Below are 72,089 nucleotides of genomic sequence, written 5' to 3' on the forward strand. Positions count from 1 at the left end.
AATCTTATTCAAAGTCCTGCTTGTCTATCATGTAATTAGCTTATTAGGCAATAATACCAGTGTAATGTTGGCAGCAGGTCAGGTCTGGTGTAGGTGCTGATTACTTGTGATAACGGTCACATATTTACGCTAGAACTGTGGGGAGAGAAATTTTACAGCAGATAAGAACCTCTTGGCCCATCTAGACTGCCCATTTTTTAACCTATGGTAACCTCAAACCCTATTTGATAATTTGTTCATTGTAAGGATATCATTATGTCTAACACAAGCATGATTAAATTTCTCAACTGTAATTGGCTTCTACCACCTCTGATGGAGGCTATTCCACTTATCCACTACCCTTTCTGTGAAGTAATTGTTGCTCAAATTACCTCTGAACCTACTTCCCCCACCCCACCCCCCCAGTGTCAGTGCATAACCTCATGTTCTAATACTCTTCCTTTGTAGAATGTTTCCCTCCTGTAACTTCTTATAACCCTGGATATATTTGAACGTTTCATGTCCCCCCTTTCTATTCTCTGCTACAAACTATACATATTAAGATCTTTTAGTCTTTCTGGGTAAGTTGTGCGCTGTAGGCCATGCACCATTTTAGTTGCCCTTCTTTGTACATTCTCTAATGTATTTATATCCTTCTGGAGATACGGCCTCCAGAACTGAACACAGTATTCTAGATGAGGACGTTCCAGTGACCTATACAGTACCATTATTTTTTTATTTCTGTTACTGATTCCTCTCCCTATACAACAAAGCATATGATTTGCCTTCCTCATTGCTTTGTTACATTGCTTACCTGAAATAGTGACTCCTAGATCCCTTTCATTCTCAGTAGTTTCCATTATAGTGCCATTAAAACTCTATTAATTATATTGGTTTTTAAAACCCAAGTGCATGATTTGGCAATTTTTGGCATTAAACTGTTGTTGCCACTCTCTTGACCATTCCTCTAGTCTACCTAGATCATCAATCGTTTGTTTTACTCCTCTTGGAGTATCTACCCTGTTGCATATATCTGTAAATTCCTTCAATACCATTTGCAATGTCACCAACAAAGATATTAAAGCGCACTGGTCCTTAGGGTACTCCACTGGGTAACCTTTACCCCCTGTGAATTCACTCTATTTACTAAACCTCTCTGTTTTCTATCCTGCAACCAAGATCTTATCTATTCAACCATCTAAAATCCAATAGGTATAATTATGTGATTTTGAGCTGTTTTTGCTCCTATATTATCATTGATAACATTAATATTCATTTACAGTAATTTCCAGTCTATTTTCTAATGATCCCTTCACAACTGTACAAATTTTCACCAATTTTGGCCAAAGTCTGCAATGAGCTGTATTAATGAAGGACTTTGTAACTTTGCTATCATTGCATTTGCTTCCTCCGATCGAAGCTTCACCCAGGGGACTAGTTCTTCAACCCTCCCCATAAAGAGGAAGGAAAAATAATTATCAAGTTTATATGGTTCTTTAACTCCGTCACATGGCGTAAATCGTCAGCACATATGCATCTATACACGTATTCTATGCCAGTGCCAAATTCTGTTCTCTTTATTTCTTAGTATGTGGATTTCATATTTTCTTGTCAAGACAGAAAGACAGATGTTTTTGGCAACCAAATTTGCGTCCATGTCAGTTATACACTTTTACTTGTGTGGGAAGGCCAACAATTTACCTATCTGAACACCTACACTTCACTAATTTATTTATTTTTATATATATATATATATATATATATATATATATATATATATATATATATATATATATATAATGTTAACCCGTGCATGATACTAATGCATTCTAGTCAAATCAAGCTACTTAAGGTGTTAAAAAGGCTCTTGTCATGCATTTGGGGCTAGGCCAGGCCTCCTCAGGGGAAGAGCGTTACTTCCCGACGTAAGCGCCCTTTTTTTAACATGGTTTTGTCCACATGTCACCACCTCATCATTTTTCTTCATCACCTCATCCTTCATCTTCATCGCCACATCCTTAATCTCCATAGTCTTACTGTTCTAAAACCTCTCGATACACGACGTTTCTGCTAAACACCTTATCGCTGTGCTCAATCAGTCTTCCTTGAAGGGCAGTATTCATAACCTGCACTTTCACATCACTGTTTCTCCGTACTCGTGAAAATGCGACATACAATTGTCCATGACCAAACACAGGCTCTGGTAAATAAATACCCACACTGTCAAGAGTTTGAGCCCTCAACTCGTAAATTTAGCCTTTACTACTCCTCCCACAGGGGGAAGGGGGGATGATGGAAGTTAACTGACTTCGCTATTATAATTTTTTTGTCAAATAATATCAGTATACCAAATTTCAGGTCAATTGGATGAGCCCTTTCTGAGAAAATAGTTTTTTCCACAAACACACACACTAACACACGACGCTAGGCTTATATATATTAGATAACATATATAGATAGATAGTGTTAGGAACACCTCCTGCCTTAAATACAGAGATGGCCCAATCAGAACTTACATGCACCCCTGCAGACTAATCAGCCGGGACGCCAGAGGGAGCCAGAAGCGAGCTGCGGCGGCTGTGAGTACCGCCGCGGCTCGTAACAGTACCCCCCCTTGAGGAGGGGTTAAGGAACCCCGAAACCCAGGTTTTCTTGGAAATTTCCTGAAGAACTCCTTCAGCTGTTTAGGGGCATGGAGTTGTCTCCGAGGAATCCAAGACCGCTCTTCTAACCCGTGATTCCTCCACTGCACTAGGAAGTGCACCTGCCCTTGCACCTTTTTAGAATCAAGGATTTTCTGAATAACGTATCTTTGTGGCTTGCTTGAATTTCTCCCAGACAAACTTGAAGACTGGGTTTCAGTTGGATAAAGTACTGGCTTCAATAGAGAACAATGAAATGTGTTGGGGATTCTCAACGAGCCCAGAATTTTTAGCCTAAATGCGACAGAATTCACCCGCTTGATGATAAGGAACGGACCGATGAACTTAGGGCCCAACTTCTTGCAAGGCTGTCTGAGCCTAATATTTTTTGTAGACAGCCACACTTTCTGGCCCACCTTGAGGGAGCAGGTGGTACGGTGGCGGTCCGAATTTTTTTTTGCAACAAATGAGGCTTGTCTCAATGATGACTGTACTTTCCTCCAGATAACTCTGAGATCCCTGGCAGTGGAACGGATCTCCTGGATACCAACGGACTTGAGTGAGTACAAAGAGTTAGATCTGGGGTGAAAACCATAATTGCAAAAAAATGGAGAGGTTTTGGTAGATAAGTGACAGGAATTATTACAGGCAAATTCCGCCCAGGGTAACAAGGAGGACCAGTTGTCATGGAACTCCGATGTGTAGCATCGTAAAAACTTCTCTAAGGACTGGTTAACCCTTTCAGTTTGCCCATTTGACTGAGGGTGGTATAAGGATGACAAACTGACCTTAATTCCGAGAACGGTACAGAAGGATTTCCAGAATTGTGCTATGAACTGAGAACCCCGATCGGAGATGATGTCAGTAGGAAGTCCATGGAGACGGAAAATATGTTGAATGAATAAGATGGCCAAATCTCGAGCAGTAGGAAGTCTGGTTAACAGAATGAAATGTGACATTTTGCTGAACCGGTCTACCACGATCCAAATGGTATTGTGTCCTGCAGAGGGTGGCAGATCAACTATAAAGTCCATGGACAAGTGTGTCCATGGTTTTGCAGGAATGGCCAAAGGAATTAACTGACCTACTGGATGGATCCTGGGGACTTTGTTTCTGGCACAAACCTCACATGAGAGGACATGTTTCTTGATGTCAGCAGACAAGGATGGCCACTAGACCGTACGGGAAAGGATTTCTAGCGTCTTGTGAATTCCAGGGTGTCCAGCAGTCCTTCTATTATGCGCCTCTGCAAGAAACGCCTTCCTTAAATGGACTGGAACAAAGAAACATCGCTCCGGAGTAGTATCAGGGGCTAATCTCTGGAATCTCTGAAGTGTGATACTCAGATCTTGGGTTAACCCAGCATGGATTATGGAAGGAGGAATAATAGGCTCTGGGTTTGTAACTGGAACATGGTGTGCCAAGAAACTTCTGGACAGAGCATCTGCCTGGACATTTTTGGAACCTGGTGGGTAGGTGATCAGGAAATTAAACCGGGTAAAGAATAACGACCAACGGGCCTGTCTGGGATTTAGGTGTTTGGCCGATTGAATATATTTTAATTTCTTGTGGTCGGTAATAACAGAGATCTGATGTGAAGCACCCTCCAGCCAATGCCGAAACTCCTCGAAGGCCCATTTGATTGCCAATAGTTCTCGATTACCGACATCATAATTGGCTTCTGTTGAAGAGAATTTACGGGAGAAATAGGCACATGGGTGTAGACGATTAGTATGAGGATCCTTCTGTGATAGGATAGCACCAACACCGACGTCAGAGGCGTCGACCTCAAGAACAAATGCCTTAGCTGGATCCGGGTGTCTAAGGACCTGAGCGGAGACAAAAGCTTTTTTAAGGCTTTCGAATGGGGCTACTGCTTGGGGCGACCAATTAGTCGGATCTATTCCTTTGCGGGTCAGGGCAACAATGGGAGCCACAATGTCATCAAAGCCACGAATGAATCTTCTATAATAGTTGGCGAAGCCCAGGAACCTCTGCACCGCCTTAAGATTGTTTGGTTGCACCCAATCCAAGATAGCCTGAACCTTAGTTGGATCCATGGAAAATCCCTCAGGAGAGATTACGTAACCTAAAAAGGAAACCTTCTGCACCTCAAACTCACACTTTCCAGCTTGGCGTAAAGGTGGTTCTCTCGCAATCTTCGTAGAACCTGTTTGACGTGATACTGATGTGCGGATAAAGATCTGGAATAGATGAGGATATCATCTAAATAGACGACCACGAAACAACCAAGGAACTTCATTGATCAAGTCCTCAAACACTGCAGGTGCATTGCGAAGACCAAACAGCATGACCAGATACTCGTAGTGGCCAGAGTGCGTATTGAATGCCGTCTTCCACTCATCTCCTTCCTTGATACGGATGAGGTTATACGCTCCACGAAGGTCGATTTTTGTGAAGACAGTAGCATCTCTTAATTGATCAAATAATACTGAGATGAGAGGAAGGGGACAGGTGTTCTTGATTGTGATAAGATTCAATCCCCTGTAATCAATACAGGGTCTTTGTCCTCCGTCTTTTTTGGATACAAAGAAGCATCCCGCTCCTACAGGAGATTTAGATGGCCTGATGAAGCCTTTCTCCAGGTTTTCATCAATGTATTCCTGCATGGATTTGGTCTCTGGACCAGAGAGGGAGTACTAGCGTCCCTTAGGTAACTTGGAACCAGGAATAAGCTCAATGGCACAGTCGAAGTCACGGTGTGGTGGTAAAATATCAGCAGCCTTCTTGGAGAACACATCCCAGAACTCATGATATTGTGAGGGAAGGTGTTCCGGAATAGACTGAATCACACGCAGAGGGAGTGACAAGCAAGACTGTGTACAATAAGAGTTCCACTGGAAAATTTCTCCTTTTACCCAATCCATGACAGGATTATGATGGGAAAGCCATGGGTGGCCCAGGATCAAGGGAACCGATGGACAGTCGATAAAGAAGAAGGTCATTGATGCTGAATGGAGAGCTCCGATATTCAACTGTAGTAGCCGGGTCTCCCAGGAAATCTTGCCACCAGGCAACGGACTTCCATCTAAGCCACAGACAGTAATAGCAGATTTGAGCTTTACCATTCGAATTCCAGCAGAGCGGACAAACCCGATGTCGAGGAAGTTGCTTGCAGCTCCACTATCAATGAAGGCCGACAGGTCCACAGAACGAGCACTGCACGTGAGCTGTGCAGGGATCAATACAGCATTTTTCGGGGAAGCAATTTGCAGACCTAGGTGAACTTCCCCCTCATTCCCTAGGCATGCTCTTTTCCTGGCTTATTTGGGTGGGAACTGGAGAAGTGGCCTTTAGTGCCACAATAGAGACATAGGCCTTGTGATCGCCTCCTATCCCCTGCCTCAGGAGAGAGACGATACGCTCCTAATTGCATGGGTTCCTCATCATCCGTGATAACAGGAATCAAGGCAGATGGAAGAGAAGATGTCTCCTTCTCAGACTTGCGTTCCTTAATTCTTCTGTCGATTTTAATGGCGAGGTGCATCAGATCCTCCAATGAGGTAGGAGTCGTGTATTGCACCAAAGAGTCTTTAATCTGTTCCGACAGGCCTAGACGAAACTGACTATGTAAAGCAGGGTCATTCCATCCACTGTCAGGTGACCATTTACGAAATTCAGCGCAGTATTCCTCTGCCGATCGCCGAACTTGTTTCAAGGCCCGTAGATGAGCCTCAGCGGAGGCCATTCGATCTGGGTCATCATTAAGTAGACCTAATGCCTCGATGAAAGCATCTACTGACTGCATGGTGGGACTGGTCTGCGGCAAGGAAAAGGCCCAGGACTGGGGGTCACCCTGTAGGAGGGAAATGATAATCCCGAATCTTTGCTGCTCTGAACCGGAGGAGAGGGGTCTCAACCGAAAATAGAGCTTGCAGCTCTCCCTGAAATTCTGGAACAGGGATCTATTTACGGAGAACCGACCCGGCAAATTCATTTTAGGTTCATAGGTGGAACTCGGAGTGGGTTGTGAGGTGTTTGCAACTTCTTTCTGAACAGACAAACGCTCAGACAATCCCTGGATTATTTGGTGCAGGGACTCAACATGGCCTGCTAAGGTTTGCGCCGGAGACGGTGTAGTTCCACTTCCATCCATTCCAACCTCGTCTCCGGTACATGTTTTGGGCCGGTTATATTGTTAGGAACCCCTCCAGCCGGCACGACATAACCCAGAGTCTACTCTGCCAGTCAGGTGTTCACTGGAGCCCCTGATGGTGGGGACAGGCTGGGCTGCAGACTGACAGAGGGTTGTGAAGTGTGTATCGGCTGGAGAGAACCCAGGCAAACGGAGTGGAGTCCAAGCAGAGGTCAAGGGCCGGCAGCAGATGGCAGTACGAATAAACAAGCTGAGGTCAGGGGCCACGAGCAGACAGGGAGGTCGGTATACAAGCCAGAGGTCAGGGTCACGAGATACACAAGCAAAGTCCAATTCCAGGCAAAGGGTCATACATGGGTAATCAGCAGAAAGTCCAACAGGCAGGAACAAGGCACAGAGCAGGTCAGCAGACTGGATACAGAAGCAATAACCGGCAATGAGGCAGCAAACCTCATTGCCTTAAATACACAGATGGCCCAATCAGAACTTACATGCACCCCTGCAGACTAATCAGCAATATAGAACCAGACCAATCAGGGCTATTCCCTGACAGACGCACACAGATGCAGGCTAATGCCTATAACTTCAGCTCCCTGCATTAATTAGCCCACAGGCCGTGGCCGTTTTTGCGCATGCGCCCGGCTTCCAACACTGCCGGGACGCTGCGCTATGTGAAAGGCATCCGGCCGTTGCCTTGGCGATGGCCGAGCAGGAAGGAGAAATGACGTCCCGGTCATCAAGGCGACGGCCGGGACGCCAGAGGGAGCCAGAAGCAAGCCGCGGCGGCTGTGAGTACAGCCGCGGCTCGTGACAGATAGATGTTAAGTACAGCGCACGCCGCTAGTCACAGGTAGTTCCCTTTACTCCATGGTTGGTCGAAGCTTCACCCAGGGGACTAGTTCTTCAACCCTCCCCATAAAGAGGAAGCCTGTCACAACAAGGGGAGAGGATAGTCCATAAAGAGTGTACAACCAAACCCCATTCTAGAAAACAAATATCAAATGAACTGGAATTTTTGCACAGGCACCTCCGACTCCAAGCACTACTGGCCTTACGACATCAGACCAAGGAGACCCGCCCTTTCATGGTGTCCTAAGCCAAATGTACTGGTCAGATGCTACATTTAAGCTTAGAAAAAGGACATACTTTTATGAAAAGCTCAGGACAAACGACTGCTATATTATTTACATCTTTGTAATTTAGCAATCTTCTTCTTTGGTAAAGAGTGTAACAGCTGCTACACCTCAGACATTCTCTGTATCGTTGTGGGGTCTTGCCATCGCCATCCAGATTGTGGATTGGAAATTATAACCCACCTGAGAATGGCTTCAGACTGTGGCTATATGTTAATAAATACAGAGATTATCTCTGCTAAATGAGCACTTATTGAGCTTTGATTTTTATGAGTCCCGTATTCATAGAGTCTATATTTTTACATGTGAGGTTTGTTGGAGACTATTATTAAATACTTTCCAAATATGGAAATTGCCTCTGTCTAACTGAACGCTTGTTGACTTTTTACCAGCTCTGATCTATACAAGTCCAATATTTAAAACGACTTACACTGTCATCTATGAGTCCGTCTCAGATTCCAATCATCATGACATATACCGTCTTTCAATCGATGAGATACTAACAGAGGGCCTGATTCATCAAGGAACGCATCTTGTGTGTTTTGCGGATAATACAATAATCGTCTCTGCGCATGCCCAGAAATGGGAGATGCGAAGTGGAAACTATTAGAATCCGTTGCACAATCTGAGATACTCCATTACGTAAGCGAAGCGTCTCAAATTTACTGAAACTCCATCGCAACTGCATTTGCAAAGTTGACTGACCAATTGAGTTAAAAGGGATGGGAATGGGAGGAATGGGAGGGGAATGAGCATGGAGTGGGCGGAGATCTTAAATAAGTTGAGAAGAGTAGGCGTTATTTGTGCGGAATGTATATAACGAAAGAGAACAGTGTGTATATAAGGGGCACTCAAGGAACCCTTAAGGTAAAATATAATGATTTTCATTGATATACATTAAAATAATTCAATATAATTTAATAATGTGATAAGTTAGTGAAATATTAAAAAGAGAGTAATGAGACAAAAAATTAAAACTGATAAATCTAGCGGAGAAAACCACTAGAACACACCTCACAGCTCTAATAATAATGATAAGAGCTACCTAATCATAGGTTTTTGTATACAAGTCTCAATAAAGAGATTAAATGATAATAGGAGGGGAGTTGAATGATTCATGTACCCTAATAAATTTTAATAATAACTGAAAGGCACATTCATTCAATCCTAATGAGAAGTGCTGAAGCGTTATGATAAACACATAAATATACACTAGAGAGCCAAGAATGAGGCTCTATCTCATGAATAGTGAGAATAATCTTAACTCTATGTATCTATCGTGTAGTCATGATTATCAAATGATCAGCCTCGATAAAAATAAATATAGAGCCCTATTAGAGTGCCGTAGCTGCCAATAGATAGGCTCCTTCAATCCCTATAAGTAATGTACAAGTGCTGTAATAGGCAGATATACATCAAATATCCAAGAAAGAGGCACTGCATCGGATGGGTCTAGCAGGGATAATCTCAGCCCCTTGTTTTCATAATGAGATGAGTCATGGACATAAGTCACGGTAATAATATGGTGAACCCTTGTGAGGATTAATATGTATTATCCTACTACAGGAGATCCACATAGAAGTATGAATGTATCCTGCTAAGTACCCCAAGCCCTTAAGAATATATTGGAGACATAAACCTAAAAGTTAGGCAGGAGCTGGAGGCACGTACAAAGCCGAGGCGCGTTTCGCTATGAATAGTGTTGTCAAGGCAACCCAACCTAGTGTGTGGATAGGCTATTTATACTGTCAGGGACCTCCCCTCTGTGACGTAATATATTGTTAAACCTTGGAGCCGATGATTCCCGTCAATCGTAATTTCCATTCATTCATAAACATTTGTGTCCCGGTTTTATACTAATATGCATGTCCTGACCCGCAGAAAATAATTTAAATGTATACAAGAACAGAAGTAGATATACTAGAATCACAATACTATCGGATCCCATCGCATATAGAGAAGCAGAGTTAAATGGAAGTGGCAAACACATAGTATATAATACAAACATATAGTATATGATACATCCATTTAAGCATGAAATGCAACCACCATAATAGTAACACAAACACAAAACTTGTCCCGTGTATGTGAACCAAAAAAATAAAAAATGTGTTAAAGATAAAAATAATGAAAATAAAAATAAATTAAAATAATAAAAATCAAAACATAAGAATAAAAATAAAAAATAATAAAAAATAAATGAAGTAAGTGATATGTCCTTATTGAAACAGTATATCAATAAGGTAAAAAGCTGAATAATGTAATGTCTAAACAATCACTGTTATGTGAATGTCAAAATGTGACCAAAATCAAAGTCTAAAAAGTAATGAATAGAATGGAGCACTGAGTGCATTCCCCATCCATTCCGGTACAATACCTTAACCATCCATTCCGGCTGCCGGATTAAAACTAATAGATCTTTTATATGTAGTTCAAACATTAAACATTTTCTTTATTTTTTTAAAAACAACCATGTTGTAATCACTTCAACCTCCATTATAATTAATCGCAATGTAAATTAGCTGATGTTACAACAGTTCGTTGCTAGTGTGTTTGTAACAACAACATCTAACAATACGCCAGTAATATTCCAAAATATGTTATGTGAATTAAACGAATGATTTGTGCGAACTTAAACCAAGCGTACTCTTACAGCAGGGACACTGGACATCAACACAAACATGGGAGGGTTATTAGTGATCCCACAGAGACAAGAGCGGTGGTGAGGATTCAAACTCTGGTTTGCACTGTTGCAAGGTGGATTGTCTAACGGCTACACCAATGTGCAAGTGGTGAGTACAATATGTGAATGAAATAAAATAGACTGAAAAGTTGAGCAGCAACATCAGTCATAACAAGCTTTTATCATGATTAAATTATAAATAATGACAATACTTTTACATATTATAGACAGAGACCATTGGCACATGCACAGTTTATATTTTTGGATATGGAAAATCATTCATGTATAATAATAATAATAATAGTTGGACTACAATTTATTTTTTAATCTTTTGGCCCTTTTCGGACACTTGGGTTTTTTGGCTTTTCATCTGTGGATTGTTCCTATGTCTTTGCAATCCAGTCAGTTTGAACTGCTGATTCTCTGTGTTGTAGCTGCACACATATTACACAATATGTAGCAGGAATCAAACTCAGGAACCCACTGATACAAATGGGATTGTTTATTTACTACACTAACGTGCAAGTGGAAACAGTATGTGCATGAAATTGACTAGAAGGAAAAGCGGAGCATCACCGTCTCTCCTAACAAACAGTTGAACGGCAATAATTTTGAATCATGTAATAATCTATCCATTGATTATTATTCAATCTACAATGAAAGATTCAAGGCCTCAATGCTTGGTACATGCACAGTTTACATTTTTAGATCATGAAATTCACAGCACAGCACATGCATTACTGCCAACATGAATGATGAATGAGAAACACTAAAGTATTACACACACACACACACACACACACACACACACACACATTCTCTGGTTCTACATAGCGAAAAATGTGTCATAGTAAAAATATTAAAAATGGATGCGGATGGAACGGCTAACAATTCACATTCATAACTCCGCACACTAATATTACACGTGAAAACTGTACGCTAGTGCACTCTTCTGTAAGTTACACAACAGTACATCCATGGGAACATAGAAAGTTAGCACAGATAGAGGCATGATTCTGGATTTGAACTCTTGACCATGCTGTTGCCAGATGGAATAGCTAGCAACCACACTAACGAGTAGGGCTGTGCACCGGGCACTTTTAGTGTTTTGGGTTTTGGGTTCCGATTAGCTTGAGGTTTTGGGTTCTGATTTGTTTTGACAAAACACCCGACGAAAGATTTTGGTTCTGATTTAGGGTTTTGGGTTCTGATTTATTTTTAAAAAATCATAAAAAGCACTAAAATCCAGTTTTTTTGTTTTTTTACACTCCTACGCTATTATTAACCTCAATAACATTCAATAACAATCATTTCCACTAATTTTCAGTCTATTCTGAACACCTCACACCTCACAATATTGTTTTTAGTCCAAAACGTTGCACCGAGGTAGCTTTCTGGACTGCGTAGTGGAGTGGCCCCGGTACCCAATTTGGTACCGGGGCCACAATACCTCCTCTAACTGGTCTGAATTCCACTGCACAGATGTCTGCTCCTACCTCCTCCAACTGGTCTAAATTCCAATGCACAGATGGCGGACACAGGATGGACGTCTAACACCAACATAGCTGTTAAGGCCGCAGTTCCTCTTTTTTGGGACTGCACAAACAAAGAACGTAGCAATAGAAATGGCAGTTCCTCTTTTTTGGAACTACAAAAACAAAGAACGTAGCAATAGAAATGGCAGTTCCTCTTTTTTGGAACTACAGAAACAAAGAACGTAGCAATAGAAATGTCAGTTCCTCTTTTTTGGAACTACAGAAACAAAGAACGTAGCAATAGAAATGGCAGTTCCTCTTTTTTGGAACTACAGAAACAAAGAACGTAGCAATAGAAATGGCAGTTCCTCTTTTTTGGAACTACAAAAACAAAGAACGTAGCAATAGAAATGGCAGTTCCTCTTTTTTGGAACTACAGAAACAAAGAACGTAGCAATAGAAATGGCAGTTCCTCTTTTTTGGAACTACAAAAACAAAGAACGTAGTAATAGAAATGGCAGTTCCTCTTTTTTGGAACTACAGAAACAGTGATTATTTTGATTTATCTAATTAGTAATAATTAAGAATGAATTGTATACAGTTCATCACTGAAGGAGGTGCACTCTTGCATAATGTAATTATGTATCATCAGAGAGAAGAAAGAGTATGCGTAATGGGGCACTCAAAGGGTTAGAGTAGTAATGTTATCTGAAAAATAAATATATAATCTTTAATATTCTTTATTAGTATTATTTTAAAAACGCACCTAACAATAAGTGTGCACATATAAACTTTTATTAACATTTACATAATTAGCGAAATATTAAAAAGTGCATGTAGAATGAAAACCAGAAATAGGAATAGAGTTAAAAAGCAGTATAACTGCTCAAACTGTGCTGCTGTAGGTATCGTCAATAAGAATTAATATATCTTATAATTACAAATCCTCAATAATATAAGCGCTCTATATAGTCTATAATGGTCTCTCCAAATGGGAAATATAATAAAATAAACCAATCTCATGTATCCATTCGTAATAAGGAGAGATCCCAAGATGGAGTGCCTGTCTGCAACAATCTAATTAGCCGTAGGTAATATCTCAGTAGTCCGGGAAGTTTGTGAGCTATTGAAATTTTACACAATTTCCCAACTATAATGAATACCAGAATAGTGCCAATTACAATACTGTGTGATATGTTATGCATCTCTTGTTATTATGAGATGGTGCTGATAAACGTCATAAACTGAGTAAGTTATACCAAGAATTATATCATTTCGGTTATTCAGAAATGATGAGGCTCTCTATTAGAATGTAATGCCCCTTAAAACTCCTTTAAATAAAATAGTACATATTCTAGGAGACCCTGTTTATATATTTAACTTAGTTCTGCAAAAATATGCATGATGATCGCTGGACAGAGATCTGTAATAGAGCAGCGATTAAAGTGGCCTGATTAAAGGTCATGTAAGATCTTAAAGCACTCACAATTATATAGAGACTGTATTCTCATTAAAGACGCTGCCTAACATGTATAAAAGTAGGCACTTATATAGCGCTTGCTTCACTGTGTGATGTGAACAAGCGGAGTGTGTTAATATGGAGAGACCCTATCTAAACATTAATATGATAGAACAAATAGCAGCACTGTATACGCTGTGTGTAGGTAAGGTAGGGATCTCAAATACCATGACACTCTGTTTAGCCTAATCCCTGACAATGTAATATCACGGAAAGCCTATTTGTCTGATTTAGCGGAAGCTAGGCATTGCCCTTGATAAGCAGAGTATGCAGCGCTTGGTCTGCTGTGTACATCAAAATGAAATGCCCAGTGAATTTAAAGCAAGTGACAGAGTACAGTATGGTAACGGAAACTTTAGCGATTGTATCAGACAAGCAGGACAAAGAGCTTAGTGTATAAATAGAGGAACAGCTGAAGCACAGAAACGACTAACACGCATTTCGATAATCGGCTTTATCAAAGACAACCTCCTTCAACTAGTCTATATTCCACTGCACAGATGGCGGACACCGGACGCACGTCTAACACCAACATAGCTGTGCCGGTGACATGGCCTGCAGGAATATCTCTGATGGAGATAGAACTAGGCCCCAAAGAGCACATAATGCCAAAAAAAGAGTTGCAAGATCGAATTGTCCTTGGGCCCTCTCACCCACCCTGATGTTGTTGAAATAGGACATGCACACTTTAACAAACCAACCACTACTGTGGCTGAAATTATTGGTTTGTTTGGGCCCCCACACAAAAAAAGCTATTCATCTCTCCCTGTACAAACTAAACTGGCTTTACTGAGGCAAGATGTCGTCCTCATCCGCTGGACTCCACAACCACAGGTCCCTCTGTATTATCTGGAGGGCAGTGCTGTACTTGATTGAGGAATTGATAATTCATTTTTATGAACATCATTTTTTCAACGTTCTGAGGAAGCAACCTCCTTCGCCGCTCACTGACCAGGTTCCCCGCTGCACTAAAAACTCTTTCCGAGTACACACTGGAGGGGGGACAACTCAGGTAAAATAGAGCCAGTTTGTACAGGGGCTTCCAAACTGCCTTTTTTTCCTGCCAGTAACAATATGGACTGTCTGACATGTCTATTTGGATGGTGTCAGCAAAATAATCCTCCACCATTTTTTCTATTGTGACAGCATCCAATGCAGCGAGAGTAGACATGTCTGCAATGGTTGGCAGGTCCTTCAGTCCGGACCAGATGTTATCAGCATCCCCGCCAGAGGCTCTTTTAGGAAAACTGAGCTTTTTCCTCGCAGCCACAATTGTGGAAGAAAATGAAGGAGGAGCTGGTGGCATGTCACGGCCCTTTTCAGAAGACAATCTCCTGACCAGCAGGTCTTTGCACCGCTGTAGACTTGTGTCCGCCGGAAACAGAGACACAACATACGCTTTAAACCGAGGATCCAGCACGGTGGCCAGAATGTATTCCTCTGACTTTAAAAGAGTAACCATCCTTGGATCCTGGCAAAGCGTACAAAGGGCTTCATCCACAAGAGCTACATGCTTTGTTGAATCGTAATGGTTTACCAGCTCCTACCTCACTTTCTCCAGCTGCTTCTGCAACAGCCTGATCAGGGGAATCACCTGACTCAAGCTGGCAGTGTCGGAACTGACTTCCCGTGTGGCAAGTTCAAACGGCTGCAGAACCTTGCACAACACGGAAATCAGTCTCCAGTGCGCTTGACTCAGGCGCATCCCCACTCCTTTTCCTATGTCGTAGGTGGCTGTGTAGGCTTGAATGGCCTTTTGCTGCTCCTCCATCCTCTGCAGCATATAGAGGGTGGAGTTCCAGCGCGTCACAACCTCTTGTTTGAGGTGATGGCAGGGCAGGTTCAGACTTTTTTGATGTTGCTCGAGTCTGCGGTAGGCACTGGCAGAATGCCTAAAGTGTCCAGCAATTTTGCGGGCCACCGCAAGCATCTCCTGCACACCCCTGTCACTCTTCAGGTAATGCTGCACCACCAAATTAATGGTGTGGGCAAAACATGGGACGTGCTGGAAATTGCCCATATGTAATGCCCGCTGAATTTATGACATCCGAGTCTCGCGAGATCCGACGCGAGACTTGGATGTCATAGCCTCGGTTTGGCTTCATTTCCCGCCTCGGATCCGCACTGTTCGGGTGGGCTCGGATTTCGGAAATCCGAGCCCGCTCATCTCTACTAACGAGTACATATGTTATATAGTCTATACTGAAATAACAGATCATGCAACATATGTGCAATTGCTAAACCGGATTCTTTACACAACACAGCAGGAACACCTAAGTATATTACCAAACGATCTAATCAAACCAGCCTATACACTAACATCATTTTTATAAATCAAATGTTACAATATGCCTGCTGGTTTTTTAGGCAAAACCAAACACTTTCGCTCTCTAAACACACCTGTGTCTGTCGTCATCTGAGCCATGTCTAAGAGTATGCACCTGCTAATAGTTCATTAATTATGCTTCCTTTTAAAATGTCATTTGTTGCACTGCTGCTTGTCTGTATTTGTTACCTGCTCCCCCTCCCTAACAGATTATATGCGAGAAAGTCCCTTGAAATAATTTGGAGTAAAGTTCCTTTGTGTAAGTTGTGTGTGTTAAGCATACAGTGGCACCCACTCATGTTTTTTGCATTGCTTTTTCTGGATCTTTCTGGTGAGGTGGTCTCCGATGTGGTCTGTGCTCTTTCACTATGGCTTGAGTATTGTAGTTTTTTTTGTTTTGTTTGTTTTTAAAAAAACAACAAACCAACATCCTTTTCTTGTCTATCTCTATTACCTGCTCCCCTCCTTAACACATTATCTGATACAAACATTAGGGAATTGTTTTGAATTTGCACAAGGTGTCTTGTGTTTTGGTGTGTGTTAAGCATACAGTGGCACCCACTCATGTTTTTTGCATTGCTTTTTCTGGATCTTTCTGGTGAGGTGGTCTCTGATGTGGTGTCTTTGCTCATTCAACAGGGCTTCAGTATTGATGCCTTTTTAATTTTTTATTTTTTCTTCTCAGTAATTACTGACCATACTTGCCAAACCTAAAGTAGAAGATGATTCATGTTTTTGTTAAAAGTATAAGTTTCACGTTTTGAGTCTACAGTGAAAATGACAAGCTCTAAAGGCCTCACCTAATGTTTTTCTTGGATTGTAAACTCAGCCTTTTGTCACACATACAGGCGATCCTGGACTTGGACGAGAGTTTTGTTCTCGAGGAGGCTGATCCTCCCCAAGTCCAAACCAGCAACTGGTACAATATCTCCATCCTAGCGAGCGTGTCAGCCTCTTTGGGATGTCAGATGCTGAGGTTGTCCGTCACTATCGCTTACTCCTCATTTCATGTTGGACACCCTGTGCATTGTGCTGAGTGACCTTGTGCCTGCTTCACCATGTGTCTAAATGTAAGGTATCACAAGTACATTCAAAGTGTTAGACATAATTACACTGAGGCCACAATTTCATTCTCCTCACACAGCAGAGTGGCCATTCTCCTGAATGACAAGCAGTAAGTAATGACCACTGGCACATAATCCGTAGGGAGATGTAAAAGCCCATCCCAAACATAGGGGTTTACACCAAGGTGTATATAAAATTACCTGCATTCACCAAGCATAGCTTTGTGTGCCTAAGTAGCTACTAGGCGAGGAATATACCATGGCTGCATAGCCATCCTGTGACCTAGAGAGACTGTGTTAGAAAGGAAAGGAAAGCACTACCAATATGGCTAATGTAAACTGTGCACAACCATGTCACAAAGCGAAGGAGTGGCCAACAAATGTAATTTCCACATTGAACACAAATATTCCAAACCAAATCACATTGACCAGACCAAGCACTCCACCAAAATTATTCCAGAAAGACTTTGAAAAGGCCTAACCCTACTACAAATCTACAATCCATTCCCTAAGGGCCACACTGACCCTATACCTTTTAAGATGTACTTTGTATCCCCATGTTCCCCTAGAGTGTCTGCCCTAGCACACATTAGCCCTGGGAATTCATAATGTCTGGTTTCAATTCAAGAGCATTTCTGTGCTCAGCCGCATACTGTGTTTGGATATGAGCCTTAAGATTGGTCACATATGAGATGGTGAAGCATTAACTAATACACTGTAGGTAATGTTTTATGTTAGTATGAGGTTTCCTATTGTTCACTTATGACAAATGGGTAAGTGTGTGTATTATCGATCTGGAAAAACATACATCAATAATTCTATTTTTGTGTTTGGAACAATTTGCCTTCACAATACGTAGCTTTGTTCACAGAAACAACTGTAGATCAGGCTATGGCTAATGACCTGGCCTCTGTAAAAAGCTAGTCACGCAAGTGTTCTGTATCAACCACAATGGAATGAATAAGCAAAATTTCATAATGCTTGAACCATTTATAGAGATTGTGTATATTTAGGCCTGCTATTTTCATTGCTAATTATAAACACATTACAGGCTAGGCAAGTTATTTTTAAATACTGTGCTTGGACATACATCACTAGGCTAACTAAATAATGTGTTGTCGTGTATTCACAAGCCCAACAGGGTGTTGCTCTGTGCATTATGTAATCATCTTAATTATGAACTGTGCCTTGTATTCCTAGGCCTAAATATCCAGAGACACAGTAGACAGTCCACACACCCCTACAACCTGAGGCTCTTCTCAGAAATATCTGGAGATTGGAAGGACTGCGATGACCCTTGTTCTTATTTCTTTGGCTAAAGTTACCCCATGTCTGGTGATTAAGTGTGCTGGAAAAAAACATGGTGACAGTGAATGCAGAAAAGTGGCCGGCTCGCAGGCACTGGGGCTTCACACTACCAGGAAAGGTTAAGCCTTTAGTTGTCTTTTCAAAGATGCCCATAATAGGACCAGCACTGTTTTGTAGGTACGACTCTTGTGTCCATTGTGCTTACCTGGAATTGATATTACTAAACCATATGTTGATTTTGAGCATGTTGTTGGTGCTACATTAATTAAAGATAACATTGGAAAAGTAGGGTATCTGCCTTGGTGGAAGTATTTTCACACCTACCGAGGAACACTGTAGGCTGTTCATCCTTTGGTAGACACCGTTCCCTCACACAAACCATGAGACACTGCGACTGCTGCAAAATATGTCTGTATTTAGAAGCTAAGTCCCAGTATGACACTTTTCCCACAATCCACTAAATGTTTCTGTCATCCACAAGACACAATTTGCAAATAAAGCACACTACAGCCCTGATTCCTTAAGGAACTTAAAGACATTTCTAACTTAAGTCTCCTTAAGTTCATCAAACCATGTTAAAATGAAAGGGGAGATAATTATTTTTCTATGTTGTACAAAAGTTAAATACTGACTGTTTTTTCATGTAGGCCACAAATATTTGATAGTTTATTTGTACACTCAAATTTATAGTTGATATGTGTGTGCTGCATGAAAAACAGACAGTATTTAACTTGGGTGCAAAATAGGAAACTAATTTTAGACCTTTGCATTTTAACATGGTTTTGACCATAATGACCAGGATACTTAAGTCAGAAATGTCTTCACTGAGTTCCTTAAGGAATCCGGCCCTATCAGGAAAACTTTTTAGGCCTAAGTGCCTAATGGATTAGTTTTCAAAGTACTACATTATGTACCTAAGGGTGAAAACTAAACATGTACATGCAACACAGAGCACAGGACAATGAAACCTTAGCTTGCACTACAGTTAAGTAGTACACACATCTCTGGACCACGCAATAAGGGACAGTCAGGTCTAAATGTGTTGATAGTGGTCTGAAATGTGTACATTAAGCAGCCATGATACTCCCTTTTAAATGTTGTAGTGTACTCTGACGTTACACACTTGTCCCTGTGGAGCAAACTATTTGAGTGTCCTAAAGTATGGCTCGTAGTTTACTCGGTACCTTGGAGTTTGGGGGTATTGTCTTGTTGTGGGTGAATGCTTGGGTATGTGTATTTCACTCCACCCAAACTTTGGCCAAATAATACTTAGGATTAGAGTTTGCAAACACTTTGCAGGGCATTTTGAACTGAAATATATTGTAAGACAGTTTTAAATGTTTGATTTAAGGGATGTAGACTCTGTGTTCTGATGTAACAATGAACTGACAATCGCAAATATGTATGAATTTGCCCAGAAAGACTAATATGTCTACAATAACCAACAACCAAACAGTTATACATGCAAATGTAATTTATTTGTCAGTACACTACTTTGACAATAGTAAACAATAAAACAAATGAAAAATAAAACATTTTTTTTTTCCTTTTTGGGCCACGCCGTGACCCACGCTGTGCAGTTAAAAGTCATCCCTGGGATCGAGATACTTGTGATAAGGATGGCTCAGTGAGAGCTTCCAAACTCTCTTGGTCAGCAGGTTGTGACCAATGGTGTGACGAAGGGCCAGGGAGATAGGCAGGGCATTAGTGCAGGGGACAATACGGGGGATGGTGAGAGGGACAGTACGGTGGATGGTGGGAGGGACAGTACTGGGGATGGGCAGGGGCGGCAGACACAGAAGGGGCAGGGAGATAGGCAGGGCATTAGTGCAGGGGACAATACGGGGGATGGTGAGAGGGACAGTACGGTGGATGGTGGGAGGGACAGTACTGGGGATGGGCAGGGGCGGCAGACACAGAAGGGGCAGGGAGATAGGCAGGGCATTAGTGCAGGGGACAATACGGGGGATGGTGAGAGGGACAGTACGGTGGATGGTGGGAGGGACAGTACTGGGGATGGGCAGGGGCGGCAGACACAGAAGGGGCAGGGAGATAGGCAGGGCATTAGTGCAGTGGACAATACAGGGGATGGTGAGAGGGACAGTACTGGGGATGGGCAGGGGCGGCAGACACAGAAGGGGCAGGAGTCGGAGAGGTTGAAATAGCCAAAATCTCATGAGGGAGCTGGTGGTCTGTGGGGGAGAAGGAGGTGTGTGTGGTATGGGTTGCAATGGGTAGAGGAGTGACAGTTGGTGGAGGGCGTGGGAAGTGGTCGTTATAAATTTGTTGCAAAATGGTGGCAATATTGGAGAGTGCCGCAATTACAGTGGACATGTGGGTGGCAAAATTTGAGAGGGCATCATTTAACCATTGAGTTGATGGTCAAATTTGTGCTCCATACGGGTGAGAGTGTTGAAATTTCAGCTAAACGTGTATCTTGTTCTTCTGTGGGGGACTCAAAATGTTGCCTGATGTGCGAGAGTGACTGCAGCCTCAAGAGTCAGGCAGCCTCCATCTGAGCGACATCCACATCACGGGCAGGCACCCCCACTTGGGAACTGGCATTAGCCCCCTCCTCTGCCTCATGTCCTTCATCAGTCTCACGTTCTGTATATAGAGAGAAAGAAAATAGCAAAAATTAGTATCTAAACTAAGCAGCCTAAAAGAAAATACATTGGCAAAATATTTCAGCCAAAGTGTGATGCAGCCATTTTGACGAGGATGACTACAGGGACTATAGCCACAAACATGACCTGGTATTCCCAAATAGCAACCATGTCTATTAAGTACCTGTGGTTTGGACATTATCAACGATACATATTTAGGCTTAGATTTAAATAGGAACAACAGATTTACACATGTTAAAAACATTGTGGACATTTCATTCCCTATTACGTGGTTCACAAACAGAGTATGACTGGTAAGATGGCATTATGGCACTTACTGATAGAGGTGCCACATGTTACTGAACACAACATAACCATTAACAGACAGAAATATGAAATATTTCTAATGTGTATATCTATCTATCTATCTATCTATCTATCTATCTATCTATATCTATCTATCTATCTATCTATCTAATTATCTATATATATATATATATATATATATATATATATATCAAAAAACAATGTAACAGTACACATCTCTACTAAATCCTGTCTGTTTTAAAAATTAGGTTGCCATGGATTTATTTGATTTTTATTTTGTTTTTTACAGCTCACGTTGATGACTATCTTATGTGGCCCAGCCCCCCATAATAATGTGCATGTGAACTGTGTCCCTGAGGCTTTTCGAAAGGTAAAACATTAACATTGTCAGCCAGGGAAAAAGCAACTTGCCGTAAGAAAGTTGCATTTGAATTGTAGTTACATGTAAAATGTGAGGACAGATTTGCCATTGTGGTTGAGCGTGTAGTAAATCACTATTGAAGGAAAAAGTAAAAAAAAAACGAGCTGGGTTGGGCCCTGTTCCTGTGGTGTTTCTTTTCTTAATAAAGTCCACAATCTGCACACAAATGTTACAGCCATGTTTGGTGTTTAAACTCATGATGCCAGTTTTGTGAAACCAAAGTGCTAACCATTATGGTGAGAAGCATAAATTGTGTATATTTTGGATTAAGATTACTATTAATTAACACTTACATCTGTAGCACGCACGCTGTATTGTTGAGCTTCTCACTCTTTTTTAGAAAAGAATGTCAGCTTTGTGGTTAGCTCATCCGACTTTCAAAAACCAAGTCATGAGTTCTAGTCCTGACTCACACCCTTTATCTGTGTGGAGGTTGCATGTATCGCTTATGGAAGAGTACGCTAAGTATTTTTCTTGGTTTTCTTTACAACGGTCGGGACCTAACTTTAAAACAACATACATTTTATGGATTAATTATATATATTTATTTATGCAAGCGAATTACATGCATTATACTTTCAATTCAACTCAGACACAAACAAACCCAACATACAATCTTTATTCCATGTAGCAGGATGAGAAGTTGTGTGGATTGAGCTCATTAAAAAGACACTCCAAAGTCATCGGTTTCATGTTCACAAAACATGTAAATGTGAAAGGGAATGAAGAGGATACAACTGTCTTGAATAAATATACACTGACTATATTTTCACATTAGTAAACAAACTAGTTGGACCTCGCTGAGTGACGTAATTGCTTAGGATCCGTTGCATATTAGATTCCGTTGCGTAGTGGACAAAAGGTGGGTGTGCTTTCCTGAACTCGCGTTTCTTATTAAATTGCGAATGTCTCATCTTTCCCCATTATTGCTTAAAATACTCAGCACAACTTACATTGAGGAAAGTTAAGATGCGTTCCTTGATGAATCAGGCCCAGAGTGTCGATGTTACTGTAGTGGTTGAAAGATTCATATAAACATTTAAATATTTTAATGTCATTTTATGTAACTTAATGAAATTTATCATTTTATTTTGTTTTCTTTTATGTAGTTTTCTAATTGTTTTACCAAAAGTGTTTATAAACAACTATGGGAAGGTATGATGTAGTTTTTTTCCATGTAAGTGTGCTGTGCTAAAATTTATACTTTACATTGAATTTTGCATTATTAATCTCCTAATACACACTCTCAGTTTTACTTTGCTCTATGTGCTTTGATTGTGGATGGGCAGCTCCACTTTTTGGCAATCAGCGAATGTGTAGATAAAACTTAATAAAATGAAGTAAAACATAATCTAAGGATACACTGCAGTAGTTTTGGGCACCTGAAATCTTTTTTTTTCTATTACTGAACCTGTAGAACTGGTATCAGTGTTACCAGGAATTATTTCTGAGCTGTCAGTACCGGGATCACTGGATTATCTGTAACCTCTACATGAATTGTGTGGAGTAAAGGCTGCTGTAACCACTGGTCTGATCAGTGCATATATCCTCCCTAAAGGTCTCTACCACAGTATAGGCTGTATTGGGTTAAGAATAAAATGAAAGTTAATATATATTATTACTTGGGTGTTACTGCTGTGAGATACAGTCTTGTTGTGAAATTAAGAAAGTTGTTAGGTAATAATTACAAGTTGCAGTTTCAGCTCAGCCCTTTTCCTTATAGACTTTGGTATAAATGACGTTGTCAGATCTGGAATTGAGATTCACACCAGACATCAGACATGAGACCAGCTGCTTTCTTGCTTCTCCTGGGGCTGGTCCTGCTATCAGCAGTGACTGCAGGTAGGTGACCCAGCTGAGCTGTTATCAGTATTGCTGCTGTTTGTATCATTATTACCCCAGGTTATTATTTTAGATGAACTCTCTGGATTCACCAGTTGTTAGTTTTATGTCTGTCAATGAAATAATTACTCTCATTAAGAGATCAGCAAATTGAGTTTCCAAAAATCAGAGTAGTATTAAGAGAGAAGACAATGTTCCTCCAAGTAACATGGATGGACCAGTAAAAATTGTGAATTGTCAAATAAGAAAACTTATTTCTTCTTTTCAGTCATTTACATTGTTTCTGATTGATGATTATTATTAATAAAATGCATCTTTATAAAGACTTCCATGCTTATGTCTTAGATTCTATTTAATATGTTCTTCTTTATTACAGTAATATATTATATTTTATTAAGATTATAGTATTTGACTGACTGATTACTTTGATTTATAGTCCATAACAATTCATTTCCATATTTCAACCATGTTTTATGATCGGCCTCTATAAATGTTGTGTGTCTATATTGGTATATATACAGGGGCTGATGCTGGACGCATATTGGACATAATTTAACCTATAAAAGGGCCATACATACAATGTGTAGTTACATCCATATACTGAGGTACAGACATCGCATGGTGCATCCTGCTCTGTACTAGGGACAAATGTTCCACATTCAGACTTACGTAAGATACACTTATGCCCATGTTTTTAAAAACATCTGTTTTGATAAAGAAATACACATTTTGCTATTAGATGTGAATAAACTCTCCTTCACTTGAATGCATAAAAAGAATTACTTGCTAAAATATGGTTGCAAAATCATAATATATACACAAGCGATGCAAAATACTCATCTATCAGCTCCATCGGTAAATCCACAGTAAGCAGAAGAAGCTATCTAGTTCTGGTGAACGTTATCATCAGCGTGTATTTGCACCATACAATTTGCTGTTGTCTGAGAATGCCCATTCCCTCCCCAATAGTGTCCTCCAGACGCAAGAAGTCGTAAGTGTCAGATTCATGGCTTCATGTGTGTATAATTTACACTAACAAACAGGTGTACATTGTAATGTCTGCTTCAATAAAGATTGTCCTATGAGATTAATGTGGTTCCAAAGCACAAAGAGATTTAATAGCAAAAATATAACAAAGCATAACAAAATATTAGAAAGTATAACCGAACCAATAAGCTTGCACCCTGGATCCACTAACAGCTCATCAATCCTGAAGTCTGTGTTGTCAAAGAGAGAGAGAGTGATACTGCTCAGTGGCTTTTTATGCAGTTTGAGTTGACAAAAAAATAGTGATGATGTCCCTATGTACACAAAGATAACACTGAGATAGTTCTTCATTGGTTCAGGGTTTATGATGGTCTAGTAAAATGCAGGCTATAGCTCAGTTCAAGAGATACTTCTCCAAATATGGGGGCAACTCACTCCAACAGCTGTGTAAGTGTCTTGCCTCAGGTATCCGCTAAAATTCTGGTTTAAACTAACCCATTAACAGAGTATCTTTGAGAATTAATCTTACACTAATCCAGTCTCATGCCTAAACTGCCACCGGTCGGCTACCTCTCTTTCACATCCCTTCTTCCCTTCTCCCCCTTCCTCGACTCCGTCTCCATTTCTCCCATCTCTCCGTCTCATGCATGTGTCTGTCTGTCTTCCCCTCCCTTTAGATTGTACGCTCCTTTGAGCAGAGCTCTCCTACCTTCTGTTTCCATCACTTTTAACTGCGCTCTCCAGGTACTCAGCTCACCTCCTCTCGGTCCCTCTGCCCTCTGTCTCCTCTCGCTTCTCTCCGCTCCCCTCAGTGACTCTTTAACTGTCATCCGTGCCCACCCTCTTGGGCCATAGTTACCTGCCTATACTCACTTTTCCCCTCCCTCCCTCTCTTTCATGCTGTGCCTGAGCCCCCAGAGTTATATTGCTTACTGTTACATGTACTGTGCTGTTTCACCTTGTACTGTGCCATTGTTTGTCCTTGTACGGCGCTATGGATACTTTGTGGCACCCTATAAATAAAAATTAATAATAATAATAATAACTAGCGACCGCAATGTGCGATCGCTTCTCTGATACTGTATTCCTGCTGGTGACATGTGGATTAATGGACCAAACACAATACATTTCTTAGGACAAGAACTATAAATATCTTTAATATAGGTTTACCTTTATGTAATAAATCTCGAATTCTTAATAATAAAAGAATGTGAGTTTATTAAAATTGAACAATTTAGTGTGAATGTAAGTGTATTTACTGTGTTTCCAATGTCACTGCATATGTAACCTTTGTACACCGAATCGTGAAGGTAAATAAAACAAGCGATATTTATTAATTTAAAATGACTTCATCCAAGTATTTGACTTTGACAACATCCTTCTCAGTGTTAGCAACAAAGGACTCACTTCCATGGAACAATAAATCCATGGCTTGTTGGAATGTTTTGACGACAATATTAAGTATTTTTTATTGGATTGTGATTATATTTTCTAGCACATGTCTTTATTAAGAAACTACTATTGTATGTTGAAATTATATTCGAGAAAATCTTTCTAATTTGTAGCAATAACATGAGTTCACACTGATTTTATTGTTTTGATATACTGAATGTAGTGTTATTCACAGTTTGTATTGCAGATTTTTACTATGGTAATTTTATGGAGATATTATTATTATTATCATTTATTTGTTAGGTGCCTCAAGGTATCCGCCGCACCGTACACAGTGCTAACAGTAGACTATACAGGGTGAAACAGTACAGAACAATAAAAAAAAATACCAATACTTCAGAAACTCCAGGCAGGCTGATGCAATAAGCATGGAGCAGAAGAACAGGTGAGGAGACAGGAGGGAAGAGGGCCCTGCTTATGTGAGCTTACATCCTAAAGGAGGGTAGACAGAACAGGCACAAGGGGAGCCAGAAGAGAGAAGGGAGAGCGAGTGGAGGAGGTAAGGTGGTTAAGCAGATGGTTGGTAGGCTTTGCGGAAGAGGTGAGTTTTCAGTGCGCGTTTGAAGGAGCACAAAGTAGGAGAGAGACGGATGGAACGAGGGAGGTCATTCCAGTGCACTGGAAAATTCTTGGATTCTGGAGTGGAAAGAGGTGATAAGAGAGGAGGAGAGGCGGCGATCATTGGCTGAGCGCAGGGAGCAGGCCGGAGTGTGAATGGTGAGGAGGTTAAAGATGTAGGGGGCAGTAGAGTGGGAGAGAGCCTTGTACGTGGAGTTGAGGAGTTTGAAAAGGATTCTGTAGGGGACATACTATACAATACTAGTTTTGTTACAGTATTAAACATTAACGTAATAAGGTAAAAAATATATTGCATTAGACAGAGCTTTAATAAAACACTGGATCAGTAACAGACAGCGGTACATCCCTGTCCTTCCTCATAAACCAATTGGTGGCACAAAACAGAAGCTCATCCGATCAAGACCAGAAACCGTTGAGACAATATGGGCTTTACCTTCCTGTTGGAGACTTATAGATTGTTTGGGATTTCACTCAACCTGTTATTACTGACCACTTCAACAGGTGGCGAATGGACAAACCAGAGAATAACTGGCTGTATCAATTATGTACCAACATGGTACCTCTAGTTACAGGATAATAGTTGATGTCTGCATCCAAGGCTCCTTCACAGGCATGTTGTACCTCTGGCAGGATCCCACTGACTGTGCTGGATACATGTGAACACTTACTTAGGATCAGGACTGCCAGGAAGTAGGCAGAGCATTGACTTAGTACACTGGGTTCAACATAGCTTAGGGCTGAAATAGAGTGCTAGCACTTATCTGTAGGACACAGGAATACAGCAGGTATAGGGTTCTCACAGGACAGCTGGGGAATGGATGAGAGTGTTAGTCCTTATCTGTAGGACACAGGAATACAGCAGGTATAGGGGTCTCACAGGACAGCCAGGGGATGGATGAGAGTGTTAGTCCTTATCTGTAGGACACAGGAATACAACAGGTATAGGGGTCTCACAAGACAGATGGGGGATGGATGAGAGTGTTAGTCCTTATCTGTAGGCCACAGGAATACAGTAGTTATAGGGGACTCACAGGACAGCCGGCGGATGGATGACAGTGTTAGTCCTTATCTGTAGGACACAGGAATACAGCAGGTATAGGGGTCTCGCAGGACAGCCGGGGGATGGATGACAGTTTTAGTCCTTATCTGTAGGACACAGGAATACAGCAGGTATAGAGGTCTTACAGGATAGCCGGGGGATAGATGAGAGTGTTAGCCCTTATCTGTAGGACACAGGAATATAGCAGGTATAGGGGTCTCACAGGATAGCTTGGGGATGGATGAGAGTGTTAGTCCTTATCTGTAGGACACAGGAATACAGCAGGTATAGGGGTCTCACAGGACAGCCGACGGATGGATGAGAGTGTTAGTCATTATCTGTAGGACACAGGAATACAGCAGGTATAGGGGTCTCACAGGACAGATGGGGGATGAATGAGTGTGTTAGTCCTTATCTGTAGGACACAGGAATACAGCAGGTATCGGGGTCTCACAGGACTGCCGGGGGATGGATGAGAGTGTTGGTCCTTATCTGTAGGACACAGGCATACAGCAGGTATAGGGGTCTCACAGGACAGCTGGGGGATGGATGAGAGTGTTAGTCCTTATCTGTAGGACACAGGAATACAGCAGGTATAGGGGTCTTACAGGATAGCCGGGGGATAGATGAGAGTGTTAGCCCTTATCTGTAGGACACAGGAATATAGCAGGTATAGGGGTCTCACAGGATAGCTTGGGGATGGATGAGAGTGTTAGTCCTTATCTGTAGGACACAGGAATACAGCAGGTATAGGGGTCTCACAGGACAGCCGACGGATGGATGAGAGTGTTAGTCATTATCTGTAGGACACAGGAATACAGCAGGTATAGGGGTCTCACAGGACAGATGGGGGATGAATGAGTGTGTTAGTCCTTATCTGTAGGACACAGGAATACAGCAGGTATCGGGGTCTCACAGGACTGCCGGGGGATGGATGAGAGTGTTGGTCCTTATCTGTAGGACACAGGCATACAGCAGGTATAGGGGTCTCACAGGACAGCTGGGGGATGGATGAGAGTGTTAGTCCTTATCTGTAGGACACAGGAATACAGCAGGTATAGGGGTCTCACAGGACAGCCGGGGGATGGATGAGAGTGTTAGTCTTTATCTGTATGACACAGGAATACAGCAGGTATAGGGGTCTCACAGGACAGCCGGGGGATGGATGACAGTGTTAGTCCTTATCTGTAGGACACAGGAATACAGCAGGTATAGGGGTCTCACAGGACAGCCGGGTGATGGATGAGAGTGTTAGTCTTTATCTGTATGACACAGGAATACAGCAGGTATAGGGGACTCACAGGACAGCCGGGGGATGGATGACAGTGTTAGCCCTTATCTGTAGGACACAGGAATACAGCAGGTATAGAGGTCTTACAGGATAGCCGGGGGATAGATGAGAGTGTTAGCCCTTATCTGTAGGACACAGGAATACAGCAGGTATAGGGGTCTCACAGGACAGCTTGGGGATGGATGAGAGTGTTAGTCCTTATCTGTAGGACACAGGAATACAGCAGGTATAGGGGTCTCACAGGACAGCTGGGGGATGGATGAGAGTGTTAGTCCTTATCTGTTCGACACAGGAATATAGCAGGTATAGGGGTCTCACAGAACAGATGGAGGATGGATGAGTGTGTTAGTCCTTATCTGTAGGACACAGGAATACAGCAGGTATAGAGGTCTCACAGTACAGCCAGGGGAGGGATGAGAGTGTTAGTCCTTATCTGTAGGACACAGGAATATAGCAGGTATAGGGGTCTCACAGGACAGATGGGGGATGGATGAGTGTGTTAGTCCTTATCTTTAGGACACAGGAATACAGCAGGTATAGGGATCTCACAGGACAGCCGGGGGGATGGATGAGAGTGTTGGTCCTTGTCTGTAGGACACAGGAATACAGCAGGTATAGGGGTCTCACAGGACAGCCGGGGGATGGATGACAGTGTTAGTCCTTATCTCTAGGACACAGGAATACAGCAGGTAGAAGGGTCTCAGAGGAGCAGAGGAGGTTTGTTTATAGCAGTGGAGTTTATTGATCAAAGATAACGCTAAAAAAAGAGCTATTACACAAACTAATACTTAAAGGAAGTGTATAAGTAATATGCTTTACACAAGTATTTTGTCCCTTCATATACTCTTTTACACACACCCACACACACATACTGGCAGGGATAATCTAGCCCCTTGTCCCAAATGATTATATAATTTATCATAAGGAACTGTTGACCTTATGATCCTACTTTTGATATTAAACTCAGTTGCAGGAAGGGAAGGGTCTCGTCTCCTTCTCCACCATTTATCAACTAAGTCTGGACTGAGAGTTTTAATATTTAAATCCTCTTCCCAAACTGTATTTCAGGAAATTATTCCCTGTGCCTCATGTCACCTACACTGCTGCAGCCATAGCTCTGTGATTCTTTGCCCCATAGATTTCCTTCCTTAGAACCCTTCTTTTAGTTCCAGATGGAGCTGTAGTAGGAAAAATACTGCTGGGTCCTTCTTTACTCTCTCTCCCACAGGGTTTTCGAAAACCTGCCTTGAGCTTGCTGTATGAGGTTCTGGTGTTAAAAAATAAGATCTCTCCTGTTTGTCTGATCTGTCATCTGTGCATTACTGCTGCAACCATGTGTAAGAATAGTCTGGCAGTTCACCGATTCAGCTGCTTACTAGGTAAATAGCAACGTGCTTCTCTTTAGCTCCCAGTTTAGCAGCATCAGCTGTGTTATTACTTACCACACCCATGCAGCTAATTATCCTGCATTTTCAGATTGGTACTGCTGCCTTTATAAACCTCTTCCTCACAGAATACCATTCTGGTGATAGTTTCAGCTTGACCAACTGTGCCTTGTTCTGTTATCTGTGTTTGACACAGATTGTTTAAAGGATTCTGCTGTCTTCTCCACTCCTTACTCTTGGCCTGTTTAACAAAATCTGCATACCCTTTTTAGACAGTTATTGAACAAAATTCTACAAAGTAAGAATGCTTTCAAGAATAGAACTGGTAATAGTTTGTTTTTATCAATTAACAAAATGCAAAATATTGATTTGATTTAGATTTCTCTTCTGTTCATTCACTTTAGATTTTGTTAATTGATAAAATTAAACTATTACAACTTCTATTTTTGAAAGTATTCTTACTTTGCAGAAATTTTTCCACACCTGCCTAAAACTTTTGCACAGTATTGTATCTCTACCTGCCCTGACCTCTGGCTTGCTTAAAGGATTATGCTGTCTTCTCCACTCCTGACCGTTGGCATGTGAGTTGAATATGCCTACATATCTTTACCTGCCCTGACCTCAGGCTTTCTTAAATGATTCTGCTGTATTCTGCTGCTCCAGACCTTTGTCTGTCTATTACTCTGCATTAACCCCTGCCTATCTAGTTCTGAGTCCTGTTGTCAACATCCTGGTTGCTCACTAACTCCTACGGTGTTCTGTCAACTCCACCAGTCAAGTGTCAGATCAACAACTGCTACAACCCAAGTTTATATCCTGGTGGCAAAAGCGATCTGTGAAAAGCATCAACTTCCTCAGAAAGGAGGCTGCTAAAGGTGAATATCTCGAGAAGCAGTTCTAGCAGCAGAGGATTTCACGCTGCTCAGCTCTTAAAACTCAGCGATACCCTCATCACCTGCACTTAGTAACAGGGTGTGGCAGCCTCCTTCCATCAGCCAGGAACAGTCACCGATAAGCCCCCTTGAACCTCATATTAGTTACTGATGTTATATAGGAACTCAGCTCCAATCAGGAACAGAAAATACAACTTCCCCTGTTATTCTCAGAGAATGATTACTGAAGTAGTTTAGAAACATCGGAGCAGAATAAATTGTTCTTTTTACCAAAATTCAAGTAAAAAGAAAATACAATTGTGTCTGTATATTATGGCAAACAGCTGTGTATTTCCGCTCCTTCCTCCATATATGCCTCCTTTCTGCTGGTTTAAGTGACAGTCCACCAAGAAGCGGGAGTTGAGCAGGAGCTAGATGTGTCCACATGGTAATAAGATTAGTCATTACCATACTGCATGTGCACCAGAGAAGTGGCAGAAGTTATCTCTACTCCACTTTTGAGCAGAGTTGTGTTGTACCTAATATGTAAATATTAAACATGGTGCTGCTCTGTCCAAAAAATGTTACAAATGTGTTGTCATACATGTGTTTCAGAGCATCTTACTCACTGCTTAAAAGCACGTCAGCTTGCAGAGAAACAACCCCTGCCTCAGTGTGATGAAAATGGCAACTACAATCCACAGCAGTGTAATGGCAGCCATGGTGTGTGTTGGTGCGTGAACACAAAGGGAGAAGAGATTGCTGGAACGAGAACCTTACCAGGCCAAACACCCACAAAATGTGAAGCTACAGGTAAGACTTTGTATTATAGTATATAATTGCATCATCCCACAATGCACTGAGTGCTGCTGATGCAATATTATTATTATTATTATTATTATTAAGAAGAAGAAAATGAGTGTTAAATCATGGCAATCATTTAAATTGCACCATGATTACTGTGGCCCTTATGGGATATAGTATAATCACATATTTGCAACAGAGATCTGCACATCTCCTGTTCCCCCAGATACTAAACACGAATCATGAACAGACGCTGGTGTATCCATCTGATAGATTAGAGGGTCAGCTCTGTAGGACACACAAAGTCAGCAGATAATAGGCATCATGCAGGATTTATATGAAGAGTGGTGTTTATTGTTAAAATGTAGATCTTATAGAGCTGGTAACATCACAGTGAGATAGTGATGATAGACCCAGGTGGAACATAAGGCTGTGCACCCTTTACTGGGGGCTCAACTGCCTTTTTTATACAATTTTTAAACATAAGTTGTCAGGGGTTATCCAGCCCTTTGCCTTTTTAACTAATCAAATATCTGCCCTGTGAACCAGCCTGGACTTTGTTAAACAGTTTATCATTGCTCTCATTGGTGACGTGGGGCTCATCCCTCTTCTACAATGGTGCCACTAAGTTGGAGGCAGCCTGATCCCCACTGGTCCACAAAATTATGATTAAACATTTATTTTTTGTAAATACATTTTTAGAAAACATTTTTATATGAGGCGCACAGCACCGGGAGTTATCCCACCCGGTGTCCCACCGCCAGACAATAATCCATTCAGCGAAACAGCATCACATGGTAAATGTCTGGGAAATGGGGGAACCACTTACTCAAGTGTAAGACTTCTGCTCTGATCTGCAACCTTAGCATCTTCTTAATCACATTGTTTGAAAATGTTCTCTATCTACAAAGAAACAGCATAACATACTGGGCAGATGTAGTCTAGTATTAACACCTATACACAGTATTATTCGTCTCAATAATACACAGTGTTTTTAATATAATTGTATAAGAGGGGATTACTTGTACTTTAGCTTCCAATATACATTTGCTATTTTTTTTAATAATTCAAATTATTATTATAAAGTTGTTTCTAGAAAAAGTTAACTTCCTTTTCCCTGCAGATGACTAAAATTAATTTTTGTGAGTCTGGTCCCATGTTTGTACCGGCTGTAATCTACCAACAAGACTCTTTACTCCCCCAGACTTCATTCAGACAATGACATGAAAGCAGTACAGATTCCTAGTGGTAACAGCACAGACTGCATAAGCCTTACCATAAAGGTCTCCTCTGGCAGAAATTTTGTTTGAAACAATGAACCAAACGGGTATCAATGGTAAATTAGCACAAGACTCAGTCCTTCAGCAGCCAACTATATATCACCTGTGACCCACAAATGAGATGAGAATCAATTACCAATAAACAAATTAAAATAGGATCAGCGCTAATAACTGACATGAATATCCAAAACTTATAAGGAAAACAATAAAAAAACAATAAAAATGTAATTTATGTGCCACTTTCCTTCAATAGAAAGATGTCTCATATGCACTTTAATTCCCACAGCGATGATGAATGAGGTCAAACCGGTGGCCCCGGATGTCACAAAATTCTGCTCCTTGTATATCCTCAGGATAATATATGAAAGACCAAAAAGAAAGAGTTCATAGTGTAATCTCCCATAAACACTTTCCTCTATTCCAGGCTCACTGTGTATTTAGCATGCAACACCACAATACCCTGGTGAAAGATGTCAAAGAACCCCCCTTAGGGTATGCACTAACAAGAGCTCAAACGGTATTCAGCATATAATAGAATTTATTTTCTTCATTCATAACGATCATCTCTCGCCCAGCCCATGTGGGTGATCAGCATATATCCATACACGGATGTGAGGAAATAATTAGGGATGTGCACCGGCGACTTTTGAGGTCTCGTGTTTTGTGTTTTGGATCCGGATTTTCGTTATTTTTGAGGTTCGGATTTGTCTCGCAAAACACTTGACGAAAGGTCTCGGTTCGGATTTAAGGTATTGGATTCGGATTTTTTTTGAAAAAAACATAAAAAGTTTAAAAATCAAGTTTTTGTGCTTATTTTCACTCCTAGGCTATTATTAACCTCAATAACATTCAATAACAAGCATTTCCACTAATTTACAGTGTATTCTGAACACCTCACAATATAGTTATTAGTCCAAAACGTTGCAACAAGGTATCTTTCTGGACTGCGTAGAGGAGTGGGTCACCACAATATATATTAAAAACCCTGAACTTTTATGATTCGCACCAATAATTGTACCTGGACTGCGTAGAGGAGTGGGTCACCACAATATCTTAAAAACCCTGAACTTTTATGATTCGCACCAATAATTGTACCTGGACTGCGTAGAGGAGTGGGTCACCACAATATCTTAAAAACCCTGAACTTTTATGATTCGCACCAATAATTGTACCTGGACTGCGTAGAGGAGTGGGTCACCACAATATCTTAAAAACCCTGAACTTTTATGATTCCCACCAATAATTGTACCTGGACTGCGTAGAGGAGTGGGTCACCACAATATCTTAAAAACCCTGAACTTTTATGATTCGCACCAATAAATGTACCTGGACTGCGTAGAGGAGTGGGTCACCACAATATATTAAAAACCCTGAACTTTTATGAATCGCACCAATAAATGTACCTGGACTGCGTAGAGGAGTGGGTCACCACAAGATATATTAAAAACCCTGAACTTTTATGATTCGCACCAATAAATGTACCTGGACTGCGTAGAGGAGTGGGCACTGGGCACCACAATAAAATATATAAAAAACCTTCAACAGATCTGCATTACACTACACATACGGCTGCTCCTCCATCCTCTCCATCATATACATGTTGGAGTTTTAGCGTGTGACAACCTCTTGTTTTTGATAATGTCAGTGCATTTGGAATATTTTTCAATTTGCCCCACACCACTGAATGTACTTTATCTATGATACGCATCTATCTATCTTGACTGCGTAGTGTGGTGGCCCCGGTACACAATTTGATACCGGGGCCACAATAAAATAAATACACCCTCCACGTGTCAGAATTCCACCAAACAAGTATCTGGACTGCGTAGTGGGGTGGCCCCGGTACCCAATTTGATACCGGGGCCACAATACCTCCTCCAAATATGCTACAGACAATTCGTCATTGAGATCCCATCAAGTATGTTAAAGACAGACAGGGTCCAAGTGTTATTAGTTGACTTTGTAAACAAAAAAACTGTCCCTGTTGCACATAGTCGTGCAATGAAGACTGACTTTTTCATTTAAAGGCACGATCTTTCAAGTGTAGTGTTTGTAAGTCTAAGTCATATTATACTTTTGGTAAAATTGTTTTTTTTTGTTCCTCTTTATGGTAATTAATTAGTAATAGAATTAAAGTAGGAAATAGAATTAAATAGAATTAAAGTAGGAAATAGAGTGGTATAGAGTTGTAGTGTGGTATAGATAGAGTGGTCCACACAATATAATAATAAAACCCTCAACTGGTCTGAATTCCACCAAACAAGTATCTGGACTGCGTAGTGGGGTGGCCCCGGTACCCAATTTGATACCGGGGCCACAATAAAATAAATACACCCTCCACGTGTCAGAATTCCACCAAACAAGTATCTGGACTGCGTAGTGGGGTGGCCCCGGTACCCAATTTGATACCGGGGCCACAATACCTCCTCCAAACATGCTACAGACAATTCGTCATTGAGATCCCATCAAGTATGTTAAAGACAGACAGGGTCCAAGTGTTATTAGTTGACTTTGTAAACAAAAAAACTGTCCCTGTTGCACATAGTCGTGCAATGAAGACTGACTTTTTCATTTAAAGGCACGATCTTTCAAGTGTAGTGTTTGTAAGTCTAAGTCATATTATACTTTTGGTAAAATTGGTTTTTTTTGTTCCTCTTTATGGTAATTAATTAGTAATAGAATTAAAGTAGGAAATAGAATTAAATAGAATTAAAGTAGGAAATAGAGTGGTATAGAGTTGTAGTGTGGTATAGATAGAGTGGTCCACACAATATAATAATAAAACCCTCAACTGGTCTGAATTCCACCAAACAAGTATCTGGACTGCGTAGTGGGGTGGCCCCGGTACACAATTTGGTACCGAGGCCACAATATAATTTAAAAACCCTCCACGTGTCGGAATTCCACCAAACAAGTATCTGGACTGCATAGTGGGGTGGCCCCGGTACCCAATTTGATACCGGGGCCACAATACCTCCTCCAAACATGCTACAGACAATTCGTCATTGACAGACCCCAGACAGACATTGTCGTAGTGTTATTGTTTGACTTTGTAAACCCAAAAAAATGTCCCTGTTGCACTTGCACATAGTCGTGCAATGAAGACTGACTTTTTCATTTAAAGGCACGATCTTTAAAGTGTCAGAAAGAGAGAGAAGACACAGGAGAGGAGAGTTGTAGCTGGGGACCTGGGGTGGAAGCTCCCAGGCTCCCCCAGCATTGCCTGGAAGTCTGAGCGTGGTGACTGAGCCAGGGCAAGGAATGTGTGCCCTGGATGAGGGGGAGAACTCCATGCCACTATAGTGAACCCAAGAGAGAGGGGGACACTGCACATGGAAGAGGCCCTGGAGTGAGGGCTGCTACAAGAGGCATGGTAGCTGTAGTGTCAGATCCTGAGGCTGAGAGTACACAGAGTGACGTGTCAGAGCACAGGAGACATTATCCCCGCAGAGGAGGGATGAGCTGCAGTTGAGAGGTCTGCTGTTGAAATAGGACATGCACACTTTAACACACAAATCATTTCAGCGACAGGGCCTACCAAACAACTTTGACTGAAATGATTGGTTTGTTTGGGCCCCCACACCAAAAAAGCTATTCATCTCTCCCTGTACAGACTAAACAGGCTCTACTGAGGCAAGATGTCGTCCTCATCCTCAACCTCTGATTCCTCTCCCCCTACAGTGTGTACTTCCTCCTCATCACACATTATCAATTCGTCCCCGCTGGACTCCACAACCACAGGTCCCTCTGTAGTATCTGGAGGGCAGTGCTGTACTTCATTGAGGAATTGATTATTCATTTTTATAAACATCATTTTTTCAACGTTGTGAGGAAGCAACCTCCTTCGCCGCTCACTGACCAGGTTCCCCGCTGCACTAAAAACTCTTTCCGAGTACACACTGGAGGGGGGACAACTCAGGTAAAATAGAGCCAGTTTGTACAGGGGCTTCCAAACTGCCTTTTTTTCCTGCCAGTAACAATATGGACTGTCTGACATGTCTACTTGGATGGTGTCAGCAAAGTAATCATCCACAATTTTTTCTATTGTGACAGCATCCAATGCAGCGAGAGTAGACATGTCTGCAATGGTTGGCAGGTCCTTCAGTCCGGACCAGATGTTATCAGCATCCCCGCCAGTGCCTCTTTTGGGAAAACTGAGCTTTTTCCTCGCAGCCATAGATGTGGAAGAAAATGAGGGTGGAGCTGTTGGCATGTCACGGTCCTCTTCAGAGGACAATCTCCTGACCAGCAGGTCTTTGCACCGCTGTAGACTTGTGTCCGCCGGAAACAGAGACACAACATACGCTTTAAACCGAGGATCGAGCACGGTGGCCAGAATGTATTCCTCTGACTTTAAAAGAGTGACCACCCTCGGATCCTGGCAAAGCGTACGAAGGGCTACATCCACAAGAGCTACATGCTTGCTGTAATCGCAATGGCTTACCAGCTCCTCCCTCACTTTCTCCAGCTGCTTCTGCAACAGCCTGATCAGGGGAATGACCTGACTCAAGCTGGCAGTGTCGGAACTGACTTCTCGTGTGGCAAGTTCAAATGGCTGCAGAACCTTGCACAACACGGAAATCAGTCTCCACTGCGCTTGACTGAGGCGCATCCCCACTCCTTTGCCTATGTCGTAGGTGGCTGTGTAGGCCTGAATGGCCTTTTGCTGCTCCTCCATCCTCTGCAGCATATAGAGGGTGGAGTTCCAGCGCGTCACAACCTCTTGTTTGAGGTGATGGCAGGGCAGGTTCAAGCTTTTTTGATGTGCCTCTAGTCTGCGGTAGGCACTGGCTGAATGCCGAAAGTGTCCAGCAATTTTGCGGGCCACCGCAAGCATCTCCTGCACACCCCTGTCACTCTTGAGGTAATGCTGCACCACCAAATTAATGGTGTGGGCAAAACATGGGACGTGCTGGAAATTGCCCATATTTAATGCCCGCACAATGTTACTGGCATTGTCTGACACCACAAATCCCCATGAGAGTCTAAGTGGGGTAAGCCACTGGGAGATAATTTCCCTCATTTTCTCTAATATGTTGTCAGCGTTGTGCCTCTTATTAAAGCCTGTAATGCACAATGTTGCCTGCCTTTGCATGAGCAGCCATTTTGTAGATGCTGCTACTGATGCAGCTGTTGCTGTTGCTGCGGAAGGGGATGCATCAACCCAGTGGGCTGTCACAGTCATATAGTCCTTCGTTTGCCCAGAACCACTTGTCCACATGTCCGTGGTTAAGTGGACAGTGGGTACAACCGCATTTTTAAGAGCACTGAGGACACTTGATCGTACTTCTCTGTACATTTTTGGTATCGCCTGCCTAGTGAAGTGGAATCTCGAGGGGATTTGGTACCGGGGACACAATACCTCCATCAACCCTCTAAATCCCACTCCACTGATGGCGGACACCGGGCGCACGTCTAACACCAACATTGCAGTTACAGCCGCAGTTATACGCTTTGCAATAGGGTGACTACTATCGTATTTGGTGGTCATGGCAAACGACTGTTGGACGGTCAATTGTTTGGTGAAAGACTTAGCGGTCTTACGACTTCCCCTCTGGGAAGATGACCGACTAACAGCAGCAACAGCAGCAGTGGCAGTAGTAGGCGTACCGCTGCAGGATTCCTCGGATGAATCCCGTATTGAGGAGGACTCAGTCTGGCTGCTGACTTGGGCTGCAGGACTGAATCTGATGGAGATTGTGGAGGAAGTTGACGAGGAGGGTGTTGCTGGTGTGTATCCAACTGGACCACGGGATTTAGGTGTCCCTGTACCGATGAGGGTCCTAGCCCCAGTTCCTGAACTAACCACTGAACTATGAAGGTTATTCAGGTGACGTATAAGGGAGGATGTTCCTAGGTGGGCAAGATCCTTACCCCTGCTTATTTGAGCTTTACATAAGCTACATATTGCCATACATTGGTTGTCTGGATTTGGATAAAAATAACTCCAGACCGAAGAGGTGCATTTATTGGTCTTCTGACCAGGCATGACGATGGGCTTTTTCATCCCATGGACATCAGCTGTTTCCCCCCCTGGTGCCTCATTTACAATAACCACATCACCATCCTCATCATCAAGTTCCTCCACAGCGCCAGCTACATCATCAATAGCCTCCTCCCGAGCCACCTCTTCCCGTACAGTGATGGGAAGTACAGTGATGGGAAGGTCAGGCTTGACAACCACCAACACGCTTGGACTCGCCTTGGGGATTTGTGATAATTTCTCTTTAGAAGGCAGAGTTGTTTGCTGTTTTGTTGCTGACAGCATAACTCTCTTCAATTTTTTGTAGGGGGGGGGAGGAGGAGGAGGGCTAAGATCCGTGGGTGAAGCTGAACCACTAGTCATGAACACGGGCCAGGGCCTAAGCCGTTCCTTGCCACTCCGTGTCGTAAATGGCATATTGGCAACTTTACGTTTCTCCTCAGATGATTTTAAGTTTCTCTTTTTGCTACTTTTTCTTAACTTGGGCTTTTTGGATTTTACATGCCCGGTACTACGAGATTGGGCATCGGGCTTGGAAGACGACGTTGATGGCATTTCATCGTCTATGTCATGACTAGTGGCAGCAGCTTCAGCATTAGGAGGAAGTGGGTCTTGATCTTTCCCTACTTTATCCTCCAAATTTTTGGTCTCCATTATATGTAGCACAAGATACTGCAGAATGTGTGAACTTGGTAATATTGCAGTACCAATGGACTTATACTGCTGGATTGGTTTTGCAAATTTGGTTATAATTATTATATATATTTTTTTTTTAATTTTTTATTTTTTTTTACTTTTTTCTTATTTTTAAAAAACTTGGGAATAGTGGGGAAATAACTATGCCCTTAGAAGCACAGAGCACAGGACACAGCACCACTGGACTGAACAGGACACGGCACAGGACCCAGCAGCACTACGGAACTCAGCAGGACAGAGCACAGGACACAGCACCACTGGACTGATACTGCAGAATGTGTAAACTTTGTAATATTGCAGTACCACTGGACTTTTACTGCTGAATGTGTGAACTTGGTAATATTGCAGTACCAATGGGCTTATACTGCAGGATTGGTTTTGCAAATTTGGTTATAATTATTATATATTTTTTTTTTTTTTTAATTTTTTATTTTTTTTTACTTTTTTTTTATTTTTTAAAAACTTGGGAATAATGGGGAAATAACTATGCCCTTAGAAGCACAGAGCACAGGACACAGCACCACTGGACTGAACAGGACACGGCACAGGACCCAGCAGCACTACGGAACTCAGCAGGACAGAGCACAGGACACAGCACCACTGGACTGATACTGCAGAATGTGTAAACTTTGTAATATTGCAGTACCACTGGACTTTTACTGCTGAATGTGTGAACTTGGTAATATTGCAGTACCAATGGGCTTATACTGCAGGATTGGTTGTGCAAATTTTGTGGTAATTAAAAAATATTAAAGTAGTTTTTGGTATTTTTTAAAAAAACTTTTTTTTATTTTTTTAAACACAGGGGAATATTGGGGAAATAACTATGCCCTTAGAAGCACAGAGCACAGGACACAGCACCACTGGACTGAACAGGACACAGCACAGGACCCAGCAGCACCACTGACCTCAGAAGGACAGAGCACAGCACACAGCTCCACTGTACTGATACTGCAGAACACAGCACAGCACAGCACAGCACAGCACAGCACAGCACTAAACAGCACAGAACTAAACAGCACAGAACTAAACAGCACAGAACTAAACAGCACAGAACTAAACAGCACAGAACTAAACAGCACAGAACTAAACAGCACAGAGGACCACCTAACACACCCTCCCTCTACCCTGATCAATGCCCGAGTGAAGATGGCGGCGACTAGCGGGGAATTTATAGGATCCGAGTATCGCGAGATCCGACAACGGGATTATGAGTCAGAGCCTCAGTTTCACTTTTGAATTTGGCGCCAATACCCGGATCTGTCTCGGATCCGACTCGGATCCGCAACGTTCGGGTGGGCTCGGATTCAGGAAATCCGAGTGCGCTCATCCCTAGAAATAATATACTGATAGTGTGTTATCTTTTATAAAGGTTTTCATTGTAACAAGATAAAAAATTAAAATCACAAACACAATAAAAAAGTGTGCACCACACACATAAAACTGTCTACATATCCCATTATGGGTGGTCTCTTACCCCGATAAAGATGGTATAAGCGTCTGTAATATCATAGTAGAGCACCGGCACCTCCACTTGTACAGATCACAGGGAAGAGATTCTCTCAAGCCGGTGTTGCCCATAGAACCAGACTCTTCTGGGGACTCCAGACAGATATCTACTCAAACATAACAGCAAGGAATCATGCTTGGGGGTGTCAGATGGTTAATCCAGAGTTGTGGAGAATCAGATTTCCTCTGGAAAGAACAATGTGACAGCAAATGTCTTGGATTTGTGCAATATAAACAGTTTTGCTCTCATCTACAGATGGTTTTGAGAGTAGACAATGAATGACTTACACCGCCCACCTGTATATGTTCTGTTTCTGATTCATCTACCTTAAAAATAGTTATTGTCAGCTCATACAGGGGGAAGTAAAGAAGTAGCAGACCGTTGCCTCTTCCTTGTGAAGTACAAGGAGACAGTTGTCAATAGCAATGCAGTGATCCCTGAGATTCTCTTAATCTCATTTGTGTTAGTCAATAATAAAGCCAGAGAGATGTCTCAGCTGTAGCTGCCTGGTAAGGATCATCAAACCCCCAACCAATACATACAGCAGTAGAATTCAGAAACACCATATACCTTCTGTGGGCAAAGTGCGAGAACATGAAAAATACAGAATGAGGAAAATATTTCCCGGAACAATTTACAAATTTAGCTCATCTCTCCCCTGGAGTAAATGCAACAAGAAATACAAGTGGTACCATGAGTATAACTGTTATATTGTGAAAACATATCATTCATTCTAATGTATAATTATATACATAAATGTCTCATCTATACATAACATAACATGAGTAGATTACATAAAATAACATACATAAATAAATAAAATAAATAAATACAACTTTTTTTTAAATATAAATTTGTAATTTAATACCATCACATTTAGCATGACAACTTTCTCAGTGTCCAACCTAATAGTCCGACTGTGCCGACTAATAGCTCCAATGTACAATATAATATCCCAACATCCAGGCTAATAGTCCGACTGTGCTGACTAATAGCTCCAATGTACAATATAACATCCCAACATCCAACCTAATAGCTCTAGTTTATAATATAATAACTGTTGTCCACCCTAGTGTGATATTTGGTTACATATGAATGTAGACCTCCATCTTTCTTGCACAAAGAAGATATGTGCTCCATCTGCCGAGAGAGATGGGCAGATAAAACGTCCACTGTCCAAATTAATAGCCCCTATTTGCCCCCACTAGCTCAGCACTTACAGTACATTTTATAAAATGCTGTAACGAAAATTGCTGCCTACATTACACTATCATGGGGAATATATGTTATGTCATATTTTATACAAACCAAGAAATATAATTTCACAAACAGTCTAAATTAAAATGGAATATTTTTCAAAGATTAATCTCTATTATTATTATTATTATTATTATTATTATTATTATTATTATTACTATTTGGTAAAACATTATTAAACTGTCATTTACTTCATTTATGTCAGGTTTTTTTCCACTGAACAGAATGATTGACATCTATTTTATTCTACTAATCATTACTATGACATATATTTATATATATATACCTTAAAATGAAATATTACAGAAATCTCTAAGGTTCTGAAATACCAGTATTACCTGCAAAATAACCAATATGTAATGAGGATTCTTTCTGTCTGACTAGGTGAAAAGCCAGGAAAGTGTTCAGTTCACCGAATATTAAAAGTATGTGAAAAAAAACTTAATCCGGTATGTCGAAGTGACTGGGATTGTAATGGAAAACAGAAGTGTTGTGACTGCAACGAGCAGTGCAGAGATCCTGTTGGTAAGTGGGGTCCAGTATCGGGGAAAATGTAATGGGAATGTTAGTGACATACCCCCCTATACCCCCCTATACCCCCCTATACGCCACTCCCACTGCTATATATATATATATAATCAGATAGATAGATAGTGTATGTGACTGGAATGTGGTAGGGTTACAATGAAGTTAGTAGGAGAAGTAGTGGTATGACATACCCCCATATACCCCCTGTTATGTACATCTAGTTGCTATCCAATAATGATTGTCCACTTCCAGTTATGTGGTTCCAAATCACAATGCGATTTACTAGCAAAAGGCAGCAGAGTAACAATTCAAAATAAAATAAGTACAGCCGTTAAGTTCGCAGGTGCCCTGGATCCTTCAAGTTCTCACGGTTGTGGTCAATGAGACTGTCTGATAGTCCCAGAACTCCTGCTTATATACAGTCAGTGATACAGTGAAAATAATGCAGGCTTCAGGAAGGTCCAGTGTAATGTAGGTCATAGCCAGTTGAAACAATAACATCCAAGGGTGGGGGTCAGCTCTCCAGCAGATGCATACTAATCTTCCCACCAAGAACTAGTTTAACCTGGTCTATTTTCACTACTCAGACAATACCATCTCAGATCATTTATTCCCCATAATCTATATCTAGCATACGCAAAGTGCGATCTTTTCGGCGATTGAACCGGACGTCTGCGGATAAATAGGGGATTAGAATGATACCAGACATAATATGTTTCCTGTATCCTGAACCTTAGATCTCACTAACGTGTATACAGCATTATAATTTTTAAACATTAACTCTGCTATGTTTCATTACAAATAGCTATGTGTTGCAACTACTTTTAATATGAGCTAATTACAAGTGTATGTGTTCGTGTAAATGTGTGTATAAGTGTTTGCACGTATTGTGGTTAATTACGCTCCCCCACGCCGTAGCGTGCTATTCGCATGATTTTCAGACAAAGAAAATCAAGCTGTGCCCCTGAGTATTTTGTAAGCACTTGTTACATTTAACAATATACCAATGATTAAACATTACCGGCCAGACTACTACTGACTGAATGTTTCGTATATGATTTAGCTCTGTCCCATGATCAGGGTCTCCCTTGTACCGACGCTGAGCTTTTTAACACATTGACAATGTCATTTTCACCAATCAGTTGGTCTTTCCAACGTGCACTGTAAACCTATAAATAATAATAATGAAATCCAATCCCTCTTCCAAAAAAATTATTTCTACATATGCCTCAGCCGGCTCCCTCATATCCACTTGTCTGTGTGGAAAACCACCCAGTGAATGTTTGAACTCTGTAATTGCTCAGTTTATGTTAATCCTACCTCTGTCTGTAGCTTTGTTTTTATCTTTGAGCCAAACCTCCCTCTGGACTATATCTGTCCTCCCTTTCCTACATCTTTACCTCCAGTTTGGGCCAGAATGATTTGGGGAAAGGTGGAAATGTGCTTTTCATTTCAAGATTGCTTTAATTATATCAACCGACTTCAAAACTATTTTCCTTCTCCAAAACTCTCTATATCTCGAGTCTGTCTTTCAATCGCTTCCCCATAAATCCTCTGATAAACTCTCTATGTAACCAATAAAACTACAAGAGGAAATATTAGATGTTGAGATTAGGCCAATCATAAATGCTAAATCATTTAGATACAATCCTCGCTATACTTTTATATTTTATCTGATCACCTGATAAAATGACTTTGTTACAGGATGGTACCTTCTACTACCTGATACCAATTCAGATGTCTCCAAACATTCCAGAATAAATGTCATGTTAAACAAAGTAACTTCAAACAACAAATGTGACAAACTGACTTTAACTTGCTGTCTATTACTGTTGTCATCCTGTCTATAAGCTCTTAACAATTGCTCAATCAGGAAATTTGTGTTTCATCTTTAAATTGAATTAAATGTGTTTCTGCTGTAGCTGGTCAGTAAGGATCATCATAATCCCAGTCAATACAACCAGCAGAGTGGTGTGGGCGGGTTAGTATTCAGAAACACAAGGGCTCTGAATCATCTTGGGATGTAAGTCCCGTTGTGCCATATCCTGTATGAAATTGCTCTGCGCATACTCAGAGATGGACTTTACGCCATGGAACTCAACTGCACGCAATTCATGTTCAAACACAAATGACACTTCCGACAGTCTATGATTTGAAGGTGGTCCGGGGATGGGAAGGGGTAGATGAATATAAGCAATGTGCAGCCTGGGCTGAGCACACACAGATTCATCCAATTCAAGCTCTGGACATCTCTTAGTTACGTGTATTTTAGTCGTATCACTTGCACCAGCTTCAGAGCAGGTGTAAGTGCCGGCTGATAGTGATGACTACACGTATGTCAACCAGAACATGAGAGAAACTGTAAAATGTTTTAAATGTATTTTTAATAATGATTATAGAATGAAGATTTGTTGACGTCGTTTTTCTTCCATACGCTCTGATGGGACATTATGTTGCAAATATCCATGTGCATATTCTGCAGTCTGTTCTGTCTGTCTGTCTGTATACAGCAAGTAACATTAAGGCAGAGCGTACTTATACTCATGCTCAAATGAAAATGCTGTCGGAGATCAGCTTATACTTGAATACAGGCCTCCATCCATGCAATTTACATCCGATCTTGAAGAAACGCAAACTGCGGTCACAAGATGAATCAGGTTCTAAATCCCTTCTGTGGGCAAAGTGTGAGAACGTTAGAAATGCAGAATGAGGTCAACAAGTTTCAAATGTCGCTCATCTCTCCTCTGGAGTAAATGTAACAGCACATTGTACATGGTAACATGAAGAGCATACACGTTATATTGTCAACACATTACTTTCATCTTAATTTAGATTTAGATCCATAGATGTCTTATTTATACTTAACATAAATGAATAGATTACATAAAATAACAGAGATAAATAGATGGGTTTTTTTTTATAAAATGATAATTTATTACAATCATAATTGTCAGAAAAACTTTCTCAGTGTCCAGACCAATAATCCCAATGTGCAGGGTAATAGATCCAGTGTACAATATAATATCCCAACATCCAGCCTAATAGTCTCACTGTGCAGGGTAAAAGCTCCAGTGTACAATATAATACCCCTAAGATTCAGCCTAATAGTCCCACTGTGCAGGGTAATAGATCCAGTGTTTAATATAATACCCCTAAGATTCAGCCTAGTAGTCTTAACAGGAATTCAAATAACCCCAAGATCTAGTTTGATGGTTACAGTGTATACCCTAATGCTTCCACTGTCCAGATTAATAGCCCCTATATCTCCCCACTAAGCCAGCACTTATATTACAGTTTACATGACGCTGTAACACAAATTGCTGCCTACACTACACTACCATGGGAAATATACGTTATGTCATATTTTATAGACAACAGGACTGTTCCCTAACTGTCCTTTATTGATTAAATGTTACTAATCTGTCGTCTTCTTCATTTGTGATGGCTCATTTTCCACAGAATGCTTGACAAAGGTTTTTATTCTACTAATCATTACCATAATATTTATACATTAAGATGAAACATTACAGAAATCTTTATGGTTCTGGTAAAGGCAACAAATATCACTGTTTTATATGTGTTCTTCTCTCTGTATACAAGAATTACCTGCATAATACAACCAATATGTAATGAGAAACCTTTCTATCTGTCTAGATAAAAAGCCAGGAAAGTGTGAGGTTATCTTAAGGGGATGTATAACAGACCCTAATCCGTCATGTAGAGGTGACTGGGATTGTAATGGGACACAGAAGTGCTGTGACTATGCCTGTCACATGCAATGCAGAGATCCTGTTGGTAAGTGGGGTCAGTATGGGGGTAACAGACATATAAAGAGAACCAGCTGTTTAAATCTTTAAATCTAATAAGCCCACATTAAACACACACAGTATATTCATGGAGGAATCTCTGTGTCCCTGTGAATTGTATCATCTCTGTTACATATAACAGTTTACCAAGCATTAAACATGACGACTGCTTGGCCTTACCAGCCAGACTACAACTAACACTATTATATAGTTACTATCTGAGTTACCTCTGTCCTATGATCAGGGTCTCCCTTGTACCCACACAGAGATTTTATCACATTGACAATGTCATTTGCACCAATCATCTGGTCTTTCCATCGTGCACTGTAATCCAATACATAATAATAAAGATATCCAAACCCTGCCCAAAAAAATCATTTCTAAATCTGCCTCAGCCGGCTCCCTCATATCCACCTGTCTGTGTGAGAAAAGCCTAAAGAATGTAATTACTCAGTTTATGTTAATCCTACCTCTGTCTATTGATTTGCTTTTATCTTTAAGCCAAACCTCCCTGTGGACTATATCTGTCCTCACTAAAGCTGCATCAGTTCATTTTTCCTACATCATTACCTCCAGGTAGGGTCAGAATGATTTAGGATGGTGGAAATCTTCTTTTCATGATCAGATTGCTTGTATTATATCACCTGACTTCAAACCTATTTATCTCCACCAAAACTCTCTATATCCTGAGCCTTTATAAAAATCTGTTCCCCATAAATCCTCTGACAAACTCTATTTTTGGCCCAAAACATATGAGTTTTGAATAATCAATAGAGCCAGCAACCAATACATTTGCAAAAGAATAATATTAGATGTTGAGATCACCTGATAAAATGACTTTTGTTACTTTTGAAACCTGATGGGGATTCCTATTACTTGATACCAATTCAGATATCTTGAATTCTCCAAAAATTCCAGACTAAATGCCATCTTAAACAAACTAACTTCAAACAATGAATGTGACAAATTGATTTGCAACTATCTGTCTATAACCATTGTTATCACTTCTCTGCTATAAGCTCTTAACAATTGCTTAATCAGGAATTTTTTTTTACATCTTTAAATTGAAAAATATTATACAATTGGAAACACCTATTACTTTTTTTAATACTTTTTATAGCACTAATTTAAGAATACTAATAATCATCTCCATCATCATCATCATAGTCATATAGGTCAGATATGAGAGTACATAATGTGGGACTATAGTACAAAGGCAACAGTTTGTATTTGAAGTACAAGGATCAGTGGGTCAGTGTTTTAATTTTAATTTCATTTAATTCAAAAGAAATCCATAATATTCCCTAAGGTCTTGTAGCTGTCCAAAAAATAACATTTCAGGTCCAGGAGTAGTTTAAAAAAATTATATTCCAAATGTCAATGAAAACATTTTCTTTCTTCAGTTCAAAGGACACCATAATAATTTCACAGGAAAAGGCTTGTCAAAAAATATATTCAGTACACATTAAAAACATCCAGATTTTTGTATTTCATGTAAAAACAAAAAACTTTTTAATTATACATATTTTTATTAATAATTATTATATTTAGAGCTGTTAATTAATTTATTTTATAAAATGTTATTTTGCATGCTTTCTGATAGGACTTTATATTGCACATATGCAAGTGCAGGTTCTGCAGTCTGATCTGTCTGTCTGCATAGTAGTAAATAACATGTAGTGTGTACTTATAACCAGATTCAAATGGAAACGTTTCTTGACATCTGTTTGTATTAGAATCCGTGTGTGCAAGTTACATGTGGTTTCTATAGATGCAAGTTGTATTAACATTGCTCTTGCAGATGAATCACGGTCATATTGTCTAACCCTGTACGTTCAATGTCTCTCATATACACAGCTTGATGATCTATCAGCACAGAACACAGGAGGCCACGTCATTAATCCTCTACGGCCGGAGAGCTTCTACACATCATCCAGCAGCCGCTGCTTATGTACCTTGTACACAGCAATGAAAAGAGCAATTTAATGTATACAGCTGTCTCTGTGTTTTCTCTTATTAAACAAGTTACTGATTCATGAGTAATTTTGAATAACTGGAATTCACATTAGAGTCATAACATATTAATTATTAAACCTCTATAATTAGCAATCAGATGTACTGAGTAATATACATGTAAATATGACTATAGGGATATATAGAACCATTAATGCAGCACTAGAAACAATGACCTCAACTACTCAGTGCCCTCATAACTTGTAGACATCATTAATTCTATATAGAGGCAATAATAGCGCTGGCAGTCTTGGTATAAATCTGCAGTCACATTGTACTGTACCATAGCTCACCCAGAAATTGGCGAGGTGGCAATGTTTAGTGCTGAAACAGAAATTCAAATAATAGGTCTGCAGTGATATTAAAAGTCTCCAGTCACATTTTACTGTGCCATAGCTCACCCAGAAACAGGAGAGGTGGCAGGGTTCAGTGCTGAAACAGAAATTATAATAATAGGGTGGTCAGTGTTCTTAAAAGTCTCCAGTGACATTCTACTCTGCCATAGCTCATACAGAAATAGAAGGGGTGGCATTGTTCTTGTCACTCTCCTGTCTCAGTCATGATGATACCAATCCCTCTACCTAATATGCTAAAGCCTTTGTTCAAGTGCATAGTGATTTTAAGTCAGGGAAACAAAAATGTAAATAAAAAGCTTGTATCTTTTTAAAGAAAAAAACACCTCTCTAATAAAGGTGAAAGTTTACTGTAGAAAAACATAAAATTGCCAACATGCCATTTTACCCAAAATATTAACAAGCATACCAGCATTACGTACCTCCCTTCTCTCATTTAGATCTCAGCACCTACAATCTACACTGTTATGATGTTCACCCTCATCATTGTGTTCATCATCCTCAAACAATACTGGAATCCACCATCACAGAAGTCTGTGTACTTTGATATAATTGCCGGTAATGGCCTTTCTCATGGAATTTGTAGTTAGTTTTACGGCAGAGCTGTCACGATTTTTGGGCTATTCTTTTAGACCACAGCAAAATGTTGTGTTGACTCATTTGCATCACCACTGGGTTAAATTTTTCACTAGCAGCATTTTCCAGAGAAACCTAAGGAGGAGACATTGTTGTGTCATGTAGCACTTGAGCTGCTAGCTTGCTGACCAGGAGCTCATTGCATCTCTTGAGATTTGGGTCAGTTGGAAAGGAAGAAAAGACATAGCTCTTAAACCTAGGGTCAAGCACAGTTGCGAAAATGTAATGATCCAATTTCAAGTTGTTGATACCTCTTGGATCCTGGCGATGCGAATAAAGTACTTAATCTAAAAGTCCAACATAGTTAGTGGAATTGCTTTGTTTCATTTCCTCCTTCAATTTCTCTAGCTGCTTTTTAAAAAGTCTAATTAGGGGAATCACTTGACTCAAGCTAACAGTGTCTGAACTCACTTCACAGGTGACTATTTCGAATGGTTTAAGCACCTTGCACAACATGAAAAGAATTCTCCACTGCGCTAGACCAAAGTACATTCCCCCTAAATTCTATTCTTCCTGCAGCTGCTGCATTCTCCTACATGCTGTTGCAGAATGCTGAAAATGACACAAAATATTTCGAAACACAGACAGTATCTCCTGCATGTCACTGTCATTTAAAAAAAATTTCTGTACCACCAAGTTGATTGTGAGAGCAAAACAGGGAATGTGATGGAATTCCCCCCCCCGCTGTAATGCTCTAACAATATTGGTGTTGTTATCAGAAATCACATATCCTCAGGAGAGTCCAAGCAGGATAAGCAATGTTCCAATGACATCCTTTAGTTTTTCAAACAGGTTGTCAGCGGTATGCCTCTTAGTGAAGCAGATGATACGCAGAGTAGCCTGCTTCTGAAAGATCTGGCTGTGTTTATTAGATGCTGCTTCTATTCCTGCTGCTGAAGGCGATTTACCAACCCAAAGGGCTCTCACAGTCATATAATCTTTAGTTTTCCCCATTCTCCTTGTCCCCATATCTGTGGTTAAGTGTACAGTGGGCAGAATGGCATTTTGTAGCCCAATAATTTTCTTTTTTCTAACCCGGTACAGGTGAGAAATTGCTTGTTTAGTAAAATGGTCTTGAGATGGAATTTGGTAATGTGGACACAGGACCTCAATTAACTGTCTTATTCCTGCTGCATTAGTGGTGGATATTGGACTCAGTTCTAATACTAGTATAGTTGCCATGGCGACTGTGATCCGCTGTGCGACTGGGTGATAGTTACCATACTTGCTTCCTCTTGCAAAGGATTGTTTAACAGTCAATTGTTGTAAAATACTAGTAGTCTTCTTATGGTCTGCTTCTGCGCTGAAGATCCACCCAAGCAGCAGGAGCAGCAACATGAATGGGCCTAACGCTCAAGGATTCATCTGAGGAGTCCTGGATAGGGGAGGAGTTATCTAGCCTTAGCAACTTGGATGCAGGACTAACTCTGATCACTTGTGAGGATATTGATGATGAAGGTGTTGGGGATGTAGATTGCAGCTGCTGCAGTCTAACAGAGAGAAGGGAGGTAGCTGATGCTGGACTGCTTGTTGTTATTTTTTGGCATAAGTTTCTGATTTTCACAAAAGCTTAACATTGACTCGCTTCAAATGGCGTAACATGGATGAGGTTCCTAGATGGTTAAGGTCCCTTCCTCAACTGACTGTGGCTTTATAATGCTACAAATAGCTAGACAACTGTTGTCAGGATTTGTGTAAAAATAATTCCACACATAAGAGGTGAATTTTTTGGTCTTATGCCCAGGCATGACAATGGCCTTCTTCTTATCACTGGCAAGAACTTCTTTTACTGGTGCATGACTTGCTCACAGTAGAGTTCATTATCAGCACTGTTTGCTTAGGTTCCTTAAGCTCATTGTTTTGTGGGAGCCCTAACACACCAAGCACTTCAGCCGTAAAAGTTGCACTCCTTGTTGCTGGAGCACTTGCTTTGTTTAAACTGTCCATGTCCTTTTTAATATCTTACATAAGGGTGGGTGGGAGGGCTCAAGGACAATTCCATTTTTCACCACTTGTCTTTTCTGCCACTGCTGTGTGCCAATGTTTCCTAAATGTGCTATGAACTGCATGTGTTTGTGTTGTTTTTTTCTTTCGCTTAGCATCAGCCAGCTCGCTGCAGTATTTGTCCGAAAGTGGATGAAAATAATGTTGTGACCTGTGAGGTATTCAAAATTGACTGGAAATTACTGGAAATTAGTGTTTAGTGAGGTTAATAATAATGTAGGAACAAAAAAGAGCAACATTATGTGATTTTAGAATATTTTAGCTATTGTTTCTACAAAATACAGATCCAAAACCAAAACATGTAAGTGCGGTTATGCCAAAACCAAAACACGGGGGTCAGTGAACATCTCTAAGTCTATAGGGAAACAGATCATCAGTCGAAATATCAGCTGCTTGTCAGTAAATGTGCATTTGGCTAATTTGAAAACCAGTAAAACACTTTGTTTGCAAAAACAAATTAAGTTAACTATTAATCTAAGGACATTTTGAAAGTATAAACGGGGGGTCCCCTTGGCACACAAAGAAAGGTGTAGAAAATAGCAATGTAAGACCCTAGTATTTTATTACTGATTGGGTCAGGGATATAACATAAAAACATGTAATATAAATGAACAGAATTACAAAACTTAGGTTGCAACCTTGAAAGTGAATCTTATATCACATAAATGTGGATAAACAGGTGAGCAGACATTATCATGCACAAGTTATAAATACAGTAATCTTGCCACAGGTTCTTGGTTCCTAATTCGGAACTAAACCGTCTGTAATACAACTGGACAGGCTTCCCAATAGGCGGAATATTGGAAGGTATGCCTCAAAAGGAACAGTAATGAGGTTCCAAATAAACAGAGTGTTCCAAGGAGTTGGAACTTTGTCAAAGATTGCAATGAGCTGTAAGATGAGGATTAATGATAATTTTCCCCTCCATGAAGTCTCCCGAGTTATGCAAGTTGAGTATAACAAGAGGTCTCTTTACCGAGAGTCAGTGAGGTTGAATTGCAGTGGCTGACTTTGTTTCCGGGGCATGCAAATGAAGGCTGAGGACTTACCCCATGCGGGTTGTAGCAAAAAAAACTTTTCCCTCTCGATGACCGCTGAGACACTGCTTTCGCATCCAGATGTAGTAGTGTGTTTGGAGCCAGAGAGTCGCGGCCGCGGCTTCCGGCGGTTCGCGCATCTGCATGCGTTGTAGAGAGAAGTACACAGTCTTGTCCTCTGTTAGCTTCAATCCGAAGCAGGGGATTATAGAGTAGAGGAACAGCTGAAAACCTACGCGTTTCGCCGAGGCTTCTTCAGAGATAGTTGTAGAAGGAAAAGGGAACAGCTACTTAAGGGTAGTCCAGGGGGAGGTCCGTGCCATAATGGGCCAGTCCTGGGGGCCTCTCATTGGTCCTGCTAATGATTGGCAGGTTCCCTGGCTAACAGCAATGCCATAATATCATTGATGAGACATTCATAGATCATTAATAGAAACCGTTAGTTTAGTGCATATTAAATCAGCCACAATCCTCTGAATAGATGTTTCAGTGATGTTTATAAATCTTTGACCAGATATCTGGGATAACAATTAGAGGAACCAGGGCAGGTATAAAGCTTAGGGTAAGAAATCGTGGGAGAAAATGAGGTTATGACAACTGATATAATTCAAAATCTATGTTGAGACCTTGTGGAATCAAGGTTTTCAAACTGAAAATGAATTTAGACTCTTATTTTGAAATGAGTCTTATGTTCCACCCCATCCAGGGTTTATCAACCTTTTTTAGTCCCATAAAGTGGAGTTGGGAGGGATCTTGGGTGTGATAGATGCAAAAATGTTCGAAGACGCTATGTTTGTCGAATCCGTTCTTAATGTTTCTCTGGTGTTCAGCAATTCTTATGTGGAGTTTTCTAATCGTTCTTCCCACATATTGAAAAGCACACGGGCACTGTAGCAGGTATATTACCCCAACTAAGGAAGAATTCACTGTCAATAGCAAAATCACCTGTGACACCTCTGGGGTAATATACCTGCTAGTGCCCATGGGGTTTTCAATATGTGGGAAGAACGATTCATTTTCAAGGTTGCAACCTAAGTTTTGTGATACTGTTCATGTATATTGCATGTTTTTATGTTATACCCCTGACCCAATCAGTATCTAAAATACTAGGGTCTTACATTGCAATTTTCTACACCTTTCTTTTTGCACCAAGGGGACCCCTGTTTATACTTTCAAGATATATTGTTTAAGGGGTGGGACTATCCCTTACTATCCTGGCCCCCCAGACAGCCCTCTTTACAGTACACCGAAACAAGGGAGCACGAACCACCTTCCCTCTTGATCTAAAGCCATTGTCCAGCTCCTCTGAAGCTAGAGATGACAACAGCCCAGCATTAGATAGAAGGTCCCTTTTTAAAGGCTCATTCAATTAGTCCCATATGGGAAACTGTGTCCCAAAATCTGGTGGTCAGCTTGCAAATTGATATCAGCTTATTAGCCAACAGCTCTGCTATAACTTCCTGCTCTGCACCAATTAGTGTTGTTGACAACAGGGAAGATACTGGACACCTTCAGACTATTATTGGCTGATAACATTCAGTTCTTTCTTGTTCAGTTCAGCAGTTGGTGTACAGATCAGGGACGTACCCCTGTGCAGACAGCACTAGCAGCTGCAACTGAGTCCTCACAGGCTGAGGGGGTTGGTAAGAACTTATCTATATTTTTTCTTAGAACAAGATAAAAAACAGAATTGGTACCAGGCATGGCTCAGCAGATGGAACATGGCTCCATACATGGCTCAGCAGATGGTACATGGCTCCATATATGACTAAGCAGAAGGTACTTTGCTCCAATCATTGCTCAGCAGATGGTACATGGCTCCATACATGGCTTAGCACATGGTATATTGCTCCATACATGACTCAGCAGATGGTACTTGGCTCCATATATGAATCAGCAGATGGTACAAGGCTCCATACATGGCTCAGCAGATGGTACATGGCTCCATACATGGCTCAGCAGATGGTACATTGCTCCATACATGACTCAGCAGATGGTACTTGGCTCCATACATGGCTCAGCAGATGGTACTTGGCTCCATATATGAATCAGCAGATGGTACATGGCTCCATACATGGCTCAGCAGATGGTACATGGCTCCATACATGGCTCAGCAGATGGAACATAGCTCCATACATGACTCAGCAGATGGTACTTGGCTCCATACATGGCTTAGCAGATGGTACATTGCTCCATACATGACTCAGTAGATGGAACATTGCTCCATACATGCCTCAGCAGGTGGTACATTGGTCCATACATGGCTCAGCAGATGGTACATTGGTCCATACATGGCTCAGCAGACGGTACATTGGTCCATACATGACTCAGCAGATGGTACATTGCTCCATACATGGCTCAGCAGGTGGTACATGGCTCCATACATGGCTCAGCAGATGGTACATGGCTCCATACATGGCTCAGCAGATGGTACATGGCTCCATACATGGCTCAGCAGATGGTACATGGCTCCATACATGGCTCAGCATATGGTTCTTGGCTTCATACATGGCTCAGCAGATGGTACATTGCTCCAGACATGGCTCAGCAGATGGTACATTGCTCCATACATGGCTCAGCAGATGGTACATGGCTCCATGCATGGCTCAGCATGTGGTACATTGGTCCAAACATAGCTCAGCAGATGGTACATGTCTCCATAAATGGCTCAGCAGATGGTACATGGCTCCATACATGGCTCACCAGATGGTACGTGGTTCCATACATGGCTCAGCAGATGGTACTTGACTACATACATAGCTCAGCAGATGGTACATGGCTCCATACATGGCTCAGCAGATGGTACATGGCTTTATACATTTCTCAGCAGATGGTACATGGCTCCATACATGGCTCAGCAGATGGCACTTAAACCCATTAATGGCTCAGCAGATGGTACATGGCTCCATACATGGCTCAGCAGATGGTACATGGCTCCATACATGGCTCAGCAGATGGCACTTAAACCCATTAATGGCTCAGCAGATGGTACATGGCTCAGCAGATGGTACATTGCTCCATACATGGCTCTATTCTGTCTACATTGGCACCATATATGGATCAGCACATTACCTTTCGCACCAGCTCAGGCAGCACTAGCAGCTGCAACTGAGTCCTCACAGGCTGAGCCAATGTTTTCCTAGGTGTATTTATTTTATCATGAGTCTAACTTCACAGAGGTCTGAAGCTTAATAAATTATTCCTGGGTTAACTATCTCCACCTGAACTATCACTTTGGGATAACACTAGCTTCATCTGTACTTGGTTCTTATTTCTATAGTTGGCACGAGATATTGCTTACTTTTCAGTACTGTCAGAAGATGTGCCTCAGCTTATCTATTGCTCATCAGATATGAGTAAACTTTGTCTGTCAGCCAACTTATGTACATATGAGTAATGCACAAGCCACTCTGTGGCACAGTGGTTAGCATTGCTGCCTTACAATGCTGGAGTCATGACTTTGGCTCTAACTATTGCCCTATCTATGTAGAGTCTGTTTGTATATGTGTTTTCTCCGGGTGCTGCCGTTTTCTCACACTGTCCAAAAATACCAGTAGGTGAATTGGCTTCTGGCAAAAGGGATCCTAGTTGTAGGGGATTTAGATTGTAAGCTCCGCTGGGGCAGTCACTGATGTAAATGACTACATATCCTCTGTGTAACATGATTGGTATTTGATAATAATACATTATGGGACATAGCTACACCCAAAATATTGTAGAGGGAAATAAACTTTAGTGGACATTAAAATGTCTTCATCAAGGCTCATTATGGGTCTTCTGTGAATATTTGGTAAATTATTTATGAGGTAAAGGGAGGTGAGGTTTAAATGTGAAAAGTACAGTGATATGTTTTATGCACAGGAGCACACACATAATTACAGTCAGAAGCAGAACACAGACAGGCACACAGGGGTCTTCTATTCTTAAATCAGAGAACATTTTCCTAATGGTTTCATGAAAAGAGTCGAATGTTGGGCAGAATATAGTACGACTATAAATCCTCACCTACAGAATAAGATACAAATCCCTCCACTGCTGCACCTAGATCCTCCCACACATATGGTGTAAATGGGTTGGGGTATCAGAGAAACTAGTATTAATGCCCCCAACATGTTACCAGTATAATACACAACCACAATCTAAAGGTACATCCAGTATGTCCTCGACTCTCTATCATCATCATCACCATTTATTTATATAGCGCCACTGATCCCGCAGCGCTGTACAGAGAACTCACATCAGTCCCTGCCCCACTGGAGCTTACAGTCTAAATCCCCTAACATACATACATACATACACATAGAGAGAGACTAGGGTCAATTTGATAGCAGCCAATTAACCTACCAGTATGTTTTTGGAGTGTGGGAGGAAACCGGAGCACCCGGAGGAAACCCACGCAAACACATTAAGAACATGCAAACTTCTCACAGATAAGGCCATGGTCAGGAATTGAACTCATGACCCCAGTGCTGTGAGGCAGAAGTACTAACCACTAGGCCACTGTGCTATCTTTGCATTGGACGTTTATTGCAGAATGCCTCTACACAAGTGTAGGGATATAATATATATCTCCCTGATCTGTACATCTCAGCAGATCTGCATGCAGGATAGATGTGTTTCACCTTCTTAGAATGACCAATGTCAACAGACATGTACAGAAATATCAGGCCTACAACTTTTCCATAGACTATTGTGAACGCCCTCCAGAGTTTATAAAAATATAAGACAGAAACAAATGTGCTCTCTTGCATCATAGACACAACATGGAGTAGAGCTCTTCAGCAAATGACAGGACATAGGCACTTACTATTTATATATGTGAAACTGCACAGAGAGACAGGACAACTACCTTAGTATGTACTCAGTTTAGACCACCTCTAGATAGTGGGTGTCACGCTGGGAAACGGAGAGCTACTTGCTGGTATTTGCACTGCTGAAACTGGAGGGAAGGAGTCTAATGCGCCCCTGGTCTTCATCAAGGACCCCAAGGGAGTTTGGATTTAGCTGCGAGGAACGCGCAGGTTGCAGTTCTCCAGTACAGCCGCTGCTAGCAAAGTAGAAGCAGAATGGTCAGTAAATCCGGGTCAGAACCAAGCGGACAGAGACAGTACTGAGCAGTATCCAAGAGAAGCATCAGTTTTAAGCCAAAGGTCAGATTCCACGAGTATCAAACAGCCAAGGATAATGCAGAGAGAGGTCAGGAACAAGCCAAAGTCACTAAAGCAGGAGTCCATCAAGATTAAAATAGGAGCCCTGCAGTAGTGGTGAGACCAAGTAATCTGGCACCCTGAGGGTGCTAGAGACTTATTTATATAGTGGTACCAGAGCCTAATTACCAGCGGCGGTGACGGGCAACCAGAAACAGGAAGAACAGAGACAGGCGGCCGTCCAGAGGAGGGGGCGGGGGGACTGCGCCTGACAGTGGGATAGGTAGGGGCAATCATATTACTAGGATAAATATAACTTAGTTGGGTTAAGTGAAAATACCTTGTAGCATATGGATCCAAGATTATCAATAGATTAGCTGTTACCTTACTTGCTTCTATTAGTGTATTTGTAACAAGTTTTGCAGTTTGTTTTTCTGTTGCTTCAATACAGATCAAAAATATGCAGTTCCAGGCTTCACCAGCAGATGTCAGCACTCTTTAGTAATACATCTCCTCTGCTGATTAGCTGTTACCTGTGTTTCTCATCTGATGCCTTTACATTAGAGATGAGTGGGCTCGGATTCCGCTAATCCGAGCCCATCCGAACAGTGCGGATCTGAACGGGATCCGAGCACTGTTCGGATATTTTCGGCGGGCAAAAAATTGAAAACGAGGCTCTGTCGTCCATGTCTCACGTCGAATCTCGCGAGGGGTGGGAGGGAGGGCCCAGAACAATTCCATCTTGTACCACTTTTTTTGGCATTATGTGCTCAAGCTACCTCGGTGCAACCTTTTGGCCTAAAAACAATATTGTGAGGTGTATAGAATAGACTGGAAATTAGTGGAAATGATTGTTATTGAATGTTAATAATAGCGTAGGAGTGAAAAAAAACCCCAAACTTTTTATGTTTTTTTCAAAATAAATCCGAATCCAAAACATTAAATCCGAACCAAAACCTTTCGTCAGGTGTTTTGCGAAACAAATCCGAACCCAAAACCTCAAGCAAATCCGAATCTAAAACACAAAACACGAGACACCAAAACTGGCCGGTGCACATCCCTACTTTACATGCTCTAGTTTAGAAACCTTCCTGTCCGGATCATTATAACAACACTTGTGTTTTGATCTTCCAGCTTTTCCTGTTACCTCTGACATGTCTGTTACTTGAATTGTTAAGATCAAGATTAAATATATAATGGTCCTCCCTTTGGCACAATTTTTTTTATACCTGTTCCCCTCTTTACTTGTAGACTTAAAACTTATTAGTCTCTGTAATTCATGACCACTTTAATGATATATACAAAATGTTCCAAATTCTATGAATTTGTAAATTCTTCATGATGCTTCTTCTATTTTAAGGAAATCTATTATATAAATGAGGTGTAATGCGGGATCTCCAACATATAGGAGACCAAAGTTACTCAGGGACCCAGCCAGGGGATTCAATTATTAGGAAGGTAGATAGCGCAATTTGTTACCTGGACCGTGCATGCCTAACAGTGTGTTGTCTCCCAGGTGCTCATTTAACAAGAATAAAAGGGGGGAGAGGGGGGAAAGGAAAGCATAGCCGATAAGTAGAGGCCTGTGTTAAAGCAAAAAGGAATATCTAAGGGAGACGACTTAAGACTTAAGTGTAGATTTATGTGTATGCTGCAAATGCAAGAAGCATGACAGGTAAAATGGGGGAATTAGGGCTAGTAGCAATGAAAAAGTATATTATAGGTATTACGGAGACCTGGTGGGATGATACACATGACTGGGCAGTCAATTTAGAAGGCTATTCTCTCTTCAGGAGGGATAGGGTAAATGAAAGGGGAGGATGAATATGTCTTTATATTAAGATAGAGTTAAATCCAAGTATACCTGAAGTTATTTACAAGAGTATTGGTGATAATATAGAGGCATTATGGGTGGAAATATCCAGTGGAGGAAAAAGTTCAGAGAAGTTGCTGATAGGGATATGCTATAAACCTCCAGATATTAGTACGATTGAGGAAGCCCAACTTCTACAGCAAATTGAAAAGGCTACACAACTAGGTCAGGTTATAATTATGGGAGTAATAACAAACAATGTAGACATAATATCAAATATTCAAGTAAGGGAGCACTTGGGAAATTGTGGTCATAATATGATCTCATTTGAAATTAGTTTCCAGAAGCAACGGTATAAGGGATCAACTAGGACTTTAAACTTTAGAAAGCCAAATTTTAATATGCTAAAGGAATGTATAAAGGGCATTAACTGGGACAAAGTTTTGAAGGACAAAATACAGAAGAAAAGTGATCTGTCTTTAAAATGTTGCAGGAAACATACACGTACAAGTTCATTCTCATGGGAAATAAATGTAAAAGAATTAAGTCTAAACCAACGTGGCAAAATAAAAAGGTAAGGGAAGAAATGTAATGTATGAAGCGTGCATTGAAATTGTTTAAGTCTGAAGGTCAGAGGAGTCCTTCCATAGGTACAAGGAATGTAATAAAACATGCAAAAAGGAAATTAGATTGGCTAAGTTAGAAAATGAAAAACAAGTTGCAAAAGTATGTAAGACAAACCCCAAAAAGTTTTTAAGTATATAAATGTCAGAAAGATTAAAAAAGATAATATAGGACCCCTAAGAAGTGAGATGGGTGAATTGATAAATGATACTAAGGAAAAAGCAGAGGTATTAAACACTTTCTTTTCTTCAGTATTTACTAGAGAGGAACAGGGGAGGGCTGGCAGACTTTAGCCCGGGGGGCCAGCACATAGCACTGGCCCATAACTAGAGACTCATCCTTAAAGGGCGGTTTTCAGTACAATATATATTTATAAATATAGAAAATAGGCTATTTACACGTTGCTTAACCCAGCAATATTTTATTATAAACAATAAAATTTTAATAAGGAAAATAAATAAAGCAACAAAAAACAAACCTCACTTTATACTGCATTTTATTTTTTATATCTTCTACTTGCACCGCCTTTTTTTTTTACATACCTGGCTGATTATAATGGAATATATATTATATATATATATATATAACTATAAAATCACAACAATAAAAGCAACAAATAGCGGATATGTCTGTCCCTTCATCACACTGTTCCTCCTAAATCACACTACTGCCCCCATCTTCACACTGTCCCCCCTCATTACTGTGCTCTTCATCTCTCTGCACTGTCCCCTTCATTGCTCTGCTTTCTACATTGTCCCCCCTCATTGCTCTGTCCCCCACCACATTGTCCCCCTCATTGCTGTGTATGCCTCTACATTGTTCCCCCTCATTGCTCTGTCCCCCACTACATTGTCCCCCTCATTGCTGTGTATGCCTCTACATTGTTCCCCCTCATTGCTGTATTCCCCTCTGCATTGTCCCCCCTCATTGCTCTGTCCCCCACTACATTGTCCCCCTCATAGACTTAAGCTTTCCTGGGAGTGCAAAGCCCCAGTGACTGCCAGCAGGGCAGTGGTCCAGCTTCACTGTCACCTTGCTTTTGGCAAGCACACAGATTCACCAGACCTGGGGTAACGTGACCCAAAGGAATAGGAACCAGGGTCGTTGCAGTCGTTCACCAAAATCCCAGCATCCGTCAGCTGGCAGGAACCGTTACCTCCTACAGCAGCAAGATCTTTCTGAGAATAGCCTTGGGCTGTAGGGGCGTGTTGACTGTCTGCTGTGTCTAAGGATATTAAGGCATAGGAATACAATACACATTCCCTACTTAAGATAATTACATCAGACACAGAAATCCATCCTGTTGTGCTTGTTGTGCTTGTGAATAAACTACTAAACATTATCTACTTTGCCTACTGATGAACCTAAATGCAGAATATTCAAACATTTCTATTGAAATGTGTAGATAATTAGCAATGTTACTAGCAGGGCTAAATATACACAATCTATATAAATGGTAACAGCATAATGTAATGTTGCCTAATCTCTCAATTGAGTTTTATACATAACACCTATCGCTCTCCCTCTGATGAAATCACTTCGGTAAGGGATGAACAAGAGGGTGGGTTGCGCTATCTTAATATGTATAAAGCAGCCAAAGATTAGAACCTGTAAATGGACAGGAGGGAATCCCTACCCTCCCAAAAAGAGTTGATACGTAGTATATCAGGTTCTGGGCGCTAGAGGTAAAGCATGTGTGGCAAAAAGGGAGAGGTAATGTTATTTATTAAACATAATGTAAAAAATGGATGCTCCGGCCGGAGCCAATGTTGATATAACAAAGACAATATGTTGACAATATAAAGATCAAAGAGGTATATACATATATGGACAGAGAGTAAAATAAAATAAAAAATAAAATCAGTCCGTGCACATAAATGTCCACTGGGTTTGTAAAGCCCGTGTTACAGATTGTCCAATTTGTCGATAGACAGATGCTCTTTCAGCCCTGTTGGAAGAGATGATGTATCAAATGTCCCAAAAGGTACTGACATTTAAATGAGTGCACTAAGCGGACCTAGAGGTCATGTCCATGGAGGTTTACATGAAAAAAAGAGAGAGAAGAAAATGTCCCAAAACAATCTGTGTGGAAATCCAGGGTAACTTACTTGATGTCTCTCGATGGTAGATGTACGCTGAGCGGGGGTCCCTCCTATAGACTCACAGTGTCTCCTGTCTTTAGTATATACTGCAGTGCAAGGTGCAGACACAGAGTCTGTGTTTTACCGGAGGTAGCGTATGCACGCTAGATGAATCCCTCGTAGACAGCGGTTCAGTGAGTTGAAGTTGATGTTGCTTAATAGTGGATGGTGCGCTGGGCGGGGGTCCCTCCTACAGACTGATAGCATCTCCTGCCTTCAATTTATGTAATGAGAGAGTAAGCGGTACTATCAAGAACAAACTGGGTAAGATAATGGCTGAAACTGGGTTGGCCTGGCCTGAGGCTTTGCCGTTGGTCCTCCATAGCATTCGAACCACTCCTAGACCTCCCCTTAATCTGTCCCCCTTTGAGATACTGTTCGGACGACAACCTCATTTGATCGTGAGTCCACAAGACGACTTAAAGTGTAATAATGAAGTGACTGTACAATATCTTATAAGAATGAGTAGACAGCTGAAACAACAACAACAAAAACTAAAAATGCTGTCACCTGGTATGCCAGAGACGAACTGTCATGATGTTGAACCTGGAGACTATGTTATGATCCGCAATTTCTTACGTTCAGGTTGTTTAACAGACCGTTGGGAAGGCCCGTACCAAGTGCTGCTGACCAGTACTACATCACTGAAGGTTGCAGAGAGAGACACTTGGGTCCATTCCACCCACTGCAGGAGAGTCCATAATCCGGAGAAAGTGCAAGACAAAACTCAGACCGACGACATAGAACTGTCACTTGTGAGCCTGTTCCGGGAGACCTAAAGCCTGCAGTTGAGACACCTGAACCAGAGACGTTGCCTCAGAACTATCTTTCCAGCGATGGAGTGGCGGTTTTTGTTTTTCTTTTGTTCCAGGATTTTCCTTGTTTTTACTTTTTCTAGGACATTCTATTTTTGTGAAGGAGGATGGAGGATGGAGGAGAGTTCTGGGAGTGATACGGATGAAATGGAGGCCAAAGAAAAGTTAATAGGATACTCTGAACAGCCCATTATCAAACTTGGTCCAGTGGTTATGAAAAGGTCTGCTAGCTCAGGAACTCGGAGGCAGTGTGAGGGGCTATTGTCTGATGAGTATTGTATCTGCAAGTTCTGCGACTCCCTAGTTGAAGAGAGATGCATCCAACGATGCCAGTCCCCCAGTACTCTGAATATAGGCGGGCATCCTTTGGAGGATTATCACTCCCTGGTGGGTATGGTGCTGAACCAAACCGAGTGTTGGGTGTGCTCTCACGTGCCTCAAGGGCAGCATAACATAGGACTAGTGCCATTCCCCCTAAACATATCCGAAGTACTCGAATTGAGGGGTGGGAGGCCCATAGAAGGGAGGTACAATAACACTAGGTCCCCTAGTCTGACGCTTCGACAATACTCCATAGGCAGATCTTTGCTGTGCCTAAACATATCTCATGCAAAGCGCCTGGAGAATTGGGAGGCTGACCTATCAGATCAGACAATGGCTCGCCACACTCATTTTAGAGGAAGACTCACAAGGTCACTACTAGGCAGGAATGTTGATGGAAGTCACAAGTTAGGGCGTATAACCAAACATAAGAAGGTATCCATTGGAAAAGTCTCTACAGATAAATGTGAAAATGTCATTAATGCCGACACATGTCTAGAGCAGATGGAGACACTAGGCATGGGTAGTTTTATCAAAACTCTGTGTGATATAATTCATGGGCATACTGTTCCTTATGTTCTCCCTGAGGATGTGTATTTTGTTTGTGGGAAAAAAGCTTATTCCTGGGTGACTCCGAGTTCCAAGGGCTTGTGTTTCCTAGCTAAACTGGTTCCTGAAATCATGACTATTACTCATGAAGAAATGGTTGATATTCACAAGACTACATCACCACCATACATACACACACAGTATGAACACCGTGGCAAGAGAAATATGATTCCTGGTGAGGAACCCATAGCTACAAAATTGATTAGTGAAACTGCTGGTTTCCAAGTTATGGTTGCTCTAGATCTCACCAGGACCGCTCGGGGAACATTAAACTTTAAATATATCCAAGACCTAGCCAAATTAATAGATAATATCACCGAGATGTATGATGACACTTTCAGGTATACTGGAAGGGAGCTACAAGCGTACAAGAAAGAGTTGGTGCAACATAGACTGGTACTAAATTATCTCACCTCTATTACTGGTGGGTACTGTGTGACACTGGCCACCCAGTTCGGTGTCAAATGTTGCACGTACATTACTAATAATACGGATGACCCTAAAGAGGTTATAGACCGGAAGATGGATGAAATTTTGCAGCTAAAATGGGAATTTCGAAAGAGCCATAATTCTTCGTTATATGAGGTCGGGAAAAAGGTGGCGGGCTGGTTCTCATGGTTGAACCCAGCAAAATGGTTCTCCGGTCTGGGGGAGTGGGTACAGGAAATGATTGCGAGTGTAGGTAAGCTCCTTCTCCTTATACTGGGTGTCATCTTAGCAATTGGTTTAGTTGTCAAATGTGTTCCTACTGTGTTGAAGTGTGGAAAATGGTCTCATAGGAGTAACACTGAGAAAGAGACTGAAAGGGTGGTACCAGATACCGAGATCATGGTCTGTGAAGAAGTATTGTATAATCCTGAACTTGAAACGGTGATTGGGTGATAGTTTATTACACTATCAAAGGGTGGAACTGTCGAAGTCAGTAAATTGGAGAAAGTCATTTCAATTAAAGTCTAGCAAACTTGGTTGTCTTTGTCTGAAAAGATGCCTACGGTACGCTACGGCGTACAAGGGCACGCTACGGCGTGAAAGGGCGTACGCATCCACTACACGTGGCAGCAACAGTAATCGGTCTTTTACCATACATTCGCACAGACATGCAACATTATAAAATAGTACACTTTAATGGTAGTTACAACACATAGTCAGTTATGTCGAAATATAGTAGTATTTATATGTTATATCAGAGTTACATGCATATTAGTGAAATACACGGAATGGGTTGAAGGAATAACATCATGAGTGGTATCATACTGAACCTTGTTACATATCCTACTGTTTGGTTCACTCAGCGAGGGAATCGCAGAGTGCATACACAAGTTATGAATGATAGGGAATTATGAACTAGTTAAGACTAAGGAATCTTGGTGGGAAGAGCAGAGCATACCCCCTGCTGAGATGACCCCCTCCTTTGGATTCCTTTGTATGAACTGGCCAATGATGACGACCCCTTGGACCTTCCTGAGACCTGGACCAATAGATGCAAGCTATTCCATCTTCATTGTATTACTGTATGTGATTGTGTATATAAGCAGCAGCTTGTGATCCAGAGTGCAGACATCTTGTCCCCAGACTTCAAGATTGAATGACTGCACTGGATCCAGAGTGCCTGCGATAAGTAACGGCTGTATTTACTATTACTTCGCCTGAGCATATTTATTCTACTTATTGCGAATAAATCTTTGTGCTTTGGAAACACAAATCGAGGTTCGACAATCGTTATTGGTTAGCGACAATATGCACATAACACTTTACTCGGCCCATACATCATTGCACCACCAGACCGGTCAAGGCATCTGAAACGGGCCATTAAAAGGCCAAATGCCCGCTCAATGACTGATCTGGTGGCTGTATGAGCCGAGTTATATGCAACCTCATGCTCTGTGTGTGGGCTCAACATTGGAGTAAGGAGCCAAGGGCGTAAGGGATAAGCATTGTCTCCTATGTAGGGTGAGATGAAAGACATAAGAAACACAGGTTAATACACTGTAACAGTAACAAATGACCACCCTCAAATTGCTACCAGTAAAAAATTTATATAGTACATTATAGGAAAGGTAAATAAACAGCTTAGTGAGGAATAATACCCGAAATAAACTATATAATACATTATTAACACTTTTGGAAAAACACAAACCATAGCAGGCTGAAGGCTTTGAACAATGTGTCTATGTGATTTTGGAAGCATGGACAATATCTATCTTACATGTACTGACTATTTGAAAACTAACCATCTCTTAAAAAATTTCCATTACCCAAAAAATAACTAACATTTACACAAGACACAAATGGCAACCCAACCTGACTTAGGCATATTTCCTTGTAGAGTTTACTAACTTTATAATTATGTAGGCAAATAGCCTATTTCTAAAAATCAAGTAATCTTAGGTGTTGTAAATCTGGCTACATTACCAAGAGCATTTTGAAACGTGGGGAAAGAGAAAAAAACAGTTTTCCAACTACTCTAAAGAAAGGCCACATGCACTATATGTCACAATGTGGAAACCTAACAGGTCAGGACAAAGATCACATTCAGAGTACAGTAGCTTATAACTTGCTTTGTGAAAAAAGGTTAACAATAAATTGATTAATTATTCTAATTACCAAGAAGCCATGGGTCTCCATGTGGCCTTGTACCCCTTTGCCTCTCTTGCACACTGTGGCACGTCCCTGATTGCCAAAATGCAAAGAAGTCATGGGTACTCTCACCCCATTTGGCAACCAGGTCTCGAATCTGGAGAGACAGGTCACATATAGCCTGGACATTTATGAAGTGGAAATGCTTTCCGTTCAAATACAGGGAAGCATCCACACTCGATGGGACCAAAGCCACATGCGTCCCATCTGCTGCCCCTCTGATGTGTGGAAAGCAGGCTATGGTGGCAAACTGCGGCTTAATGCGCACAATGGACACCTCATCGAGTGGCAGATGGATAAACCGAGAGAGGCGCGACAGGAATGCCCAGAGCACAGCCTACACGACTGAAGGTGGCCTGGGACATATCTGCCGCAACCCCCACTGTGGTCTGGAAGGATTCAGATTCACAGAAGAGCGGTACCGCCAACAGTTTTGTCAAAGGCGGCACTGCTGTTGGGATATGCCGCATTGGCTCAAGGTCATACTGCACAATGCGCAGGGTGTCCAAGATAACATGAGGAGTAAGCCGATAGCGACAGACAACCTCAGCATCTGACTTCCCAAACAGGCTCACTCGTGGCTTGAAGACACGCTCCCAAGGATGGCGCTGTTGTACCAGTTGCTGGTTTGGATGTTGTGGAGGATCAGCCTCCTCCTGAACCAGATTATGATGCAACTCCAGGATTTCCTGTATGTGTAACAAAAGGCTGAGTTTATAAACAAACAAAAACATTAGCTGAGGACTTTACAGCTTTGCATTTACACTCTAGACTTCAAACATGAAACTTATACTTTCCACAAAATCGCGATTCATCTTCTATCTTTGTTTAGGCAAGTACAGTCAGGAATTATTAAAACTCGGGACAATGCATCTGCATTTGTCAGTTGGCTTCCTGGCTCATGCTCTACAGAGAATTTAAAATTTTGGAGATTCAAGAACCACCTGGCTATTCTTCTATTGGTTTCTGTATTTTCAGACATCCATTTCATCGGAGCATTATCGGTGATTAACCTGAATTTCCAGCCAAAAAGATAATATCTTAATGTCTCTAACGCCCATTTAATTGCTAGGGCTTACTTTCCAATAGTGGCATAATCTCTTTCATGCGCATTCAACTTCCTGCTTAAGTAACTAATAGAAAGTGCCTCGCCATTTTTCTTTGGGACAATACTGCGCCTATCTCCCCCACTTAAAATATCTGTCTGTACCACAAATTAGTTTTTAAAATCAAGTGTCATTTAAACTGGTTGAGTGCATAACGCTATCTTTAATGCCTGAAAAGCATTTTCTGCTTCCTGTCTCCACTTAATCATAACTGACTTCCTACCCTTAGTCAGGTCAGTCCTAGGAACAGCAACGATGGAAAAATTGAAAATAAACCTTCGTTAATACCCAGTAATTCCCAAGAAAACTCTAACTTGTTTCTTGTTCAAAAGTCTTGGCCAGTTTTGTATTGCCTCAATTTTATTAAATTGGGGATTTATCAGATGTCTGCCTATGGTATACCTCAGATATTTCACCTCCTCCATTCCCAAACTACATATTTTTGTGTTGGTTGCACGTATGGAGTCCAATGCTGCTTGTTTCTGAGGCAGGTGGGATTGCCAATCTGAGCTATGGATGACTACATCATCAAGGTACGTTGCAGCATAATGTCTATGAGGTTTTAATATCTTATCCATCTTCCGCTGAAACATGGCATGTGCCCCATGCAAACTTTTATACTGGAAGAGACCCTCCAGGGTAGAAAAAGCCATCTTCTCTTTGGATCTATCTGTCAACGGTACCTGCAGGTATCTTTGGTTAGGTTTAGAGTGGTTAAATACCGTGCTGTACCCAACTTTCAATAAGCTCATCCACCTGAGACATCAGGTATGCATCAAACTTAGACACTTTATTTAGTTTATGAAAGTCATTGCAGAAGTGTTAACTCCCGTCAGGCTTCGGAATGAGGACAATGGGGCTTGACCGTTCACTATGTAACTCTTCAATTACATTTATTTCTAACATTTTTTTTTACTTCTTTAGACACTAACTTCCGTTGAGCCTCCGGTATCCTATAGGGTTTTATATTAACCTCCTCCCTACCTCTGACTCCCTTTGTGCCGGCTGTTTGTTTCCCCTCCCTTTAGGATGTAAGCTCTTATGAGCAGGGCCCTTCTCCCTCCTGTCTCTCTACCTTCTCTTCTGCACCAACCTCAATATATTTGCTTTGCCTGGAGCCTCTGAAGTCCTGGAATTAATTGTTTATTGTTCTGTACTGTTATTCCCTGTACTGTCCATTGTTCGTACTGTGGTCGGCGCTGCAAAAACCTTGTGGCGCCTTTTAAATAAATAATAATAATAATAATAATAATAATAATAATAATAATAATAAAAATTAACCTTATTCCCAGGTTTAGTGACTATTTCATGTTTAATGATTGTTGTTTTACCCGGTACATCCACAAATAAGTCTCTATTTCTTATGAGAAACTCTTTTGCCTCACGTTGTTGGGCAGTTGAGAGGGATTTAGCCAATGTTACTTCTTGAACCAGAGGTATAGCAATTGCTGGGGAAACTACAGTATCTGACAAAGCTACTCTGTCTTTCCAGGGTTTTATAAGGTTTACATGGTAAATCTTTTCCTGAATTCTTTTGCCTGGCTGATACATTAATTAAGTAATTAACTTCTACTACTTTCTCCATCGTTTGAAACGGTCCTTGCCATTTAGCCAGAAACTTACTTTCTATGGTAGGCACTAAAACAAGTACTCTGTCTCTGGGAGCAAAGGTGCGTACTTGGGCATTATGATTGCACCCTTTGTTGTGCCAGTCGGGTTTGTTCTAGATGCTCTCTTTCTATCGGCAATACGACAGATATTCTTTCTTGTATTTGGGAAACATGTTAAATCACAGTTTTATAGGGGCTAGGTTGTCCCTCCCATGTTTCCTTGGCGATATCCAATAACCCTCTAGGGTGTCTCCCATTGAAATCAAAAGGTGAAAATCATGTGGAGGACTGGGGTACCTCTCTAATGGCCATTAACAAATAGGGTAACAAACAGTCCCAATTTTTCCCATCTTTATTTACCACCTTCTTTAACATATGTTTTAAAGTTTTGCTAAACCTCTCTACTAAACCATCAGTCTGGGGGTGATACACAGGAGTCCTTAATTGAGTGAACTTAGAAAGGCTTTCAGCTCTTTCTTAATTCTGGACATAAAAATAGTACCCTGGTCAGTGAGGATTTCCTTAGGTAACCCAACTCTGCTAAAGACTTGTACGAGCTCTCTAGCAATAGCCTTTGCTGACGTATGTGTAGTGGGATCACTTCCGGGTACCTGGTAGCATAATCTAATATCACCAGAATATATTGATGCCCCCGGGCCAGACTTGAGCAAAGGACCTATTAAGACCATGGCTATCCTTTCGAATGGTACCTCAATAATGAGCAGTGGAACAAGTGGACTTTTAAAGTGTGGCCTAGGAGCATGGTATTGACCCTCAGGACAGGATGCACAGTAGCCAGACATATCTTTATGGACCCTTTCCCAAAGAAACGCTGCAATATTCTTTCTGAGCTTTTTTCTATCCCTAAATGCCCTGCAGCTATGTGACCATGAGCCAGGTATAGCACCATTCTCCTATAATCATTAGGCACTATTATCTGTTCCACAATGTCCTCACTCTTTTTGGACATTTGATTCAACAAACCCTGATTCATTACCATGTGAGGATATGACAACCTACTATCGAGCTCTATTGGTTTTCCATCAACCACTTTTTACATTTCCTCTAGTGGGGTCCTTTAACTGCTCTACAGCAAATAGATATTTTCTTACTTCAAGTTCAGGCACACAATCAACTGGTTCATCAACATTTCCTTCTTCAGTGGGAGATACATTTTCCTATGTCCCACTGCTACCCTCATCATTCTCTGACTCCCCAAGCATATTTGAGAATGAGAATGTTTCTGATTCTGGGATCACTCCCACCACTGTATCTGTAACATCCAGGTCTGGGCTTGGCTAACCAACTGGGTTTCCCACAGTTTCCAGAAGTTGGAAAATACTCACCCCAATATTGCATCAAACCCAAAACAAGGAACCAATCAAACAGTAAATACCAGAGAACCACACTCTGTTTCTATGTTCACTTCAGCGACAGCATAATAGCGAGTATCCCCGTGTATACAGGTTATCCCAACAGCTTCTCCTTGATGTTATAAGGGACTCACCAATTCAGCTTTTACAAGGGTCACCATGCTACCAGAATCTAGTAGAGCATTTACACATTTGCCTTCTATGGAAATTGCATACATTTGTTTATCTGACTCAGTGTGTCGGTCTGCAGTGCAAGCCAGTTGGGCAACAAAGACACACTGTGTCGTACATAAGCATTATCACATTTCATAAGTTCAGAGGTAAGTGAAGAATTAGAAGCAATATGGAGTACATCACCACATCTAAAACATCTTATCACATTTCTATCAAATCTTATACGAGGCTGGGACCTTCTTGGCATAAAGGGCAAATCTCCAGGTTCACGACCTTCAGTCTCTGGACTTTCAGTTCATTCCACCGCCCAGCACCTTTTCCCCCTGGAACAGTCCTACCAGAAGCCCCTGAAGATCGGTTTTGCTGAACTAAAGGCTGGGGGGTATACTCATCAGATCCTCAGCTGCCAGATCCCTCTTGACTATCTCCACAAGCTGTTCTGCTGTTTTGGGGTCCCCATGGCTTACCAACTTACACAGAGCAGCAGCCAGGGACTGTAAATATAGATCCATCACAATTCTTTCAACAATTTGGAGTCCTGTGAAAGTCTCAGGTTGTAACCACTTTTTAGTGATGTGAATTAGATCATGTATCTGAGAGCAGGGAAGTTTATCCACTTGGTATCCCCAGCAATGTATTTTTTGCATCCGAACAGACATTTTACACCCAAACAGGTCAGAATTTCTGCCTTAATTTTATCATAGTCCTTGGCATCAGCAATGCTTAGATCAAAGTATGTTTTTTGTGATTCCCCAGATGGGAAGG

The 72,089-nt window shown here is 41.3% G+C and overlaps 1 protein-coding gene across 1 annotated transcript; it reads left to right on the top strand.

The window, feature by feature from the left end:
* The first annotated feature begins 23,336 nt into the window (after positions 1 to 23,336).
* On the top strand, positions 23,337 to 48,899 carry LOC142143305 (equistatin-like). Its single transcript, XM_075201031.1, has 5 exons — positions 23,337 to 23,442; positions 31,663 to 31,860; positions 42,962 to 43,102; positions 46,760 to 46,900; positions 48,769 to 48,899. Exons 1-5 carry the CDS (start codon positions 23,382 to 23,384, stop codon positions 48,771 to 48,773), a joined length of 546 nt encoding a protein of 181 aa, XP_075057132.1. The 5' UTR covers positions 23,337 to 23,381; the 3' UTR covers positions 48,774 to 48,899.
* Positions 48,900 to 72,089: the final 23,190 nt, after the last annotated feature.

This window comes from Mixophyes fleayi, chromosome 3 (genome assembly GCF_038048845.1).
Source record: "Mixophyes fleayi isolate aMixFle1 chromosome 3, aMixFle1.hap1, whole genome shotgun sequence".
Classification (NCBI taxonomy): Eukaryota; Metazoa; Chordata; class Amphibia; order Anura; family Limnodynastidae; genus Mixophyes; species Mixophyes fleayi.

Bases quoted from the DNA above. Each gene is read 5' to 3' on its own strand.
- LOC142143305 (XM_075201031.1), top strand. From the start codon at position 23,382: ATGAGACCAGCTGCTTTCTTGCTTCTCCTGGGGCTGGTCCTGCTATCA. The intron at 23,443-31,662 runs GTAGGTGACCCA...CATGTGTTTCAG, and splicing joins GCTATCAGCAGTGACTGCAG to AGCATCTTACTCACTGCTTA. The intron at 43,103-46,759 runs GTAAGTGGGGTC...CTATCTGTCTAG, and splicing joins GCAGTGCAGAGATCCTGTTG to ATAAAAAGCCAGGAAAGTGT.